General features: G+C 41.0%; 1 protein-coding gene across 1 annotated transcript; it reads left to right on the forward strand.

Annotated features, from left to right (window-relative positions):
* Window positions 1-30,173: 30,173 nt before the first annotated feature.
* On the forward strand, window positions 30,174-59,137 carry LOC132381311 (leucine-rich repeat-containing protein 36-like). Its single transcript, XM_059950691.1, has 12 exons — window positions 30,174-30,246; window positions 32,826-32,953; window positions 34,838-35,030; window positions 36,544-36,643; window positions 36,990-37,090; window positions 41,035-41,134; window positions 41,482-41,582; window positions 43,798-43,897; window positions 44,243-44,343; window positions 47,389-47,606; window positions 57,207-57,255; window positions 58,686-59,137. The coding sequence occupies exons 1-12, from the start codon at window positions 30,174-30,176 to the stop codon at window positions 59,117-59,119; spliced, it is 1,698 nt and encodes a 565-aa protein (XP_059806674.1). The 3' UTR covers window positions 59,120-59,137.
* Window positions 59,138-72,089: the final 12,952 nt, after the last annotated feature.

Raw genomic sequence — 72,089 nt, forward strand, 5'->3', positions numbered from 1 at the left:
AAAGCTGTGCCAAACATGTTGTTACCTTGGAACTACCTAGGATTACCCATAACCCTCTATTTTTCATGTATCCATCCAGGAGTCCCTTAAAAGACCCTATCATTTCCGCCTCCACTGCTATCACCAGCAGCCTATTCCATGCACTCACCACTCTCTGCATTAAAACAAACTTAACCCTGACATCTCCCCTGTACCTACTTCCAAGCACCTTAAAACTAAGCCCTCTTGTGCTAGCCATTTTTAGCCCCGGGGGAGAAAGCTGTGACTATCCACATGATCAATGCCTCTCATTACCTTGTACACCTCTATTAGGTCACCTCACTTCCTCCATCACTCCAAGGCTGAGTTCACTCAACCTATTCTCATAAGGCATGCTCCTCAATCCAGGTAACATCCTTGTAAATCTCCTGGGCACCCCCTCCATGGTTTCCATGTCCTTCCTGTAGTGAGGCGACCAGAATTGAGCATTGTACTCCAAGTGGGGTCTGACCAGGGTCCGATATAGCTGCAACATGACCTCTCGGCTCTTAAACTCAATCCCATGATTGACGATGGACAATGCACCATATGCCTTCTTAACCATAGAGTCAACGCTTTGAGCATCCTTTGGACTCAGACCCCAAGATCCCACAGATCCTCTACACTGTCAAGAGTTTTCCCCCAATGCTATATTCTGCCACCATATTTGACCTACCGAAATGAACCACCTCACACTTAATCTGGGTTGAACTCCATCTGCCACTTCTCAGCCCAGTTTGCAACCTATCAATGTCCCGCTGTAACCTCTGACAGCCCTCCAAACTATCCACAACACCAACAAACTTTGTGTCATCAGCAAATTTACTAACCCATCCCTCCACTTCCTCATTCAGGTCATTTATAAAAATCACTAGGAGTAGGAGTCCCAGAACAGATCCCTGAGGCACACTAGTGGTCACCGACCTCCTTACTTTCTCAAAAAGCCTTGTTATAGTTTTATGGGACAATAGTTTGATGGGACTTATTGCAATTTCTGAGTGTTTCAAAATGTCGTGGTCAGTTATAAGTAAAGTGGTGGAATATGGAATTATGAAGGGAACATCATGTTTGACTGGAGTATACTGACAGTAGAATAGATAAGGGAGAACTAGTAAATGCAGTGTTTAAGAATATTCAGAAGGGTTTCTACAAGCCTTCTCTAATAGAATAATTTCTATTTCCACAGAGGATGTTGATGTATCAGGTTTCAACATGTAGAATTAAGTATCATAACTTGACAGGAACTGAAAATTGCTAACTTGGTAGAAGACAAGAACAAAAATAAGCCAAACTTTCTCAGGCCAGAAATATGACTGATCCAATACTGCACAGATCAGTACTTTGCTTATCACAATCCAAATGAATGATTTGTTTGAAGGGCCCAGATGTTTTAGAAGAGTGGGAGGCAACAGAAAGGATAGACCTGTTAACCTGTCATCAGTGGTTGGGAAGTTGTTGGAATTGAGTGTGTGGAAAGAGATGACAGTGCACAGAGGCACATGACAAGATAGGCCAAGCCAGTATGGTATCTTGAAAGGAAAATCCTGCCTGACCAAACTACTGCAATTCTTTGAGGACATTACAAGCAGGGTAGACAAAGGAGATGCAATAGATGTGGTGTACTTAGACTTTCCGAATGTCCTTGACAAGGTGCCGCACATGAGGCTGCTTAGTAAGATAAGAGCCTGTGGAATTACAGGGAAGTTAGCAGCTTGGGTGGAGCATCGGCTGATTGACAGAATACAGAGAGTGGGAATAAAGGGATCATTTTCTGTCTGGCTGCCGGTTACCAATGGAGTTCCACAGGGGTCGGTGTTGGGACCGCTGCTTTTTATGATGGACTACGGTATTAATGGATTAGTGGCTAAATTTGCCGCTGGTACAAAATAGGTGGAGGAGCAGGTAGTCTTGAGGAAACAGAGAGCCAGCAGAGACTTCGATAGTTTAGGGGAATGGGCAAAGAAGTGGCAAATGAAATACAATGTTGGAGAGTGTATGGTCATGCACTTTGATGCAAAAAATAACGGGAAAAATATTTAGATAGGAAAAAAAATCAAAATGCAGAGATGCAAAGGGACTTCGGAGTCCTTGTGCAGGATACCCTAAAGGTATGTTGTGATGCTGAGGCTCTATAAAGCACTCGTGAGACCACACTTGGAGTATTGTGTGCAGTTTTGGGCTCCATATTTTAGAAAGGATATACTGATATTGGAGAGGGTTCAGAGAAGATTGACGAGAATGATTCCAGGAATGAAAGGGTTACCAATGAGGAAAGTCTGGCATCTCTTGGGGCTGTACTCCCTGGAGTTCAGGAGAATGAGGGGGAATTGCATAGAAACATTCCAAATGTTAAAAGGCCTGAACAGATTAGATATAGCAAAGTCTAGGATAAGAGGGCACAACTTCAGGATTGAAGGATGTCCTTTTAGAACTTAGATGCAGAGAAATTACTTTAGTCAAAGGGTGGTAAATCTGTGGAATTTGTTTTGACAAGCAACTGTGGAGGCCAGTCGTAGGGGGTATTTAAGGCATAGATAGACAGGTTCTTGATTAGCCAGGGCATCAAAGGGTATGGGGTAAAAACAGGGGAGTGGGGATGGAAGAATTGGATCAGCTCATGATTGAATGGTGGAGCAGATTGAATGGGCTGAATGGCCTACTTCTGCTCCTGTATCTTATGGCCATATGTCATAATTCCAAATATGCTGATGGTACAAAATTAGGTGGGACTATGGATTGGCAGGAGGATGTAAAAAAGCTTCAAGCGACATGGACAAGCTGATTGAGTGAGCGAGAACAAATGGAAAAACATCAAAAATTAGATTTGTTTAGATTAGATTCAACTTTATTGTCATTGTGCCGAGTACAGATACAAAGCCAATGAAATGCAACTAGCATCTAACCAGAAGTGGAAAAGAACAGTGTTGTTTACAAAATAACTATGAATAAAATGTGCTACAGCATACAAATATAAAAGATCTGAGACAGAACAATATGGGTGCAATACTGCTTAGCGCTGTGATGTGAGGTTCAGCAGGGTTATATCCTCAGGGAAGAAACTGTTCCTGAGTTTGCTGGTGTGGGAGCGGATGCTCCTGAAGTGCCTACCAGATGTGAGGACAGTAAAAAGTTAGGGTGAAATGCATCCTTGATAATGTTTTTCATCCTGCCAGGCAGCGTTTTTGATAAATGTTCTCACTGGTGGGCAATTAGGTGACAGACTGTGTAATGTTGATGTTGTGAGAATTGAAGCAAAAGGCTCCAAACTAAAAGCAAACAACATGAAGAAATAAATCTGCAACTAAGTCACTGATTTGCAATACATAATTGCATCTGTACAGAAAATGAGACATTGACAGACAACCAGTAGTTCTTTTATCAGCCACACCTGTGACAGATCCACACTCAAGACAATTAAAGTTCACATTAAGACTGCAGGAAATATGCATCATTGTCAGACTTTTGGGAGCATTATCTCAACAATTGCAGGTATGACAAACTCAACACCTTTGTTGTAGCAGAAAAGATGAACTAATGCCAGCATTCTTGTTCACAGGCCCAGCAGCAGCACTCTAATGATGACTAGCTAGCTCCAGTGGAGAGAATCTGACTCCTGAACAAGCTCTCTTCGCCACCTCCCTCCACTTGGCCCTCACCCACCTGGACAAAAAAGACTCATACATTCGAATGCTGTTCATAGATTTCAGTTCAGCATTCAACACAATCATTCCTCAGCACGTGATTGGAAAGCTGAAACTACTGGTCCTGAACACCTCCGTCTGCAACTGGATGCTAGACTTCCTGACTGGGAGACCTCAGTCAGTATGAGTCAGAAGCAGCATCTCCAACACCATCACACTGAGCACAGGGCCCCCCAAGGGCTGTGTGCTCAGTCCACTGCTGTTCACTCTGCTGACCCACGACTGTACTGCAACATACAGTTCGAATCACATCATCAAGTTCGCCGATGACACGACCGTGGTGGGTCTCATCAGCAAGAACAACGAGTCAGCATACAGAGAGGAGGTGCAGCAGCTAATAGACTGGTGCAGAGCCAACAACCTGTCTGTGAATGTGAACAAAAGAGATGGTTGTTGACTTCAGGACAGTACGGAGCGACCACTCTCCACTGAACAGTGACGGCTCCTCCGTTGAGATCATTAAGAGCACCAAATTTCTTGGTGTTCGCCCAGTGGAGAATCTCACCTGGTCCGTCAACACCAGCTCCATAGCCAAGAATGCCCAGCAGCATCTCTACTTTCTGTGAAAGCTGAGAAATGTCCATCTCCCACGCCCCATCTTCACCACATTCTACAGAGGTTGTATCAAGAGCATCCTGAGCAGCTCCATGGCCTGGCTTGGGAATGGCACCATCTTGGATTGCAAGACCCTGCAGCGGATAGTGAAGTCAGCTGAGATCATTGGGGTCTCCCTTCCTGCTATTACAGACATTTACACCATACACTGCACCTGCAAAGCTAACAGTATTGTGAAAGACCCCCCCCCCCACACCCCTCACACAAACTCTTCTCCATCCTGCCATCTGGCAAAAGGTACTGAAGCATTTGGGCTCTCATGACCAGACTGTGTAACAGATTTTTCCCCCAAAGCCATCAGACTTCTCAATACTCAGAGTCTAGACTGACATCTACATTATTTATTATTATATTGTAATTTGTCCTCTACTGTGCCTATTGTCTTGTTTATTAATTATTGTACTGCCCTACACTGTTTTGTACACTTTATGTAGCCCTGTGCAGGTCTGTGATCTAGTGCAGTTTTTATGTTGTTTTATGTAGTCTAGTGTAGCCTTGTGCTGTCTCACATAGTTTTGTGTTGTTTCATGTAGCACCAGGGTCCTGGAGGAACATTGTTTAATTTTTACTGTGTACCAGCAGTTTATGGTCGAAATGACAATAAACTTGACTTGATTTTTCCTGCGTTCTGAAAGGCCTTGAGATTTCATGGTGGACAAAGAAATCTTTACAGAATATATACAAGTCTCCTTGGAAAAAGTATAACATTCCTACCATTAAACAGAAAGGCCTGGCCCCTGATCACTAAGTGTAGAGAAGGTATTTCCAGGATGGCTGTGAGCATCTTGCATCACTACAAAGGGAACGAAGAAGGCCAAGGGATTGTCTCGCAGTTCATTGAGGAAGAGAACTTGCTCGGAAACCTCTGGTTTATGTGAAGTGTGGTTGAACTATTCCAGTGCCGGTCCACCCCATCAAGTATTGCAAGTGGGAGGAAACTTTTACAGGGATACCAGAACAGAGCTCCACTGAAGTTCAAGGATGACAATTACCATCTTCATCTGCTTCAAGTAGTTTATCTTGAGTTCCTTTCTGGTAAAAAGAGAAACATTACCACTGTGAGTGGTTATGACAAAATAGTTGAAGTATATTTTCTCAAATATACTCTCTTCAAGCTCTCTCATTTCTATACAGCTATTTCTCCATAATGTAATTTTTTCTGTACTTTTCACTGTTAGTTTTAAGCCCAATCCCTTGACTGCCATGTTTGGTATTGTTGAGGATAGTATTGCAAACCGAAGCCATCTAATTTGCGGGTATTGGCCTTTATGTCTCTTATGGCCAGGAGAGCGATCTTGCTCAAATGGAAGGAGGCTGCCCCGCCCACTCATGTTCAATAGCTATCTGAAATACAATGCCTATAAAATGTATTCACCTCCTCCCATGGAAGTTTACATGTTTTATTGTTTTACACATTAAATCACAGTAGATTTAATTTAGCATTTTTAACACTGATCAATAGAAAAAGACACTTTTGTGTCAAAAGAAATGGATCCATCAGGCAGAAACAACATGGATTCAGCAAAGGCAGGTCTTGTTGGACAAACTACTGGAGTTCCTTGAGGATATAACAAGTGCAGTGGATAGAGGAGTACAGATAGACACTATTTACTGGAATTTCCAGAAGGCGTTCATTAAAGTGCCACATAAAAGACTTATTCATAAGATAAGGATGCATAGAGTTAGGGGTGATGTACTGTATTAGCACGGATAGAGGATTTGTTAATGAATAGAAACAGAATTGGGACACACGGGTATTACTCTGGTTGGGAATGAGTGGTGAGTGGTGTGCCATTTGAGGTGGTGCTCAGCCTGCAAATGTTCATGATATACATTAACAATGTGAAAGAAGGGACCGAGTATAGTGTATCCAAGTTTGCTGATGACATTAAATTGAGTGGAAAAGCAAATGGTACAGAAGATGCAGAGAGATATAGATAGGTTAAGTGAATGGGCAAGGGTCTGGCAGGTGGAGGTGGCAGTTGGTAAATTCGATGTCATCACCTTTGGAAGGAAAAATGGAAGATCAGAATATTATTTGAACAATACAAATTGCAGCACACAGCTGTGCACAGGGACTTGGAAGTGTTTGTGTAGGAATCACAAAAGGTTGGTTTACAGATGTAGCAGGCAATCAAGAAAGCAAATGGAATGTTTGCCTTCATTGTTCGAGGGATTGAATTTAACAGTGGGGAGGTTGTACAGGGTACTGCCTGCAGTTCTGGTCTCTTTACTTGGAAAATGATATACTGGCTTTGGAGGCAGTGCGGTGGAGATTCGCCAGGTTGATTCCAGAGATGAGGGGGTTAGACTATGAGGAAAGATTGAATGTACTCACAGGAATTCAGAAGAATGAGTGGAGTTCTTAGAGAAACATAAGATTATGAAAGTGATAGATAAGATAGAGACAGGAAAGTTGTTTCCACTGGTAGGTGGGACTAGAATTAGGGGACATAGCCTCAAGATTCGGGGAGTAGATTTAGGATGGAGGTGAGGAAGAACTGCTTTTCCCAGAGTGGTGAATCTGTGGAACTATCTGTCCAGTGAAGCAGCAGAGGCTACTCAGTAAACATATTGAAGACAAGGTTGGATAGATTTTTGCAGAGTAGGGGAATTAATGGTTATGTGGAAAAGGCAAGTAGGTAGAGATGAGTCCATGGCCAGATCAGCCATGATCTTATTGAATGGTGGAGCAGGCTCAACAGACCAGGTGGCGTACTTTATGATGTTTATCCTATTTATGATGTTAGGTTCTCTCTCAAGCAAGTATTTATAATGGCCAAATTTTCATAGTATTTTGGACTGATCCATGCTCTGAAGTCTTCACCATCACCCCCAAACGTTCCTTTTATTAAAATACATACATCACAATCCATCCATAGGAGCTTCTACAGGACTGCTTTGAATTGGTGGACTGGACTGTTTTCTGGGATTCATCTGCAAACCTGGATGAGTTTGCTGCAGTTGTTCATTAAAACCTGTGTGGATGAGTGTGTGCCTACAAAGGCTTATTGTACATTCCCAAGCCAAAAGCTGTGGATGAACCAGGAGGGACGTCGTCTGTTAAAGGCTAGATCTGTGGCATTCAAGTCCGGTGACCCAGGCCTGTACCAGAAAACCAGGTATGATTTTCGGAGGGTTATTTCAAGGGCGAAGAGACAATTTCGAGTGAGGTTGCAGGCGACCTTGGATGTACGACAACTGGCAGGGTTTGCAAGACATTACTTCCTACAAAGTGAAACCCAATGTGAATGGCAATGATGATTCACTACTTAACACCTTCTATGACAGCTTTGAAGGGGAAAATATAACTACAGCTGTGAAGATCTCTGCTGCACCTGTGATCTCCGTCTCAGAGGCCAATGTTAGGCTGTCTTTAAAGCGGGTGAACCCTTGCAAGGCATCAGGTCCCAATGGAGTACATGGTAAGGCTCTGAATACCTATGCCAACCAACTGGCAGGAGTATTCAAGGACATTTTCAACCTCTCACTGCTATGGGCGGAAGTTCCCACTTGCTTCAAAAAGGCAACAATTATACTAGTGCCTAAGAAGAATAATGTGAGCTGCCTTAATGACTATCACCTGGTAGCACTCACATCTACAGTGATGAAATGCTCTGAGAGGTTGATTATGACTAGACTGAGCTCCTGCCTCAGCAAAGACCTGGATGTATTGCATTTTCCTTATTGCCACAATAAGTCAATGGCAGATGCAATTTCAATGGCTCTTGACATGGCTTTAGACCACCTGGACAATATAAACACCTATGTTCATTGACTGTAGCACAGCATTTATTATCTTCATTCCCTCAATCCTGTCTGAGAAGTTAGAGAACCTGGGCCTCTGTACCTCTCTCTGTAATTGGATCCTCGACTTCCTAACCAGATGACCACAATCTGCATGGATTGGTGATAACTGTGTGGCAAGGCAAAGCTCAAATACCACCTATAAATTTGCTGGCAATACAATCATTGTTGGTAGAATCTCAGATGGTGATGAAAGGGCATACAGGAGCGAGATATGCCAATTAATGGAGTAGTGTTGCAGCAACAACCTAGCACAACATCAGTGGGACAAAAGAGCTAATTGTGGATTTCAATAAGGATAAGATGAAGGAACACATACCAATCCTCATAGAAGGACCAGAAGTGGAGAGAGTGCTGCTGATTAAAGTCAAGTTCTTGGGATGTCAAGATCTCCGAGGATCTAACCTGGTCTCAACATATCAATGCAGTTATAAAGAAGGCAAGACAGCAGCTATACTTCATTCAGAGCTTAAAGAGATTTGTATGTCAACAAGTACACTCAAAAACTTCTATAGATACAGCATGGAGTGCATTCTGACAGGCTGCATCACTGTCTGGAATGTGGTGGGAGCAACTGCACAGGACAGAAAGAAGCTGCAGAGGGTTGTAGATTTAGTCAGCTCCATCGTGGGTACGAGCCTACAAAATACCCAGGACATCTTCAAGGAGTGGTGTCTCAGAAAGGCAGTGCCCTTTATTAAGGACCTCCTGCACCCAGGGCATGCCCGCTTCTCACTATTACCATCAGGTAGGAGGTACAAAAGCCTGAAGGCACACACTCAGCGATTCAAGAACAACTTCCCCTCTGCCGTCCAATTGCTAAATGGACTTTGACATTGGGCATTGAACCCTTGGACACTACTATATCACTTTTTAAATATATATTATTTCTGTTTTTTGCATGATTTTTAATCTAGTCATTATACGTATACTGTTTATTTACTTATTTATTATTGTTTTACTTCTATATTATGTACTGCATTGAACTGCTGCTGCTGCTAAGTCAACACATTTCACAACACACGGCTGTTATAATAAACCTGATTCCGATTATGAATAGACTATTCATCAAAATAAAAAGCGTTCAAAGAAAGCAAGAGCTTTTGCCTGGCTGAGGGTAGCAAGGAGCTTCAGAGTGATTTTCAGTTCGTGATGGTATTGGAACCTAAACGTTCAAGAATACTTTGGCTTTTGAAATTTTGAAGTTTAGAGCTCACAAGTCGGTAGGTGAGGTTCAATGTAGCTCATCACTGCTGCTGATTAAATCGTTATTTTATCCATTCATACAAATAGTAAAAATAAGTGTTACGGAAATTATTCTTTTTGTAGAGAATGGAGTTAATTTGAAATATAAATATATTTTTTAATGCATATTCCCACTGGCTTCAATAAATGTGGTGCTGTCCCTGTGACGACTGTGTGTAAAGCATTGTTTCACTGTATATAAAATATCACATTTCCCATTATTTCATCATAATGATACAACTGTTTAGAAAATCTGCAAAAGCCACTGTGTGTGCCATCCTTGGCCATGGAAAAAGGTCGCAGAGTTTCTTGTCCCAATTTGCATGGGAATTCACACAATGGTCATGTGGTTCAATTCTCAGCCGTCATCAGCGAGCGCAAGCACTGCTTCTTTGTCCTGGTGAGAGTGGAAAAGACATGGAGGAAGGAAGACCAGAGAGAGGCAAACTGTGGAGTTGATGGAGAGAAAGGTCAGTAACTACCTTCGAAGGTGGCTGGGCCTACCTCATAGTCTGAGCGGCACAGCACCGTATGGAAGGTTTAATATGCTGTGACTTTCCATCAGCAGCCTGGATGAGGAGTTCAGAGTTTCCCACACAAGGGAGGAGCTGCAGTACAGGGATTCCAAAGACCCTAAAGTGGCAGCAGCTGGCATCCAGGACCTTCCTTGGGGAAGGTCGCTACTGGTGGCATCATGCCAGGTGCTGAAGGCAGTGGCAGTAAGAATTGCGATGGCCATGACCACCAGTAAACAGAGTGGTCAGAGGAAGAACATCTCCTTTGTCAGGGCCAAATCACAGCCCCTACATCAGCCCAGGCCAGCATGATCATCGGGTCTGCTTAGCACCGCATCAGACTGGCTATTTCCAAGTTGACCTGGAGAGGCAGTTGAAATTTCCCGACCAAATAGCAACAATTTTACTGAGGCCAGATATGGTCCTTTATTCAGTGTCCTCATTGAGTTTTCCCCTGGGAGGACCGCATTGAGGAGGCAAATGAGCGGAAGCGGGCCAAGTACCAGGAGCTGATGGAGCTGTGCTGGAGGCAAGGCTAGAATGCTCACTGCAAGTCTATCAAAGTAGGGTGCAGGGGTTTTGCCGGCTGCTCACTTTTCAGAGTCTACACCCTACGTGGCATCAGTGGGGCCGGCAAGAGGAAAGCCATCACAGAGGCCGCTGAGAGAGACTCCAGATGGCTATGGATCAGGAGGGGTGATCCATGGGCCAATGCCGCTGGGACACAAACTGGGGTCTGATCAACCCCAGCTGGGTTGCCTGGGCGAGGATGTATAATGTTGAAAGACCCGAAACCCCAGGTTACATCACTGATGATGTGTCCCAGAGTATCCACAGGATGTATCTCAGAATCAGAGCCATAATATCCTCCAATAATTACTTACAAGAGCTGTTGAATGCAAGTTCTACTGGCCAGAGGATAGACATGTCACACCTTGGTTCTCATTGCACAGAAGCATGGAGCACTGTCAGCTTCAGGAATCTCAGATCGATCCTCACCATTCCAATACGCTGTCATAATAATAGAGGTGTAGTGTAATGAAAGTGCATTTAGTACAGCAACTCATTTTAGTGTGTAACTTCATCAAAAATACCCAATTCTAAATAAAATAATCTTTGTTGGAAATTGTACACAAGCAAATCCTAAATGCCTTATTTTGTCAAAATATGCTGTGATAATGCTCAACCACCAGTAACTAAATACATTGTATTGGTAAATAGATAAGGTTACCACTGCAATCAGTTTGTCTCTCAACACACCTCCTCTTTCACTTGGACCTTTTCAGGGCAGTGGTGATGCAATCGCTTGGTGTCATGAACACGACGAAGATCTGAACTGGTAGCTCTCAAAGTTATATTTGAGTATGTGCTTGTGTGTTAATGTAAGAGACTAAACTTTCAGTGGTAATTTGGTAAGGTGGACCACCAGTTACGAAGGGTGACTTTTGAAGTATAGAGAGGCGAGTGGGGGTGTGTATATGCAAGCCAAGAACTGTAATTTTGCATACACGTTTGCAAGTGTTTGTGCCTTAGTGTAACAGCTACAGGCAAAGGAATACAGCAGGCATCATGAGTTTAGATGTACATAAGTGTCAGATTGTGGAGTAAGCACTTTGTAGTTTTAAGCATGTACTGTTTAACTTGTATCCATCATTTATGTTTTACATTCTGCAGGGATTAGAAAGGAGATATTTCAGTGAGAGGTTTTACAGAGATGTATCTGTCCGGAGAGCACCTGTTGAGGTCAGGCAAGGTCAGTTCGAGAACCTTGGAGACCCAAGTCAGCCCTCAACTGTGATCACAACCATTCATAAACCCTTCACCCCCAGGGAGAAACAGCGTATTTTGTCAGAGTTGCCCTCACTGAAAGTTGCAAGTGGCAATTCAGAGTGAAGAAGCAACAGAAATTGCAAGTGTACAGACAGAAACTACAATTGCCAATTTAGTAAGGTTGCATGGAGATGTTAAGGACCAAGTAAAACAACAGCAGCATGTTGCTGATCAGACAGAGTCGGAGGGAAGGGAAATAATCCTCACATACACAGCCGGTGACAAACTTATGGTGAGAACCCTGTGAAAAGACAGGGTTTGCTCACAGATTGATAGAACTTAAATGGTACTTTTAACAAATGTCACTTATATCTATGTGCAGACTTGGTGAGGCAGCCAATGGAAACACTGGACTCAGTTTAAACTGCACAAATCCCCTTCTTATTGCCCCCACAGATAGAGTGGGAGATCAAGTGTACCCAGTAACATTACAAAGACCCTTGAGAGGAACACCAGCTGACCACAGTTAATGGAAACAGACCTGGCACAAACACGAAGAATACAATCAAATATATGTATTTTTAAAAGAGCATTGCTCATCTCCACAATACCACATCAGTCCCCCAACACTGAAGACAACCTTATTGTCTAGTATAGGTTCTAGACAACTGGTCTTTGGAAAAAGTAACTTTGTTAAATAAACTGTGTTTGTTACCTTCCCATTATAATTTGGATGCAATGAATTTAAACTGCTTGTTTTTGTCGCTTCTAATCTCGTCAATATACTGTATTCCATGTTGGTTCTGGTTAATTTTGATTGTGTTTCTGAACTCTTATTGCCTGTAATTTCTGTTTTGATGTGCTCAGTAAAGCTGGCTGATTCTCTATTTTGTTGATCACAAGATGATATTTCTTGTTCTGGCATTTGGTTGGTGGAAGGCATTCTCGATTTGAGACAGCTGGCACTGTCGTCTTCGGGGATACTTCTACTGCTTAGCTTATTGTTTTAATCGGAAGTTCATCTGAAAATGTTACTCTCAATCCTTCCCTGGATCGATTACAAACATTCTTCCCAACAGAACAGAAAGAGGATCGGGCTGGTGATTGAGAAGTTCTGTAATCATCTGAAAGGCAAATATGTTACAAAACAGTTGTGTTGAAAATAAATACACTTTCTAATTTATAGTTGAATGTCTAACTCCTGAGAATGATGAAATATTTTAATTGGACAGTTATCTTTAATATTGTTACATATCTTTATAAATGTAACTAAAGTTGTAAAGGAAAATTGTGTTTAACTATAAATCTCATCAGTTTTCCTGGTAAATGACTATCACAAGCAATAACATGTAACTTCTGTTGTGTATTTAATATTTCAATATTTGAGTGACCTTTTAGATACATTGTTTAATTAAGCATTGTCATTTATTTAAATAATTAATTTATATTAAAAAAAAACCTCATCATGCTACATGATACACACATGCCACACTCAAAGTAAACTCGAAGTTACACCCATATTTTTGGTTTCTATGTTTTTCCTTGAATGAGTTTAATGTTTCAAAGTTACCAAAGACAGCAACTTCCCTTTGGAGTTGGAGACATTTTAATGCAACAGAACTGAAGTGAGGTGAGGCAGTGAGGGCAAGGAAGAACTGAAGTTCGATCGATTTAAGCTCTGTGCAAATCAGCAAGGATGGGTACTGGGCTCATCAAGGCGGCTGGATAATAGATCCCGGATCCAGGTGTGGAAGCGTATCGAAGCAACAGAACCTGATGTTTGGATGATGATTTAGTCTCTGGGCCAGATTGAAAAGGTCGGGGTGTAGGACCGGAGACAAGGGAAGGGCCAGTTCAGCTCGCTGTTCTGCTCTGTGTTGACGCAAGGCTTGATGGACAGGCTCTCGTTGTGGACTTCGGTTCAGAATGCTATTTGCTCACATTTACCGTTTGCATCATTTTCTTTTATCTCCCTACAGTCGGTGTTTGACAGTCTTTTAAAAAAAAATTTGGGTTTCTTTACTCTCATGGCTGCATGTTAAGAGATGAATCTCAAGGTTGAATAGTGTATATGTAGTTTGACAGTCCAAATATACCAAATGTCTCATTAGTGTCACATGGACATTCAATTAAAATCATTGGAAGTGATAATATTCCTGCACTATTTAGTTAGACCCTTCATAACTTCCAAATTTTTTGCTCATGGGGGCAGAGGGTAGATACTCAGTTATAAGGGATCTTGTGCTTTACAGGCCTGAACGTTGGGACTCCAAGTATTACAGAGGTTCTTTTTCATTTACGAGGTGCTGTCTTCGACATTTATCGTTCCACATCCACGTATTTCTGTCAAAGAGGATAGCACTACGTTGTTTATACATACACATTCAAAAAGAGATCATCTCGAATTCATATTTCTTGATGATGTATTTGGCAGATCATCAGTAGATATGGACCCTTATCCAGTGAAGTGGAAAAAGTACTTGAGGTGCAGGAATTAAAAACACTTCCAAAGTAAGCAGAAAGATCCTCGCTAGTACTTGCTTTGTACTTCACGTTTCTTCCTCTCCTCCCCCTCGTGTCTCACAAGCCTGATGGAGTTCTTTGAGGAGGTGACCAGGCATATAGATGAGGGTAGTGCTGTGGATGTGATCTACATGGATTTGATAAGGCATTTGACAAGGTTCCACACAGTAGGCTTATTCTGTAAGTCAGAAGGCAAAGGATCCAGGGAAGTTTAGCCAAGTGGATTAAGAATTGGCTTGCCTGCAGAAAGCAAAGGGTCATGGTGGAGGGTGTACATTCGGATTGGAGGGTTGTGACTAGTGGTGTCCCACAAGGATTGGTTCTGGGATCTCTACTTTTCGTGATTTTTATTAACGACCTAGATGTGGGGGTAGAAAGGTGGGTTGGCAAGTTTGCAGATGACAAAAAAGTTGGTGGTGTTGTGGATAGTGTAGACGATTGTTGAAGATTGCAGAGAGACATTGATAGGATACAGAAGTGGGCTGAGAAGTAGCAGATGGAGTTCAACCCGGAAAAGTGTGAGGTGGTACACTTTGGAAGGACAAACTCCAAGGCAGAGTACAAAGTAAATGGCAGGATACTTGGGAGTGTGGGGGAGCAGATGAATCTGGGGGTACATGTCCACAGATCCCTGAAAGTTGCCTCACAGGTAGACAGGGTAGTTAAAAATACCTGTGGGGTGCTAGCTTTCATAAGTCGAGGGGCAGAGTTTAAGAGTCGCAAGGTAATGATGCAGCTCTATAAAACTCTAGTTAGGCCACACTTGGAGTACTGTGTCCAGTTCTGGTCACCTCACTATAGGAAGGATGTGAAAGCATTGGAAAGGGTACAGAGGAGATTTACCAGGATGTTGCCTGGTTTGGGGAGTATGCATTATGATCAGAGATAGGGCTTTACTTTGGAGAGAAGGAGGATAAGAGGAGACATGATAGAGGTATACAAGATATTAAGAGGAATAGATAGAATGGACAACCAGTGCCTCTTCTCCAGGGCACCACTGCTCAATACAGGAGGACATGGCTTTAAGGTAAAGAGTGGGAACTTCAAGGGGGATATCAGAGGAAGGTTCTTTTTACTCAGAGAGTGGTTGGTGCATGGAATGCATTGCCTGAGTCTGTGGTGGAGGCAGATACACTCGTGAAATTTAAGAGACTACCAGACAGGTATATGGAGGAATTTAAGGTGGGCGGGATATATGGGAGGCAGGGTTTAAGGATCAGCATAACATTGTGGGCCGAAGGGCTACATAGAAACTATTCTGTTTCTATGTTTTCTATGTCCTTTTCCAGCAGATGTTGTACAGAGACGCTCCATGGAGTTTGCAGTGGCTCTAGTGAAGAAACATCTGACAGCAGTTTGATGGTTGCTTCCAGAATTGCCGAGAGGCTTTGGTTCAAGTGTGTCCTTTACACTGTCAGAAACCTTTTCAGTAGAGAGGAGTTATGAATTCAGTGACAGCATTTGTCTACAAGGAGCCATAAGCTGCTTCAAGGTGGTGACTGAGATATGACTGAGTCTGAATGAATGAGTCTTGAAAATATGGTGCAAGGCTTTGTCAGGGTAGGATACTTTGGTGATAGTTATAAGCATATTTGCGACAGTTGGTGAAATGACATCAGCACTGGACTTTGAGGCAAATGATGCTGGATTTCAATCAGTCCATCCCTTTGCACGATTTCCATCCCTGTTGGGTTGAGTTTCAAGCTAGCAATTTGGCATCGTAAAAAAAGACAAATGCTAAGGAAACAGCAAACAATGTCACCCAATGTGCCACAAGGTGTGTAAAGGAACAATAACATCAGCATATTTGCAAATGCAGGAGAACATTTTGGGAAATGTTAGGTATTATTTGTGGATGCAGAAATCAACAGCAGTTTTAGTAATTGAACAGCTCCTGGTTTACACATTCTCAGTGGCACACTCCAGACACAAGCATTTGACCTGTAAGACAGGCAGATCACAGTGATTATTTCTTTATTGAAAATCTTTGTCTCCAGTGTGCTTTATATCTTGATTGAATGAAGAAAGGAACTTTGCTCCTGGTGTTCCTGTGGAGTTACTTTACTTTTACTTTTACTTTAATTTGTCACCAAAAAATTGATACTAGAGCATACAATCATCAAGAGTGATATTTGTTTCTGCACTTCATGCTCCCTGAAGTACAAATCGAAGTAAAAATAATAAAAATTTAAATTATAAATCATAATTAGAAAATAGAAAAGGGAAAGTAAGGTAGTGCAAGTCAGTTCCAGATATTTGGAAGGTAATCCTCCAGCTGCGGATTAGAATTCATGCTGTACCAATACTAATGTACATGAATTTTTAAATATAAATCTAGAAGGCTTTACCTTGACTGGGATGAATCTGATTTTGTCCACTTCTCAAATGTTCAATTTCCTGCAAGAAAAAGATAATTTTATTATAAAGATACTGTTCCAGTCTCACAAGTTAAGAAAGAACATCTGACAAATGTATCAAAGTTGAATAATGTTCATATTTTTAAATGCACTCAAACAGTCTAGGTTACACTGTATCTGTATGTTGGTTTGATTCACATAGCCCCAGACAGTAATTATTCAAAATTTAGTCTGCTTCAATACATTCATGTAATTTCTAATGAATATAATAGTCTCTAGGCGTGTGAACAAAGTCCACAGGGAAAGGGGGCAATCTAATTATAGATGGAACCCAGATGGTGAGAGTGAAATGGAGTAGTGAAAGGGCCAGTAGTTAGGGGCAGAGCTACAATGACGAGGAGTGTTGTATGCCCACTGTCTGAGTTAAGTCTGTTGAGTATAAAGTTGGGAAGCCCTGTTGCAGCTGTAGAAAACTTTGATGAAGTTACATTTGGTGTTTTGAGTGTAGATCATAGCATTTGGCAAGGTGATGGGAATCACAGCGATAGGGTTGAGGATGATCCAAACACGAGGAAATCTGCAGATGCTGGAAATTAAAGCAACACACACAAAATGCTGGTGGAACGCAGCAGGCCATGCAGCATCTATAGGAAGTTGTACAGTTGACGTTTCAGGCCAAGACCCTTCTTTTAGTTAGTCCTGACGAAGAGATAGTAAGAGATTTGAAAGGGGGAGGGGGAGGGGGAGGGGGAGATCCAAAATGATAGGAGAAGACAGAAGGGGGAGGGATGAAGCCAAGAGCTGGGAAGTTGATTAGCAAAAGGGTTACACAGCTGGAGAAGGGAAAGGATCATGGAATGGGAGGCCTATAGAGAAAGAAAGGGGGATGGGAGCAGCAGAGGGAGATGGAGAGTAGGTAAGGAGCGATTGTGAGAGGCACAGAGATAAAAAAGAGAGAAAAGAAGGAAAAAAGGGGGAAATAAATAGATAAATAAATAAATAAACAAACAAACAAACAAGGGATGGGGTAAGAAGGGGAGGGGGCATTAATGGAAGTTAGAGAAATCAATGTTCATGCCATCAGGTTGGAGGCTACCCAGACGGAATATGAGGTGTTGTTCCTCCAACATGAGTGTGGCTTCATCTTGACAGTAGAGGAGGCCATGGATAGACATATCAGAATGAGAATGGGGACATAGAATTAAAATATGTGGCCACTGGGAGAACCTGCTTTCTCTGGTGGATAGAGCGCAGGTGCTCAGTGAAACGGTCTCTCAGTCTGCGTTGGGTCTCACCAATGTATAGAAGGCCACAACAGAGGACCGGACGCAGGATATCAGACAGACAGACAGGCATACTTTATTGATCCCAAGGGAAATTGGGTTTCGTTACAGCCACACCAACCAAGAATAGTGAAGAAATATAGCAATATTATCCCATAAATAATTAAATAAGTTAATCATGCCAAGTGGAAATAAGTCCAGAACCTGCCTATTGGCACAGGGTGTCTGACACTCCGAGGGAGGAGTTGTAAAGTTTGATGGCCACAGGTAGGAATGACTTCCTATGATGCTCAGTGTTACATCTCGGTGGAATGAGTCTCTGGCTGAATGTACTCCTGAGCCTAACCAGTACATTATGGAGTGGATGGGAGTCATTGTCCAAGATGGCATGCAACTTGGACAGCATCCTCTTTTCAGACACCACTGTCAGAGAGTCCAGTTCCACCCCCACAACATCACCGGCCTTACGAATGAGTTTGTTGATTCTGTTGGTGTCTGCTACCCTCAGCCTGCTGCCCCAGCACACAACAGCAAACATGATAGCACTGGCCACCACAGCCTCATAGAACATCTTCAGCATCGTCCGGCAGATGTTAAAGGACCTCAGTCTCCTCAGGAAATAGAGGCGGCTCTGACCCTTCTTGTAGACAGCCTCGGTGTTCTTTGACCAGTCCAGTTTATTGTCCATTCGTATCCCCAGGTATTTGTAATCCTCCACCATGTCCACACTGACCCCTTGGATGGAAACAGGGGTCACCGGTGCCTTAGCCCTCCTCAGGTCCACCTAGCCAACTCACAGGTGAAGTGCCGCCTCACCTGGAAGGACTGTCTGGGGCCCTGAATGGTGGTCAGGGAGGAAGTGTAAGGACAGGTGTAGCACTTGCTCCACTTACAAGGATAAGTGCCGGGAGGGAGATCGGTGGGAAGGGATGGAGGGGGGGTTGAGAATGGATAAGGGAGTTGCGTACAGCAAACCCTGCAGAAAGCAGAAGGGGGGGAGGGAAAGATGTGCTTGGTGGTGGGATCCTGTTGGAGGTGGCGGAAGTTATGGAGAATTATATATTGGACCTGGAGGCTGGTGAGGTGGGAGGGACAAGGCTTACGGTAGATATCAGTAGATAAGCTGTCTCCAGAGATGGAGACAGTGAGATTGAGAAAACAGAGTGAGGTGTCGGTAAATGGACCAGGTAAATTTGAGGGCAGGGTGGAAGCTGGAGGCAAAGTGGATGAAGTCAATGAGCTCAGCATGGAGTACAGGAAGCAGCACCAATGCAATCATTGATGTAGCACTGGAAAAGTGTAGATTTTGAGGGCAGAGTGGATGTTGGAGGTAAAGTAGATAGTTTTGAGGGCAGGGTGGAAGTTGGAGGTAAAGTAGATAGTTTTGAGGGGAGGGTGGACGTTGGAGGTAAAGTAGATAGTTTTGAGGGGAGGGTGGACGTTGGAGGTAAAGTAGATAGTTTTGAGGGCAGGGTGGACATTGGATGCAAAGTGGAGGAATTTGAAAGTGCAATATTAAATTCAAAAATGTCAGTTGTTCCATGAATAACTGTATGCCTTTCATTGTGTAGGGTTTAGAGTGTTTATAATCACTGGAAAAATTAAGCTTGTACTTCAACAGCATTCCATCTTTGAAAGAAATTTTTAGCTTGTGCCATCTAACCGATTTAAAGGAGCTAAATTTACGGCTAAATCCAGTTACCAGGAGTGAGGAGAATTAGAAGGTATGTAATATGCCTGCTACCCAACGTGACAAAATTGGGTAAGCCTAAGTTATTTAACATCAAGTTGTCTGATAAAAGATGTGAACTTATAACACAATGTTCAGTAATTACTGTTTGAAATTGTGTTTGCATTGATTGGTGTGAAACCAGCACACCTGAGTTTAGTTACAGTAAAACCCCAATAATCTGATGAGTGAAGAGTCCTGATTTGACATCTGACTCACCAGGGAACATTTGCCAGGTCCAGTGTCTAGCTTCTGTGTTTGCATTCAATTCACCTCGATCCTATTTCCCACGTTCTGCTTAAACTGTGCGTGGTTCAATTTCCTACAGTCCCTGGGTGCCAGGTTTACCAGAAATTTATAATACTGTGCAATACATTCAAAAAACTGAAGTTTTAAAAATGCTGCTATTAATTTAGTCAAGTTTACTTTCACATGTACAAATAGGAAATACAGGTACAATGACAGTACTTTCTGCAACAATATAAAGCACAGGTGAGGTCAGGAAAAAGGTCTGTTCTTATAATAAGACATTTATCAGAGAACATAGTAAGGTAATTTTATTAATGCCCTGTTTTTATTCCACATTTTAACTTTTATTTCTTAGAAAATTCTTATTTCAATGAACTGATAGTTGTTTGATGATAACTGAATCAAACATTTTTAAAAGCACTGAGGCTGAAGGAGTAATTGTTTATTAAAATAAAAACAGAAAATTGTTGGAATTATTCATTAATTACTCATCTGCAGTATACTGTATACTCAAGAGTGTCAGGGAAGTGAAGTATGTGCAGTGAAAATTACAACTGAGAGGGTGCTCAGGAAGCTTCAGGATAGGAGGGTGGATCCTCCTATCCTCCTGGAGCTGATGGAATGCACCCTCAGGTTCTGAAGGAAGTAACTGGAGAGATTGCGGAGGCATTAAGAATGATCTTTCAAATATCGATAGATTCTGGCATTGTACGATGACTGGAAAAATAGTAAACGTTAATCCACTATTTAAAAAGGGTGGGAGACAGCAGAAAGGAAACGGCAGACCTGTTAGCCTGACATCAGTGATTTGGAAGTTGTTGGAATTGATTGTTAGGGATGAGATTACAGAATATCTGGAGGCACATGACAAGACAGGCCAAAGCCAGCATGCTTTCTCGAAAGGAAAATCCTGCCCGACTAACCTATTGCAATTTTTTGAAGAAATTACATGCAGGGGAGACAAAGGATATGCAGTACATGTGGTGTACTTGGATTTTCAGACGGCCTTTGACAAGGTGCTGCAATGAGGCTGTTTGCAAGATAAGGGTCTGTGGAATTATAAGGAAGTTACTAGCATGACTGATCAGGAGAAAACAGAGTGGAAAAAACGGGATCCTATTCTGGAAATCCACAGGGTCAGTGCTGGGACCATTGCTTTTTACAATGAATTTGGACTAAGGGGTTAGTGGATTTGTGGCTAAATTTGCTGATGATACAAAGATAGGTGGAGGAGCAAAGGAAACAGAACCTGAAGAGAGGTTTAGATAGTTTAGTGCAAAGTAGCAGCAAATGAAATACAATGTTGGAAAGTGTATGGTCATGCACTTTGGTGGAAGAATTAAACGGGCAGACTATAACTTAGATGGGAAGAGTATTCAAAATGCAGAGATGCAAAGGGACTTGGGAGTCCTTGTGCAGGATACCCTAAAAGTTAACCTCCAGGTTGAGTCGTTTGTGAAGAAGGTGAATGCAACGTTGGCATTCATTTCTAGAGGTATAGATTAGGGATGTGATGTTGAGGCTCTATAAGGCACTTGTGAGACCATACTTGGAGTATTGTGTGTAGTTTTGGGCTCCTTATTTTAGAAAGGATATATTGACATTGGAGAGGGTTCAGAGAAGTTTCACAAGAATGATTCCATCAATGAAAGGGTTACCATTTGTGGAACGTCTGGCCGCTCTTGGGCTGAATTCCCTGGAGTTCAGGAGAATGGGGGGGGGGGGGATCTCATAGAAACATTCCTAATGTTAAAAAACCTGAACAGATTAGATATAGCAAAGTTATTTCCTATGATAGGGGAGTTCAGGACCAGACGGCATGATTTCAGGACTGAAGGACGTACATTTGGAACAGAGATGTGCAGAAATTACTTTAGTCAGAGGGTGATAAATCTGTGGAATTTGTTGCCATGAATGGCTGTGCAAGCCAAGTCGTTGGGTATATTTAAGGCAGAAATTGATAGGTTCTTCATTAACCAGGGCATCAAACAGTATGGGAATAAGGCAGGGGATTCGGGATGACTGGAAAGATTGGATCAGCCCATGATTGAATAGTGGGGCAGTCTTGATGGGCTGAAGAGCCTACTTCTATTCCTAAATCTTTTGGTCTTATTATGATCATGCAGAATCTGAATGGAAATGTAAAGCTAGCAATCCTCTGTAAATGCTGTCTTACCTGTTTAGTTCCAGAATTATCTATTTTTGACTTTCAGGGCACTATCCTTTCCATTTTCTTGTTGTAAGACTGTTTATTATTTTGAGTTTATAATAAAAATGATTTGGCTTACTGTCTTGCTATTAATTTCAATCACCACATAAAGAACTTCAGTTATGACACAGATGAACAGGATTCCATGAATCCAGCAAAGCAGTACAAGTGGGATGCTACATCAAATAATAAAAGTAGTAAGAGAATACTTGACCATCACCCTGACTGCCTCTGGTCTTGATGTATAATCGATTCACTTTTTGTGACTTACTTGGGCGAATTTGATGAGAAATAAGCGCAGATTCTTACTGTCACTTCCCAATATAAAAACAAACTCACAAATGTGGAAGTCCAAAACACGTTTACTAATTTCCACGAGACAGTGGTACAGGAATTGCTAGAAATTCTGGGTAATCTACCTGCAGATTTGTGCCAGTGTTAAACTAGCACAGGGTATCAAATGGAAAGTCTTTGGCTGCAAATAAAAAGGGGAAGCTCAAGGTGAATTGTATATTTGTTAACAATTTGTATTTGTGCAATTTTTGGTAATTATGTAAATACGTTCATTTTTATGGGAATTTAATAAATAGATTTTTAACAGTTATAATCTTTTATAGGACACATTGCAATTTCTCAGTGTTTCAAAACATCGGGGTCAGTTGTAACTAAAGTGGTGGAATTTGTGAAATACTGAATTATGAAAGGAACATCATCTTTAACTGGAGTATACTGGCAGTAGAATTAATAAGGGAGAACCAGCAAATGCAGTGTTTAAGAATATTCAGAAGGGTTTCTACAAGTCTTCTCTAACAGAAGAATTTCTATTTCCACAGTGGATGTTGGTGTACAAGGTTTCAGCATGCAGAATTAAATATCATATCTTGACAGGAACAGAAAATTGCTAACCTGGTAGAAGACAAGAACAAAAAATAGCCAAACTTTCTCAGGCCGGAAATGACTGATAAGATATGCACACACCACTACTTTATTCTTCGCTTATCACAATTGTTTGAATGGACCAGATGTCATATTTCCAAATTTGCTGAAGGTACAAAATTAGGTGGGACAATGGATTGGCAGGAGGATGTAGAGAAGCTTCACGTGAAGTAGACAGGCTGACTGAGTGAGCAAGAACAAATGGAAAAGCATCAAAAATGTGAAGTTACCCATAATGGTGAGAGATTGTGTAATGTTGATGTTATGAGATATCTAGAGCCCATGTACAAAACGCAATGAAATCCCATGTGCAGAAGCAACAAGCAACTGAGACAAAATATGTCAACATTTATCGTGAAAGGATTTCAGTACAGGGGTAATTAGAACTGGCCGAACTTATATAGGACATTGTTAGAATATAATGTACATTTTTAGTCTCCTTACTGAAAAATATACTTGCCCTTGAAGGATGATATGATTCACTAGACTGCTTGCAAGGATGATATTTTTTATCTGTATATGGAGTAATTGTATCGACTGTATTTGGTAAAGTGGCCTAGATAAAGCAGACAACATAATCAAAGGCCCAGTCACCCAAGACATTCTCTCTTCCATCCCCTCCCATTGGAGAGAAGATACAAAAGCCTGAAAACACACAGTCAGCAGGCTCAAGGACAGTTTCTGTCCCACTGTTGAATGGTTCTCTGCATAATAAGATGAATTAGTGACCTCAGAATCCATTTCATTTTGGTCAAATCAAGAAAGCGGGCAACAAGTCATACTTGTGAGATTCTGAGCTAGTCACTGTAAAAGAAAAATAGTACTCAAAGTATAACATGATTGTCATTACAATCCGTGGGACAAGTTGTTTATTTGAGTTTAATTCAGCAGCATTTATTGTGATGCAGCAATTTTTCACCATAAACTGTAATTTGGCAATAAACAGCTTTTAACAACGTATTTATTCTAATTTTCTATCAACACTATTTCAGGGAGCTGCTCAATATAGAATTCAATAGATAATAAATGCACCATTCTACTACAACAACAATTACACATCATTTTGATGATTTTATAGCAATATGTTGTTCAATTCTCACTTGTTCACCAATTCCCAATTCATTTTTAAAAATAACTGCCATATTTCCTTCAAAACTGATGCATATGATCCTTCAATTTTTTTTAAAAAGTGGGATACTTCAAAAGTGAGGAGATACAATACAGCAAAAATCTGTGGAAGGAGGATTGGAAAGCTTTTTAAAGTCAAATGACGATTAAACTAGCCATAAAGGAGAAAATTGATGAAGTAGGAAGGTAGTAGTAGGCAACTGTGGATCCCAGGGGATCATGGGTTTAGGCCTCTGGTGCACTTTGTCCTCTCCAGGGTGCAAGCCTGGGCGGGAAGATTTGACGAACTAGCTGTTGCCCATGCAGCAGGTTTCGCATCTCCACGTTACTGGTGTAGTCCAAGGGAAGGGCAACCGCCGATACAGACGTTGCCAGAGTGAAGTTATAAACAACATTGAACTGCTTTAGGGACCTGGCACCAGATTTCTTCCTTGGGGAGCCTTTCCCTAGGGTGGGTATGGCTGCAAGGCAGCAGATGTTTAAACTCACGAGTTTCCTTCTCCCAGGCGGGCTGCCATCCAAGGCTGATGAGCCCCACCAGCCCGAAGTATGAAGGTAAGCTAGTCAATAATCTGAAAGAGAATACCAGAAGTTTTTTTTTCCAGATGTATGAAGAATGAAAAAGATTTAATACTGCTTATTGGACAACTGGAAAAGAAATGCTGGTGTGGTACTTTTCTGCTTCACTGTCAGGGAGCAGAAGTGACTGTGGATGCCATTACTAAGGATAATGTGGTTGGGGTGCTGAAAGGTCTGAAGATACCTCAGGGTTCTGAAAGATGCAGTTAAACAGACTGTGGATTTGTTAATAATGATCTTTCAAGAATTACATAATTCTGGAGGAGTAGAAAATTGCAAATATCACTGCACTCTCCAAGAAGGGTCAGAGGCAGAAAAAGAGAAATTATGGACCAGTTAGACTGAATTCAGTGATTAGATAGGCGTTGGAGTCCATTATCATGGATGAAATTTCCATGTACTTAAAGGTGAATGACAAAATAGACCAAACTTAACATGGTATCTGCAAGTGGAAATTTTGCTTGACAATTTTTTTTAATTGTTTGAGGAAATAACAAGCAGGATAGAGAAAGGAGTGAATTTTCTTTACTTGGATTTTCAAAAAGCCTTTGACAAGGTGTCACACAAGAGGCTGCATAACAAATCCAGAGCCCATGATATGTCAAGAAGTGTATAAGCATGGATAGAGGATCCACTGACTGGCAGGTGGCAAAGTGTTGGAAAAAAGGAGAGAGGTTTGGTTATCTGCTGATGACTAGTGGTGAGCCACAAGGCTTGGTATTGGGACTGCTTCTTCTCATGTTATATCCCAATGAAGAAATTGATGGCTTTATGTCCAGGTTTGGCGATGATGTGAGGATAGGTGGAGGTGCAGGTCATGTTGAGGAAGCATGGAGTCAACTGAAGGATTTAGACAGATTTAGAGAATGGGCAAAGAAGTGGAGATAGAATACAATGTTGGGAAGTGTATGGTCATACACTTTAGTCAAAGGGCAAAAGATGCAGACTATTTTCTCAGTGGGGAGAAAATTGAAAATTTAGACTTGCAAAGGGATTTTCAAGTTCGTGCAGGATTTTCTACAGGTTAACTTACAGGTTTAATCGGTAATGAAGGCAGGGAATTGCAATGTTAGCATGCATTTTGAGGAGAATATTAGAATAAGGTTTTAATGGGAAGCTTTATAAGGTATTGGTCATACCACTGACTTTGGAGAGGGTTTGGAGGAGGTTCACTGGAATGATCCCAGGAAGGAAAGAGTTAATGTATGAGGAGAGTTTGGTGGCTCTGGGCCTGTACTCACTCAAGGATGAGGGAAGATCTCATTGAAACCTGTTGAATATTAAAAGGCCTGCAGTAGACAGTGGATGTTTCCTATAGTTTAGGACCAGAGGGCATAGCCTCAGGATATTGGGCCATTAGAGGAGGAATTTCTTTACAATAGCTTAGGATTGGTTATGGAATAGGTTATTCCCTGGAGTGTAGAAGAATGAGGGGAGACTTAATAGAGGTATATAAAATTATGCTGGGTATAGATAGAGTGAATGCAAGCAGGCTTTTTCCACTGAGGCTAGGGGAGAAAAAAACCAGAGGACATGGGTTAAGGGTGAAGGGGAAAATGTTTGAAGGGAACATGGGGGGGGGGGGCTTTTTCACACAGAGTGTGGAATGAGCTGCCAGATGAAGTTGTAAATGCAGGCTCACTATTAAAATTTAAAAAAACTTGGACAGGTACATGAGAGAGTGTATGGAGGGATACAGGCCTGGTGCTCATCAGTGAGACTAGGCAGAAAAGTGGTTCGGCACAGCCAGGAAGGGCCAAAAGGCCTGTTTCTGTGCATTAATGTTCAATGGTTCTATGATTCTATCATTTTGTAATTTTCTTTTAATACCCTCAAATTTGAAGGAGTGGTTTGCATCTTGTGACTGTCATCTGCATCTGCTTCTACTCGTCTTCCAATATCTGCTCCTTGTTTTTGTCAGGATATGAAGGAGAGCAAATGATGAGTTGAGCAAGATGTGCTCAGACACTACAGTATGGTCATTCATTAATGAAACCTGCCTTTTCAGCATTTATCAGTAGTTCTAACAGAATGGTTTCAACAAAGTAAGACAGCAACCAGTGAAGTAAATGTGATCTCATCAAGCATCTAGAACTTCAGTACCTGTCACTTTCAAAATTGAGTGAAGGAATTTTCATGGATATCCATCACTGTCTACTTCGACAAATACATTGAGGTCAAGTCCAAGATGGACTGGGTAGTGTTTGAGTATGACTGAAACCAGCCCTGTCTCACACACCCCTGAAGAAGAACAGGGCAAGGACAAGGATTCCACTGATGAAACCCAAAGCCTTCTGCAATCAACAATAGCTTCGCTTCTAAGTGTTCCTGCATCACTTTTACAATATCTGCAAAGCTCATTTCTGCACCTATCATTGAAGCAGTCAAATATCAAAGCCAATAGTATACATTCAAACCTGAAGAACTCAGCAAAATTGGCTCTCGCTTCTCGTTGGCAATTTCCTTTGCTTCACAATCCTGTTCAGTATACATGAGGCAATTACCCGTAGGGTCATCAAACTCGGGCCGATGTAGACAGACATTTCCGATAGTTTAACGATTACTATCAGCCGGTACTCATTTCTGAAACCTGAATTCTCCCGTTTTGTGAGTTTAACAAAGTTTCCGAAGACCGTCTCTGCAACTGCTGGGCTGCGCTAACTGTTTTATTAACTTCCAACTTCTCGCTCCACTTTTACAGGTCGGCAGTCATCTCGGCTTCATTTTAAAACATTTTTAAAAATCCGGAGCGAATTTCGCCTTTGAATTTTAACGAATAGGGGGTCACGTGGTAGTGCGATTACGTCAAGTTAACGGTTTTTTAAACACTTTGCCCCAAGTTAATTATTTAACAGAACAAGAATGCTTAATCAACGGCATATTTACAAGATATCTCACAGATTATTGAAATAGCCAGTTCCAAATTTCCAGAGGACATAGGTTACTAACTGTCGCGCTGACGTCACGCGCTTGCGCAGTCTTGTTTCTCTCTTCCCCGGAAATCCTGAGTCGTCCACTCACAGCCTTCTTGCTCCGAATCCGTATTATAGCTTTCAGTTCCCACTGTTTTAAGAACATCGGAGGTAATTTATTAAAGTTTTTTAGTCAGACCCAAATAGGTGGCGCCGAACGGAGGACAGAGTATTCAAATGCAGGATGTCTGGCCTCCCTATGGCTGAGGGGAGTGAATAGCTTCAGATGGCTTTTGAAATTGTGAAGTTCAGTGCTCACAAGGGGGTGGCTGAGGTTCAATGCAGCTCATCACTGCTACTGATTAAGATCATTATTTTCACCCAGTCATACAAATGAAAGAAAATTAGAGTTACCGGAATAATTCTATTCGCAGACAACATAGTAAATTTTAAATATATATTTATTGTTACGTACCCCGTAACAGGGTGTCTGACCAGCAGAGAAAGAAGAAACCGTTGGAGTCTGGTGGTACTGTATTCAAAGGTGTTTATTAGTAAAATAAGCAAAACAATACCAATAATGAAAAAATATATATAACACAAGTTAGCAATAATAAACCTAAAAGTGTAGGAATAATAATAAGCAATAATAAACAAGCTCTACCGATATATGGGGTAAATGAATTGTCATAGAAAAGTATAAAGTTCAGTTCATGAGTGCTGAGGTAGGTATGGTTGTTGTGTTGTAATCGTTGTGTGGTAGTGGCCATTCAGTTATGGCCCCTCTGTCATCCAGCTAGACCGTTCTTCTGTGGTGGACCCGTCACTCTGGCATAAGTGGACACACACACACAAGTTTCCACCGGCCCTGCTGTAACACTGTGAGCTTTAACTGACCGATCTCCTGGTTTGGTCTCCGATGCCCCCACCGTTCCTGTGGGTTCCAACACTCAATCAGTGTCCACTGGTGTGTCTGAAGGGTGTCTCTCCAGACCTGTCTTTTATCCCTACTCACGGGGTCTCAGCTATCAATCAATTTTGAATGACTGTGTCCATCAAACCAGCCTTCTGAGGAATGTTAATGAGCAAAATAGTAGAAGATAAATAACCCTTCCAGAAGTCATAATACAGTAAATCAACAGTCTCTCTCCCCTCTCTTATCTGTAACAGATGTTCTTGCATGTTTTCCATCTCTCTCATGAGAGAGCATAGCAACAGTAATGGTTCGTGGTTCTCGGGGGGATGGTTAACTCTGCACCCCATTGTCCCATCAGAATTGTTCATCACTCAACATTATTAATGCACAAAAATACAACTGCAGATGCTGTGGATCAAAGAATACGTACACAACACTGGAAGAACTCAGCAGGTCAGGCAGCATCCGTGAGAAAAGAGGAGTCAACGTTTCCGGCCGAGACCCTTCATTAGGAATGGGGGGGGGGGGGAGAAGAGAGGGCCGCCACCTTCAACAGGACCCCACCACCAAGCACATCTTTCCCTCCCTACCCCTCTCAGCTTTTCGCAGGAATCGTTCCCTCCGCGACTACCTGGTCCACACATCCCTCCCCACAGAACTCCCACCTGGCACTTATCCCTGCAAGCGCAAATGCTACACCTGTCCCCACACCACCACCATTCCGGACCCCAGACAGTCCTTCCAGGTGAGGCAACACTTCACCTGCGAGTCTGCTGGAGTCGTCTTTTGCATCCGGTGCGGACTCCTTTACATCGGCGAGACCCGACGCAGACTGGGGGACCGCTTCGTCCGTCACAATAGATAAGACCTCCCGGTTGCCACCCACTTAAACTCTGCCTCTCATTCCCATCTAGTTATGTCCATACATGGCCTCCTCTACCGCCAAGATGAGGTCAAACTCAGGCTGGAGGAGCAATACCTCATCTACCGTCTGGGTAGCCTCCAGCCTGGAGGTATGAACATTGAATTCTCCAATTTCCGGTCATTCCCTTCCCCTATCCCAGGTCTCTCTCTGCCTCTCTCCCCTTTCAACTTTCTACAGTTCTTTCATGCTTATCCCCTCCCCCTTTATCTTTTCTCTGATTGGCTTTCCACCTGGCGCCTCTAGGCCCTACCCCTCCCCTATATTACTGGGCTTCGGCCCTCTCTTCCCTCCCCCCCCATTCCTGATGAAGGGTCTCGGCTCGAAACGTTGGCTACTCTTTTCTCACGGATGCTGCCTGACCTGCTGAGTTCTTCCAGCGTTGTGTACGTATATTTATTAATGCACGCCCCCACTGGTTTCCTTCAACGCGGGGCTGTTCCTGCCACAACTACGTGTAAACATTGTTTCGCTGTTTATGAAATATCACGTTTTCCATTAATGGCGTCATAACTATACAAGTGGTTTTGCAAATTTGCAAAAGCCTGGCCACTGACTGCGTCGTCCTTTCCCAAAGAAAGAGGTCGCGGATTTTCTTGCCCCAATTTGCGCGGGAATCCACACGGTGGTCACGTGGTTCTGTTCTCCGCCATCGTCAGCGAGCGCATGCGCAACTCTGTTGTCCCGGTGAGATAGGCAAAGTGCTTGGAGACCAGGAGGAGGATCAGTGAAAGAGGAAGGGCGTTCAGAGACAGGAGAATGACGGCAGAGCAGGTGGTAGCAACTGAAGAATGGCTCAGGGACAAGGCACAGTTGAGTAACGTCAGATCAGGTGAGAGACTGGGGGGCTGTGGGTGCGGGTCTCAGCCTGGGCTCCAATGCTGGGGTGGATAGTGTCCTGGATAAGACAGCAGCTATCACATCTTCATGAGCAGTTAGTGTTATACTTGTGGTGGAGAGCGCTCAGTAATTTCTCGCTCCCCCTCTTCCCCCCCTTCCCCTCTCCCCTCCCTCCCTTGACATTCTGCTTTCATTGGGCTGACTGTGGGCACTACCCCCCAGTATATTCTTGTAATCGGTAGGTTTTTTGGTGACTTCCCGACATACACTGGAGAATGTTCCATTTCTTTAGTAATTGGGATGTGTAAACGTGTATATATTGTATCTATACAGTTTATAATGAAGATACTTATGTTGATTTTGTAATATCATTGTAAGTACATTGTAGAGTGTATCATATTCTGAATCGTATTGTCTTAAGGTTACTGCGGGGAATTAGAGATGGGATATGCGTGTGATGCCCAGAGGAACATGGTGGATCACTGTCGTAGCAGATGGACAGGGAGTGTGAGAGAGAGCCAGGAGTTAACACAGGACCAAGTATTGAGCTGTTGTCACTGGGGCAGAGGAAGAGGGGTGAAGTAAGCAGCTGGGAAGATGAGAGATGAAAAAGATAAAGGAGAAGGAGGAATCTGACAGGAGAGGGTAGAAGACCATGGAAGAAATTTAAGAGTGATAGGCAGGGAAGGAGGTGAAGTGAGAGGAAGAAACAGGAATGGGAATGGTGAAGTGGGTAATTACCAAATGTACTCTGGGAAAAGAAACAGAGCTGATGTTTTAGTTCGGTGACCTGATGTCAAATTATGCATTTCAAGTGTAAACAGTTTCTGCTTCCATTGATGCTGCCTGGCCTGATCTATTCAGTCCTTAGGGTATTTTATGATTTTAGTTCAGACAAGCATCTGCAGTTTTTGAGAATTTGCATCACAAGCTTTTATCTATTGTTGAGTCGTGAGGTTCAAATGAACCCGGAATTTCATTGCACTTTGGTGTATATGACAGTAATGTAACTTAATGTTTTAAATTTTTACATCTTACACCTGATATTTGCTGCAGTGTTTTATCTCAAATGTCTAAAAGAAAATGAGTTTTGAGCCTCTCACATTTCTACTTTTGGAGTCCACACACTTTTTGCTTCACAAAAATGCTTTTATTTTGTTGATAAAATATGACTATATGAATGTTTATGTATAAAGAAATCACTTAACATGACAATTGATTTCTTTACTGACTTTGGATGTCATTTGTGTTGGTCCAAACATAGGCAATCAGGTTGAGAGAAAACTTAAACAGAATAACTTTATTGAAGATGATATTTCTGTACAGAACATAATATTGCAGTTAATGTATCAGAATCATGCCAGGTACCAAGGTCAGTCCTTGGGAGTATATTGTATCTGTATACTCTGCACTGTATTCCTCTGAAATGGAAGTAAGCCCATATAATCTATTCCACTGAACTTAACAGACACAAAGTACTGGAGGAACTCAGCAGGTTAGGTAGCACTTATTTGTTTGGGGTACACAATACAGTATATTGTTATACATACAACAAGGAACCCTTTGGAAGGGGAAGCTAGCTACCTGCATGTTTACAACGGAACAGTAGTTAACTGTCTTGTAACAGAGGGAAGGTAAATTTGGACAAAGAAAGAATCTGTTTCTTTGCCAGGATAAATTAGTCTTATTAAAATAATGCAGTTTATTTAAAAGAATATTCCAATTTGTTGGTCAAAAATTGAAGATGGGCAGTGCCATGTTGATATTTATGTTGTCCATATATAAACTGGTGTTCATTAATTGCTTTGACTACAAGATCACAGTGTGTCTTTCTACGTTCATGATTCATTCATTATTCATTCACTAGGAATTGGACTTTCAAACCAATAGCCTTTGGATAGATATGATAAATAGCTGCTCCTCCTCTCCATCATCCTCAACATGAGTGCCCTCCAGGGCTGTGTGTTGTGGCCACACTGTATATTCGGCACGTGAAAACACACGACTAATTACACTGTCAAGTTTGCCGACATCATGACCGTGCTGAGGCTCTTCCCAACAATGACAATATGGCTAAGAGAGGGGAGATGAAAGAAGCTGAGGCCTGATGACTGGCAAATAACCTCTTCATCAATGTCCGCAAGAGAAAGTAGATAGTTATGTGGAAAGCCAGAAGTGCAATATAGAGACTTACAGGGAAATTAAGGACACAGCTCATATTTTATAATAATGCCAGTGGAGTGTCGCCAATCATCGCAGGACCTGCCATCATTTTCTGTATAAGAGATATTTTGTCCTTGACTGTTGCTTGGCAGTTAATTTGCAAATCAACAACCTGGATATTGTTCATGGATGCTTTTTATTTTTCCCAAAATTTCTGCAAGTTTTATTTTCTCAAGACAATCTTTGAAAATACATTTTGTGATCCTGTTCAATGTTGTAAGAAAACAAATTGCAATTGTAGTGTTTACACAGACATGGAGGAAACAAATACGGATTGCATTTCAGAAATATGTCATTGGTGAAGGAGTGAAGGAGCGATGTATTTAAATTATTTGCCTTCTCCCTTAGATGAGGTGGAGAATCTGTCACTGCATGGATCCTACCATGAAAAAATTGTCACTCTTGGTGATTCATTGTTGAATTTCAAAAGACTGAAGTCATTAGACTTGTCAAGAAATGCAATTGTCAGTCTGGAGGTAAGTGTACTCTTCTCCTTGTCTTCTAATGTCTTCCAACTTTGCATCTGAACATGGGTTCTTCAGTCTTTATTATCTTAATTTAAATGATTTGTGGAGTTCAGACGAAACATGGGTGAGGTGCAGTTTTGCATTTCTGCTCAATAGCATCATATTAATGCCCAAAACATGCAGAAAATAATGTAAGGAAATTATTTTCACTGAAATCTCTGAATCGTTGATGGACTGTATCATGTTGATAGCTAACCAACAGTTCCATAAGAGAACTGTACTGAGAAGGTTGCAGGCTTCTATGCATTGAGTCCAGGAATGATGTGTACTCTGCTGAGAAGCCAGTCACTCTTTGTAACATATGGATCAGTTTTACATGAGTCACACTGGTGTAGCCATTGTTCCCATTTACCTAAATAAAATTGTCAATCATCATTAACTGAACAGGTTATTCTTTATTGGTATTTATTCCTGTTTTGTTGTGTTCTGTATTTTCCAATTTGTGTTTGGAGAGAAACTCCTGTGATCCATCAGCATCATTTTTCTTTTAAGAAAGAAGGTTCAGGGTGTTATTTTGAGTTGAGATTAAAAATGGAAGTGCAGCTTTAAAGATCTAGAATGCTGATGTGAACTAGGTGGTAAATATTTGTATTAAAGCTAACCAGTGCCTTTGCATAATAATACAACTCACAAGTCAATTTCGCTTTGATGATTGGATCCAATGGGCCAAGACTTGATGGGAAATGGAACCAAGCTGATGCTGAATTGCTACAATTGTACCGTGCAGAGCATTCACCGTGCAGGCTGCTTCACTGTCCAGTGAAGTGTTGTCTACTGCTCAGGATTAAAGAAGCTTCAGAGAGATATAAATAGCTGCCTTAAGGGTACTAGCCTCTCTGCTATCCAAGATGTCTTCAAAAGATGGTGTCTCAGAAAGACACCGTCCATTATTAATGACCTCCCATCAGCCAGGACGTGCCTTCTTCTGATTATTACCATCAGGAAGGTGGTACAGAAGCCTAAATGCACGCACTCAGTGATTCAGGAACAGCTTCTTCTGCTGCTACCCAAGTTCTGAATGTTTATTGAACACTACCTCACTTTATTTATTTTCTTTTGCACCATTTTTAATTTACCTATTTAAGATGTGTTATATACTGATTGTAATCAATTTATTTGTTTTTTATTTGTATTGCTTTCCACTACTGCCGCTAAGTTCACAAATCTCACGACATTTGCCGCTAATATTAAACCTGCTTCTGATTCACTATTTCTCAGTACATGTGTCTTTCTCTTGAAAGTTACTGTACTTGAAGACACATTTTTCCCTGGATTTTCCCAATCTGACATTGGTGGATGTAACGATCGGGTAGATACCATGGAATAAATCGCAATTAGTGAGTCCATTCATTTAAATGGAAATGAAAGGCTCTAAGAAGACCTTGCTGAGTGCGCTTAAATACCCTAATATAATTTTAAGCATTTCCTCTGTTTCATTTAATTTTCTTTCATAATTTGAAACCTTTTTGAGGTATTTTAATCCCTCAATGAATCTTCACAGTATTTTGAAATCTTTGTGTTATCACAAATATTCATCTGTTTTCAAAATCGTGAAACACATGAATATTGGATAAGTTGGTTCAGTTTGTGTGCCTGATAGACAACTGTTGTATACATTTTGCTTTCTCAGACAGAACCCATTGTAACAGTTCTTACAATTAGAGTTGATTGAATCTCCAGTTTCAGTCTATTGACGCTGACAGATTTGTAACATAATTTGTTGTCACATTTGGTTTTAAAATGTTTCTTGGGGAAAAATTAGACAGTGCAGTATTAAGTTCATAAGTGTCAGTTGTTTCATGAATAACTAACTGTAAGTCTTCCCTTGTGTAGGGTTTGGAGTGTTTACAGGAACTGGAAGAATTAAGCCTGTATTTTAATAACATTCAGACTTTGAAAGAAATTTCCAGCTTGCGCCATCTGATCCATTTAACTGAACTAGATTTACGGCTAAATCCAGTTACACGCACCGAGGAGAATTATAGGCAGTATGTAATTCGCCTCTTACCAAATCTGCAGAAATTAGGTAAGCATGAGTCATTTAACATCAAGTTGTCTGACTTGTAACATATTGTGCTGTTTGAAATTGTGCTGGTATTGTTTGGTGTGAAACCAGCAGACCCGAGTTTAATTACATGAAAACTCGAATAATCTGACAAGTGAAGAGTCCTGATGATTTGACATCTGGCTCGCCGAGTAAAGTTTGCCAGAGATTTTTTATTACTGGAAGGAGAAATCAATATTTATGGTACATTTTGGAGGCTACCCAAACAGAATATAAAGTGTTAGTCCATCACCCAGAAGGTGGCCTCACCTTCGCACAAGAGGCAGCCATGGAGCAACATGTTGGAATAGAATATAAGTCAGAATTAAAATGCTTTGCCACTGTGAAACACCACTTTCCATGACAAAGCAGTCACCCAGTTTCCAATGGGACTCAACAATATAGAGGAGGCCATATTGAGAGTACCAGACACAATAGATGACTCCAGCATATTCACTGGTTAAATATTGCCACACCTGGAAGTACTGTTTGGCACCCTGAATTGAGAGGAAGGGAGTACATGAACAGAGAGTTGCAGCACTGTGGGGAGGGATGAATAGACAAGGAAAGCGCAGAGTACGTGATCCTTGTGAAAGATCAGGGGTGGGAAGTTGGTAAAATACCTTTACTGGTTGCATGCTTTTGGAAAGGCAGTAGTTGTGGAGGGTGACTTGTTAGATCCGGAGGATCATCAGGTGGTAAGTGGGGACAAGAGGACACTGTTAAGGTTGAGTTTAAAGAGAATTGTGTGGAAAAAAGAAAAAATATCCAGTACACTAAAATGTCTTGTAGATGAGAGGGGTCAGACTAGGATTGCCCAATAAGTTCAAGCTGACAGAAATGCAACGGAAGCTCAAGTAACAACACGTTACAAGAGTGGTATGCAGAAGAGCTTCTCTGAATGCACAATAGTTGAAACTTGAAGTGGATGTGCTACAGCAGCAAAAAGCCATGGACAGACATTCAGTAGTGACTGAGTGTAATTTATTCAGATAGTGAAGAAAATGACTGATTTATTTTACATGTCCTGTTTTACACAATCAGACTCACATCAATAGATTGTCAATTTTTCAATTGCTGAGTTAGGAATCAGGTATTGCACAATACTTCAAGCAGCTAATGGTTGTAGCTGTTCCTGAACCTTGGGATGTGGGATTTCAGGTTTCTGCATTTCCAGCAGGAAGAAGAGAGCGTTATCTGCATGGTGGCCACACTTGAGAGAAGATGCACAGAAATTCAGTTAGTCTGGCACCACCAATGGGCCGAGTGTGGTGGACAACTGGAGTTTTATTGGAAGTGCTTTCTTTTTCAGTTTGTTAATACGATAATTTGCTGATGTACTAATTTTTACTTTAGTAGATCTATATGTTGCATCGCTGATAATTCATCAGAATATTTCATTTGATGGACAAATTAGCAGTCAGTCCTTTCAAGTGATGTGTTCTATTGCATTTTTATTAATTGCAATATCTCAATAATGGTTTGTCATCAACAGATCTCAGACCTGTCCGTGCAGCAGAGAGAAATCCTGCCAAATTTGACTTCATTTCACAAGAACAATATGAGACATTAGAAGTAAATAAAAGGGAGAAGAGGTCAGGAAATAGTTCTGTTCTGATAATAGATATTTATCAAATAATGTAGCTGGATGAATAGGATATTGTTATTAATGTTCTCTGTTTTTATTTAACATTTTAACCTTTATGAATCAGAGAAGTTGTATTTCAATTTACTGATAGTTGTTTGATAATGACATTGGTGAAGGATTAATTGTAGAGCAGTGTGAAGCAAGCAATCCTCTGCCAATGCTATTCAAACTGTGTTGTTGCGGAGTTTTCTATTTTTTATTTCATCCCTTGTATTTTGCTTTTGTTTGAATGTTCATTACATTTGATATTATAATGAAGCCTATTTAGCTTCCTGTCTCACTATTAATTTCAGTCAGCAGATGAAGAAGGTCTTCAGCTATGACACAGATGAGCAGAATTACGTGAATCGAGAACAGATGTGCAATTGGGATGGAGCATCTAATAATCAAAGTGGTAAGTGATGTGATTCACATTTGACCATCAAACCTGACTGCCTCAGATCTTGCTGTATAATGAATTCACTTTTTGTGAATTACTTGGGCGAATTTGTTGAGAAATAATGGGCAGTTCCCGTATAGAGGTTACCCAGACAGTGGAACCCACCACCCTGAGGGTGGCCTCATCTTGGCACAAGAGGAAGCCATGGAGGAACACATTGGAATAGGATATGAATCAGAATTAAAATGCTTTGTCTCTGTGAAATAGCACTCTCAGCAGATGAAGCAGAGATGCATGATGAAGCTGTCCCCAGTTTCCGATGAGTCTCACCAATATAGAGGAGGCTGCATCAGGAGTACCAGACACAATAGATGACTCCAGCATATACACTGGTTAAATATTGCCTCATCTGTAAGGACAGTTTGGGACCCTGAATGGAGGAGAAGGGAGTACGTGAACAGGGGAGGTGTAGAACTTTGGAGGTCATTGGGGAGGGATGAATGAAAAACAAAATCACCTAGTACGTGATCCCTGTGAAAAATCCCGGGTGGGAAGTTGGTAAAATACTGTTCATGGTACCATGATTTTGGTCAGGCGTTAGTTGTGGATTGTGATGTGTTGGATACAGAGGATCATTGTGTGGTATATGAGGACAAGAGAAATTTCATCACTATTAAGGGGGAGAGATGTTGAGAGTTTACAGAGAATTGTGTGGAAAAACAAAAACTATTCGGTGAGCAAGAATTCAGTGTGCAAAATTGTCTTGTAAGTGAGAGGGTTCCAAGGAGAATTGTGCAACTAGTTCAAGTGGACAGAGGTACAACAAACTCAAGTGACAACGCGTTACAATAGTGGTATGCAGAAAAGCATCTCTGAATGCACAATAATTTGAACCTGATAATTTAAATTTGATGTGGATATGCTACAGCAGCAAAAGGCCATGAACAGACATTCAGTGCTGAATGAGTGTAATTTATACAGATAGTGAAGAAAATGACTGATTTATTTATGTTCTGTTTCACACTATCAGACATACGTCAATAGTAGTGCAAGAGATTGTCAATTGCTCAATTCCTGAGGTAGGATTAGGGTATTGCAGGTCAGTTAAAACAACTAATGTAAAATGAAACTAACGAAAGTAGCTGTTCCTGAATCTTGGGATGTGAGATTTCAGCTTTCTGTACTTCCTGCATTAAGAAGAGGGCATGATCTGCATGGTGATGAAATTTGATAATATACATCTTGAAGTTCAGTTAGTCTGACATCACCAAGGGGCCGAGTGTGGTGGACAACTGGAGTTTTACTGGAAATGCTTTCTTTTTGTATTGTTTGATGCGCTTCAGCAACTTCAGCTCTGCATTGTCTTTTTTAAATCAGGGAGTCACCCTTAAACTTGTTTCCTTAAATTCCAAAAGATGAATGTCTGTGTAAAATTATCCTGAGCCATTTTACTCTCAGGTTTTATACAGTATCTACCTGATATGCTGAATGAGGAGTGGGAGAAACTTTACGAAACTTTCTACAATATATTTAAATTATTCTTCCACAGTTTAGCCAGTAAATCCGATTGTTGATAAGTGATCTCGTTCATTCTTTATAACCATATAACAATTACAGCATGGAAACAGGCCATCTTGGCCCTTCTAGTCCGTGCCGAACGCTTACTCCCGCCTAGTCCCACCTACCTGCACTCAGCCCATAACCCTCCATTCCTTTCCTGTCCATATACCTATCCAATTGTTTTTAAATGGCAAAATTGAACCTGCCTCTACCACTTCTACTGGAAGCTCGTTCAACACAGTTACCACACTTTGAGTAAAGAAGTTCCCACTCGTGTTACCCCTAAACTCTCAACTCATGTCCTCTTGTTTGAATCTCCCCTACTCTCAATTGAAAAAGCCTATCCACATCAACTCTATCTATTCCCCTCATAATTTTAAATACCTCTATCAAGTCCCACCTGAACCTTCTATGCACCAAAGAATAAAGACCTAACTTGTTCAACCTTTCTCTGTAACTTAGGTAACATTCTAGTAAATCTCCTCTGTACACTCTCTATTTTGTTGACATCTTTCCTATAATTTGGTGACCAGAACTGTACACAATACTCCAAAATTGGCATCACCAATTCCTTGTACAATCTTAACATTACATCCCAACTCCTATACTCAATGCTCTGATTTATAAAGGCCTGCATACCAAAAACTTTCTTCACCACCCTATCCACGTGAGATTCCACCTTCAGGGAACCTATGCACCATTATTCCTAGGTCACTCTGTTCTACTGCATTCCTCACAGCCCTACCATTTCCCATGTATGCCCAAGTTTGATTATTCCTACCAAAATGTAGCACCTCACACTTAAACTCCATCTGCTATCTTTCAGCCCACTCTTCTAACTGGCCTAAATCTCTCTGCAAGCTTTGAAAACCTACTTCATTATCCACACTGCCACCTATGTTAGTATCATTTGCATACTTACTAATCCAATTTGCCACCCCATCATCCAGATCATTAATGCATGTGACAAACAACATTGGACCCAGTACAGATCCCTGAGGCACACCACTAGTCACTGGCCTCCAACCTGACAAACAGTTATCCACCACTATTTTCTGACATCTCCCATCCAGCCACTGTTGAATCCATTTTACTACTTCAATATTAATACCTAACTAACCTTCCGTGTGGAATCTTGTCAAAGGCCTTACTGAAGTCCATATAGACAACATTCACTGCTTTACACTCGTCAACTTTCCTAGTAACCTTAGAACCATAGAACACTACAGCACAGTACAGACCCTTCAGCCCTCCATGTTGTGCTAACCCATATAATCCTTTAAAAAGGTACTAAACCCACACTACCCCATCACCCTCCATTTTTCTTTCATCCATGTGCCTGTCCAAGAGGCTCTTAAATACCCCGAATGTTTTAGCCTCCACCATTCCAGGCACTCACAACCCTCTGTGTAAAAAAACTTACCCCTGATGTCTCCCCTAAACTTCCCTCCCTTAATTTTGTACATATGCCCTCTGGTGTTTGCTATTGGTGCCCTGGGAAACAGGTACTGACTATCCATCCTATCTATGCCTCTCATAATCTTGTAGACCTCTATCAAGTCCCCTCTCATTCTTCTACGCTCCAAAGAGAAAAGTCCCAGCTCTGCTAACTAACCTTGCTTTATATGACTTGTTCCCCAATCCAGGCAACATCCTGGTAAATCTCCTCTGCACCCTCTCCATAGCTTCCACATCCTTCCTATATTGAGGTAGCCAAAATTGTACACAATACTCTTAAGTGCGGTCTCACCAGAGATTTGTAGAGTTGCAACATGACCTCTCTACTCTTGAACTCAATCCCCCTGTTAGTGAAACCTAGCAACCCATAGGCCTTCTTAACTATCCTATCAACCTCTACAAAAAATTCAATAAGATTTGTCAAACATGACCTTCCACACACAAATCCATGTTGACTACTCCTAGTTAGACCCTGTCTATCCAGATAATTATATATACCATCTCTAAGAATACTTTCCATTAATTTACCCACCACTGACGTCGAACTTACAGCCGATAATTGCTAGGTTTACTCTTAGAACCTTTTTAAACAATGGCACCACATGAGCAATATGCCAATCCTCTGGCACCATCCCCATTTCTAATGACATTTGAAATATTTCTGTCAGAGCCCCTGCTATTTCTGCTATTTCTTTAAGATCAAAGTTAAATACCTGCCCAACATCCTGCTGAATTAACCTGTGCAGCTCTTGCATATTGCCAAATCATACACAGCTGATAATTTTCTGATGTACCAATTGTTCTTCTAGTAAGTCTATATGTTGCATTGCTGATAATTGCTCGGAATATTTTAATTGATGGACTAAGTCCTTTCAAATACTGATGTGTGATGTTGCATTTTTATTAATTGCAATATCTCAATAACGATTTGTCATCAATAGATCTCAGACCTGTCCGTGCAACTGAGAAAAATCCTACTGAATTTGACTTCATTTCACAAGTACAATATGAGACATCAGAAGCAGATAAAAAGGAGGAGAGGTCAGGAAATAGTTCTGTTCTTATGATATACATTTATCAAAGAATTTATCTGGATGAATAGGATATTTTTATTAATGTTCGCTGTTTTTATTTCATATTTTAACCTTTTTGAATCAGAGAAGTTGTATTTCAATCCACTGATAGTTGTTTGATAATGACATTGGTGAAGGATTAATTGTAGAGAAGTGTGAAGCAAGCAATCCTCTGCCAATGCTATCTAAATTGTGCTGTTTGCTGAATTGTCTATTTTTTATTTCATCTCTTGTATTTTGCTTTTGTATGAACATTTATTACATATGATATTATAATGAAGCCTATTTAGTTTCCTGTCTCGCTATTAATTTTAGTCAACAGATAAAGAAGGTCTTCAGTTTTGACACTGATGAGCAGAATTACGTGAATCGAGCACAGATGTGCAAGTGGGATGGAGCAGCTAATATTCAAAGTGGTAAGTGATGTGATTCACATTTGACCATCAAACCTGACTGCCTCAGATCTTGCTGTATAATGAATTCACTTTTTGTGAATTAGTTGGGCAAATTTGTTGAGAAATATGGGCAGTTCACACATGGAGGTTACCCAGACAGAATAAAAGGTGTTAGTCCACTATCCTGTGGGTGGCCTCATCTTGGCACAAGAGGAAGCCATGGAGCAACACGTTGGAATTGGTTATGAATCAGAATTAAAATGCTTTGCTACTGTGAAATACCACTCTCAGCAGATGAAGCAGAGGTGCATGATGAAGCTGTCCCCAGTTTCCAATGAGTCTCACCAATATCGAGGAAGCTGCCTCAGGAGTACCAGACACAATAAACACACCATGACTCCAGCATATTCACTGGTTAAATATTGCCTCATCTGGAAGGACTGTTTGGGACCCTGAATAGAAGGGAGGTGTATGTGAAAGGGGAGGTGTCGCACTTAGGAGATCAGTGGGGACTGATGAATGGACAAGGAAATCGCAGAGTACGTGATCCTAGTGAAAAATTGGTGTGTGAAGTTGTTAAAATACCTTTTGTGGTAGCATGCATTTGGAGAGGTGTTAGTTGTGGAGTTTGACATGTTGGATATATTGGATCATTGAGTAGTAGGTGAGGAAAAGAGAAACTCTATCACTGTTAAGGTGGGGAGGGGGAGGGATGTTGAGAGTTTACAGAGAATTGTGTGGAAAAGCAAAAGCTATCCAGTGAGCAGTAGTTCAAAGCTCAAAAACATCTTGTCAATGACAGAGGTCAGAGGAGAATTGCCCAACTAGTTCAAACTGACAAAAATGCAACGCAAACTCAAGGAACAACACGTTACAATCATGGTATGCAGAAGAGCATCTCTGAATGCACAGTAAGTTGAACATTAAAGTGGATGTGATGCAGCAGTAGAAGGCCATGAACAGACATTCAGTGGCAACTGAGTGTCATTTATACAGATAGTGAAGAAAATGTCTGTGATTTATTTTACATGTCATATTTCGCACAATCAGAAACAAATCAATGGTAGTGCAAGAGATTGTCAATTGTTGAATTGCAGAGGTAGGATTAGGGTATTGCAGGACAGTTCAAGGAGCTAATGGTTGTAGGAAAGTAGCTGCTCCTGAACATTGGAATGTGGGATTTTAGGTTTCTGTGCCTCCTGCGTCATTAAGAGGGCATGATCTGCATGGTGGTGATGCTTGACAATTGATGTCCATCAATTCAGTTAATCTGGCATCAACAAAGGGTCGAGTATGGTGGACAATTGGAGTTTTACAGGAAGTGCTTCGTTTCTGAGTTTGTTAATATTGAAGAATGGAGTAACTGTGACCTTTGGAAGAATCTATAGGCAGATTCTCTAGCTACTGAGATTCCATTTGTACAGAGTATCCAGTTTATACCAGTGTGCCAAGTCTTCTTCAATGTAGTTATGTAGTCATAATTGTTTGTATCCTTTTGGACATGCAAAACGTTTAAAACAACTGATGCACAGTCTGCATATTATTTGTTTCTTAAGATTTATTTTCTGAATCTCCCTCCAAATGACATTTAAATGTATTGACTGTTCATATGTGGATATGCAATAGATAAAGTTGCATTAGAAAATGGGGTGGGAATATGTAAGAAGAAGTAGTTTAAAGCTATGGAAATCTGTTCAATATATTGTTAAATCAGCTTAAGCAACTTCATCTCTGCATTTTCTTTTCAAATCAGGGAGTCACCCTTGAAATTGTTTCTTTATATTCCAAAAGAAGCATGCCCATGTGAAATTATCTTGAGTTATTTTTCTCTCATGTTTTATATAGTATCTGTCTGATATGCTGAATGAGGAGTGGGAGAAACTTTACGAAACTTTGTACAATATATTTAAATTATTCTTCCACAGTTTAGCAGCTCATTCATTCTTTAAAGTCAAAGTTAAATAACTGCCCAACATTCTGCTGAATTAACTGAAGCAGCTCTTGCATATTGCCAAATCATACAGAGCTGATAATTTACCGATGTACTGATTGTTGGTCTAGTAGGTCTATATGTTGCATCGCTGATTATTCCTCAAAATGCTTTATTTGATGGACTTTATTTGATAATTGCTCGGAACATTTTATTTGATGGACTAATTAACAGTCAGACCTTTCAAATACTGATGTACTGTATTTCATTAATTGCAATATCTCAACAATGATTTGTCATCAACAGATCTCAGACTTGTCCTTGCAACTGAGAAAAATCCTGCCAAATTTGACTGCATATCACAAGAACAATATGAGATATCAGAAGTAGATAAAAAGGGGGAGAGGTCAGGAAATAGTTCTGTTCTTATAATCATTTATCAAAGAACTTTACTGAATGAATAAGGTATTATTATTAATGTTCTCTGTTTTTATTTCATGTTTTAACCTTTATGAATGAGAGAAGTTATGTTTCAATCCACTGATAGTTCTTTGATAATGACATTGGTGAAGGATTAATTGTACAGGAGCAGTGTGAAACAAGGAATCCTTTGCATAGCCATCTAAGCTATGTTGTTCCAGAATTATGTATTTTTTATTTCATCCCTTGTATTTTGCTTTGGTATGAATGTTTATTACATTTGATACTATAATGATGCTGATTTAGCTTCCTGTCTCGCTATTAATTTCAGTCAACAGATGAAGAAGATCTTCAGTTATGACACAGATGAGCAGGATTACGTGAATCGAGCACAGATGTATAAGTGGGATGGAGCATCTAATAATCAAAGTGGTAAGAGATGTGATTCATATTTGACCATTAAACCCGACTGCCTCAGATCTTTCTGTACATTTTTGTGATTTACTTGGGTGAATTTGTTGAGAAATATGGGCAGTTCCTTACTGCTACTTCCCAGGATGAATGCCAGCTTACAAATGTGGAACTCCAAAACATATTGACTAATTTCCACTGGAAACTTGCTGGTAATTCTGGACAATCATTCGGGAGCCCTATGCCAGTGTTAAACAAGCACAGGGTGTCAAATGGAAGTTTTATAGCTGCCAGGAAGAATGGAAAGCTCAGGTTGAATTGCACATTGCATTCATAATTTAGTTTGAGGAAATCCATTTATTTATTTAATTATGTTAATTTTGTTCGGAACTTCATTTTCTTACATATTTAATTGTTTATGGGATATACAAAATTTTTTGAATGTTTCTGTATTATCAGTTTCATTTCTAAGGAATGAAGTGCAATTAGTGATGAAGAATGACAATAGACAATAGGTGCAGAAGTAGACCATTCGGCCCTTCGAGCCTGCACCGCCATTTTGAGATCATGGCTGATCATCTACAATCAATACCCGGTTTCTGCCTTGTCCCCATATCCCTTGATTCCCCTATCTGTAAGATACCTATCTAGCTCCTTGAAAGCATCCAGAGAATTGGCCTCCACTACCTTCCGAGGCAGTGCATTCCAGACCCCCACAACTCTTTGGGAGAAGAAGTTTTTCCTTAACTCTGTCCTAAATGACCTACCTCTTATTCTCAAACCATGCCCTCTGGTACTGGACTCTCCCAGCATCTGGAACATATTTCCTGCCTCTGTCTTGTCCAAACCCTTAATAATCTTATATGTTTCAATCAGATCCTTTCTCTTAATTCCAGCATGTACAAGCCCAGTCTCTCTAACCTCTCTGCGTAAGACAGTCCAGACATCCCAGGAATTAACCTCGTGAATCTACGCTGCACTTCCTCTACAGCCAGGATGTCCTTCCTTAACCCTGGAGACCAAAACTGTACACAATACTCCAGGTGTGGTCTCAACAGGGCTCTGTACAAATGCAAGAGGATTTACTCAATTCCCTTTGTATTAAAGTTCAACATTCCATTAGCCTTCTTCACTGCCTGCTGCACTTGCTCATTCACCTTCAGTGACTGATGAACAAGGACTCCTAGATCTCTTTGTATTTCTCCCTTACCTAACTCTACACCGTTCAGATAATAATCTGCCTTCCTGTTCTTACTCCCAAAGTGGATAACCTCACACTTATTCACATTAAACGTCATCTGCCAAGTATCTGCCCACTCACCCAGCCTATCCAAGTCACCCTGAATTTTCCTAACATCCTCATCACATGTCACACTGCCACCCAGCTTAGTGTCATCAGCAAATATTGCAGGAACAATATTTTGAAAAGAATAATGCACATGGAATTATGAGAAGAAAATCATCTTTGACTGGACTATATTGCCAGCAGAGTAGCCTAGGGAGAACTAGAAGATTGAGTGTATAAGAATTTTCAGAAGACTTTCAATAAGAAAAATATTTTATGTTAGTATGGCGTTAGTCACTTTAACCATAAATAAATGAACTTGCTCTTGTGGGAATGAGGTATATGATTCTCTGGACTGCTACCAGGGATGGTGAGTTTGCTGTATGCAGAGATTGAGTCAGCTATAGTCGGTAAAGATGCCTGGATAAAGCAGAGAACATAAGATGGTGGCATGTTTGGAAAGTGATAGCCTCTCGGGGGCAACCAACCAAAACTAATTTGATTTGATCAAAGACCCCACCCACCATGGACATTTTCTCTTCTACTTCCTCCAATGGGACAGAAGATACAGAAGTTTGAAAGCACGTACTCACCAGGGTTGAAGGACAGCTTCTATCCCACTGCTGACTGGCCCTGCAGTTCAATATGATAGGTCTAGACCTAACAATCTACTTCATTTTTGTCCTTGTACCTTATTGTCACCCTGTACTACACTGTCACTGTAACTGTAATACTTTATTCGGTATTCCATTATTGTTTAATTCCTTATTTTATTTCAATTTGGCACAGGGATGGTTACTGGAATGAGAGTGCTGACTATGAGGTACAGGTTTCCCCCACTATTTAAAGGTAGAGCGTTCCTATGAAATGGTTCGTAAGCCAGAACGTTGTAAAGTGAAGAAGCAATTACCATTTATTTATAGGGGAAAAATTTGTGAGTGTTCGCAGACCCAAAAAATAACCTACCAAATCATGCCAAATAACACATAAAATCTAAAATAACAGTAACATATAGTAAAAGCAGGAATGATTTGATAAATACTCAGCCTATATAATGTAGGAATACTTTTCTGCAATTATTGCAGCACTGTCCACAGCAGCGAAAATCTCACGCAAACACTCGGCAGCACTCGCGGCAAAAACACGGCACAAGCGCTCCCAGCAGAAGCACTCTTTCCAGTAACCTTTAAATTATGAAGCTACCAAATAACATAAAAATACACAGCCTATATATCAGTTAATGTTGTCTACTTGGATTTTTAGAAGGTCTTTGACAAGATATCACACATATGGCTGCTTAGCAAGTTCAGAGCTGTGGTATTACAGGAAAGATACACCACTGCTTTATTTACACCAGGTATTGGCAAGAGGCAAAGTGGGAATAAAGGGAGCCTTTTCTGGGTGGCTGCCGGTGACTCATGGTGTTCCACAGGGTCTGTGTTGCTATGGCTTTAATTAGCACTCTGATCCTCTTTACATTCTGTTGGGCAGTATGTTTGCAATTATTCCAGTGAAAGTTTGAGAGCATTTTCAGACAAAACTTAGATGAAAAACAATTAACTAAATCTGAATTCTCCCAGGTTTTGTTATGGCAGAGGAAATTTCAATATCCAGCAAATAAAAGCAAATATTCTCACTCTTGGTATATTATTAAGGAAGGGTAACTGAAAGCTGCAATGTTTATAAACTGAATATTCTATTGTAAATGTAGAATGATAAAATTACCTGGTTAAGCAAAAATACTGATCTTTTCCCATTTTTCATGTTCTTAATCTGCCCAGATGTGAAATCACATACCAAATCCAGGAGCTGTAAAACTATCGATGAGGATGACAGTACCAGCATTCACAGATCAAGAATGCTTTCTACCAGCCAAATGCTGCATTATGGAACATCATCTGCTCACCGCCTTGTTGATCAACAACAGTTATTATCACCCAGCAACTCTTTAACATCCCTTCGTACAACTTGTTCAAAGAGAAGCTTTACTGACAGAAAGGTAACAAACACGGTTCATTTAACTAAGTTAATTTTTTTCCACTGTTCAGTTGTCTCTTGTATTAGGGGACTGATGTGGTATTGTGTATATGGGAAATATTTTACAACTATTCATTGATTGTATTCTTAATCATACCCCACCCCCTTGATTGAACCTACATGAGGCACTACATTTCTCACCATGAATTTACAACAACTTGGAAGGTTTTGCCTCTAGAAGATAACATCATAGAACAGAAGCCCCAGGTAAAACTGATTTGAGTGGTTTACGTTTTCAGCTAAACTTCAAAGGTGAGCTTAGGCAAAAAATTGATTGTCATTGGCACATTGTAACATCATGACAATTTCCGTTAACTCCCTTTTGTGAAAACGGGAAATATTAGAAGTTCACAGAAGAGCCAGAGAAGAGTACAGGTTTCCCCTGCTATTCGAAGGTAGAGTGTTCCTGTGAAATGGTTCGTAAGCTGGAATGTCGTAAAGTGAAGAAGCAATTACCATTTATTTATATGGGAAAAATTTGTGAGCATTTGCAGACGCAAAAAATAACCTACCCAATCATGTAAAATAACATATAAAACCTAAAATAACAGTAACATATAGTAAAAGTAGGAATGATCTGATAAATACACAGACTATATAATGTAGGAATATTTTTCTACAATTATTGCAGCACTGTCCACCGCAGCGTAAATCTCACACAAGTGCTCTCAGTAGCACTCGTAGCAGGAACACACAAAGCCACCAGCAGAAGTCACACGGCGCCAGCGCTACTGGCAGAAACTCTCTTTCCAGTAACCTTTAAGCTATGAAGCTTCCAAATAACACATAAAAATACACAGCCTATATTAAGTAGAAATAATGTACGCCCAGTGTAGCTTCACTTACCAGAATCAGGAAGACAGTGAGCACACTGATGATTGTGCATTAGGCTGAGTCGTCGGAGGTTGGGATGGTGAGAGGTAGAGGAGACTGGGGTGTCATCTCATCGTCATCTGTTTCCATCAGGGCAGACAGGTCACCTTCTTCTATGTCTGCCTGCCTCGATGTCAAAGGTCGAGTTTCGTCGTCTGATGTGGATGGCTTGAAAAACAACAGTGTGCTTGACTGCTTAGCCTTGCGCATTTTTCTATCATACAGTTCTTTGTAAGCATTCAAAACACCCTGCAAATATACCCTAAACTTACAGACCCTTTCAAAATAGAAGTCATACTTTTCTGCAGTCATTGCAGCATTGTCAATCGCAGCAAAAATCTCACACAATTGCTTCCCGTCTCCACTTTCGGGCTGTTTGCTACTGCATTTGGTTTCCTCTCCTTTCCTTTCCTCTTCATCAGTTCTTGGTCATGGGATGCTAAAACCTCTTCAACATCATCTTCGTCAACTTCCACAAGCCCTTAGCCAAACTCACTATGTCCTTACTTCGTTCACCATGATCGAAACGGTTAATTATGTCTAGTTTTACGCTAAGTGTAACACCCTTATGCACTCTTTTAGGCTTTTCCGATACCTTAGAACTCATCTTGCTAATGGATGCACAAAATAAATCGACATAAAGATGCTCATAGGCACATGTTTAAGCAATGACGGCTAGAATGCAGTTCCGGCGGAGGAACTTGGCTGCTCGGCGCATGCTGCCTTTTTTTCTAACAGTGGAAACACCTTCTGTTAGCGAAAACAGGTAACTAATGTAGGTCTTTCGTAACAGCGAGTTGATGTAAAGCGAATGTTCAAAAAACGGGGGACCCCTGTACATGTTATCATTTTGTTTTCAGTTCTTCAGAACCCATAACTAAGCTTGGTCAGTTTTCAGTCATGAATTTTATGTATCAGTTTGTTACTTTATGTTGATATCGAATGTACTGAAAATGTTGGTTGGGTAAAATTTGTATTTTGTGAGCATGTAAGCAGAGTCAAAATTATGTTTGGTGTTGGAACTAGGGGAAGGGGGTGTTTTAGTATCTTAAAGTGAGAAGTTATTTTGATTACTGTGTACAGCAGGTTCATTAATTTTTCGAATCAACCATAGATGCGATGTTTTAACAGGAAATGACCAAGATATCCTTCTGCCAGTGATTTAAGGAGTTCTTGATTACAAAATGAGAATATGTTAGATGGATGGAAATTTTCATTACTGATTAAAATAACTGATTACTGAAGTTAAACCTATCAACACTATAGGCGAACTGGTTTTAAGGATAAATATGTTATAAGCTTTTTATTTTTTCCATTGCTTTGATTTTCTTGGTTCTACTGTTTGCTCAATATGATTTTTTCCCTCTGTTACTCAGCGCAGTGGTTTTTGGTATTTTTTATTGGGTTATTCAAGTTTCTTGCTTTGCGGCTGCCTATCAATTTCAAGTTGTATAATTTATACATTCTTTCATAACGACTGTGCTTTGAATCTGTAAAACCTTTTCCTCACATATGGGTTAGTACCTTCTCATTTGTGTAGTTGGTAACATGATGAAAATATGCAAAGGTGTTCAATTAAAGATATTTAATCAAACTTTTTATCATCTTTTCAGACAGTATATTCCAGATCACAGAAATCCGCTTGAATTAAAAACTACTCTCAGTGACCGCGTTATTAGGTGAACTGTACAGCTGCTCGCTTAAACCAAATATATTATCAGCCAATCACATAGTTGCAATCTCTATGCATAAAATCATGCAAACATGGTCTAGAGGTTCAGTTGTTGTTTAGCTAAACATCAGAATGGGCAAGAAATGTGATTTATGTGAAATGTGATTGTTGTTGCCAGACATAATGGTTCAAATATCTCAGAAACTGCTGATCTCCTGGGATTTTCATGCACAATATTCTGTAGAGTGTACAGTGAAAGGGGTGATCAGCATAAGATTTATTTCTCATCCCTTTGATCAAGCTTTTGGCCACCTATGGTGAGCAGCAGTTCTGTGTTCGAAAATGAGAGAGATCAGAGGAGTAGGGCCTGACTGCTTCAGGCTGACAGGAGGGTGACAGGAACTCAAACAACCACACATTGGAACAGTGGGATGCAGAAGGGCACTCTGCATGCACGAGATGTGAAACCTTGGTGGACAGGCTACAACAGCACAAGACCACAAACGTACACTCAGTGGCCATTTCTTCAGTACAGGTATACCTAATGAAGCAGCCACTGTGCGTATACGTGCATGCAAGAATACCTTGGATTTTTATCACATTTTTAACTGAGTAAAAGGTGATTTAATGGAATACAATGAGTAAAAAGGTAGATGAAAGCCTGAGTAAGGAGATGCGATTAAAGGAGATTAATATAGAAACACAGGAGGAGGAAATGGCCATTCAGTCTGACAGTGTTCCTCCAGCATTTTTAGACTATAAGACATCGGACACCGTTTAATGATATTTTAGCTGACCTGTGAACTATCTCTACTGTATATACATGCTCTTGACCACTATCCCTTATTAACTCCGGTTAACTAAAATGTCTTTGACCCGAAAAAGTCTTTCTTGTGGAAATCTTTCTCACTGAGAAATATTTCCTTATCTTGGTCTGAAAGCATAAATTCTAAGTTTCAGTCCCAGAACAGCAGAGATGTGGTTTTTGAGGAGGATGCAAAGAATATCATGGACGAAACGAATATCTAATGAGGATGTCATGAACAGAGCAAATAGAAAAGGAGAAATAATGGAGATCATGAAAAGGCAACATTGGACATGTGATTAGGAAAGAGGAGTTAGAATGCATGGTAATTATGGGAAAGATTGAAGCGAAGAAAGCAAGAGGAAGACAAAGACAAAAGATGATGGAGACAGCAGCCAGAGAATTGGAAATGAATACCAATGAATTGATCCATTTGACCCGAAACAGGTGTGTGTGGGCCATGGCAGTCAAAGCTCAAACTCGGCACGGTACTTGATCATGATGATGATGTCCTGAGTGGAAATAGTTTCTTAATAAACCTTGTTGATTAGATTATCTTAATATCTTGAAAACCTCAATCAAATCATAAGACCATCAGATATAGGAGCAGAATTAAGGCCATTTGACCCATCGAGTCTGCTCCACCATTTCATCATGACTGATTCGATTCCTTCTCAGCACCAATCTCATTTCCTTTCTCCATATCCTTCAAACATCTATCAACACTTACTGTAAATATACCCAATGACTTGACCTCCACAGACTCTGTGGCAAAGAATTCCACTGATTCACCACTCTCTGGAAAAATAAATTCCTCATCATCTCTCTTCTAAATGGACAGCCTGAGGTTCTGTCCTCTCTCTGATCTTAAATTCTCCCAGCATGGGAAACATCCTCTTCACATCCGCTCTATCAAGGCCCCCAAAATTTGACAGATCCTCCTTCATTTTTTCTGAATTCCAATGAGTACAGTCCCAGACAACATCAACACTCCTGATTTGATAACCATTTCAATCCCAGAACCATTGTTGTAAACCTTCTTTGAACTCTTGCCAATGTCAGCAAAACCGAACACTGTTCACCGTACTCCATGAGACGTCACCAGTGTCTTGTAAAGCCTCAAGATTACATACTTGCTTTTATATTCTAGTACTCTTGAACAGAATGCTAACATCATATTTGCCTTCCTCATAACCTGCTTAACCTGAAAGTGAACCTACAGGAAATCCTATGAAAGCACTCTCAAGTCCCAATGAATCATAGGTGTTTGAATTTTTTGTCCATTTTAAATGTTATCTTCTCGATGACTTGTATCAGATGAACTGCCATATAATTTACTTTCATCTTTCTTTCTCCCTTTTTGAAAAGTGGAATGAAATTAGCAGTTTTCCATTCTTCTGGAACTATGCCTGAATACATTACTTTTGAAAGATCATCAGTAATGCCTCCACAGTCTCTCCAACCACCTCTTTCAGAACCCTGGGATGCAGATCCTTTCTCCAGGTGACTTGTCCTCCTTCAGATCTTTCAGTTTCTCAAGCACCTTCTCCTTAGTAATGGCAACTTCGCATACTTCTGCCACTTGACAATCTCTAAGTTCTGGCAGACTACTGATATCTTCTACAGTGAAGCCTGATGCAAAATACTTAATTAGATCATCTGCCATTTCCTTGCATCCCATCACCACCTCTCCAGCTTCACTTTCCAGTGATCCAATATCTTCTGTTGCCTGTTTTACACTTCAAATATCTGAAAGAACTTTGTTTAGTCCTGTTTAATGTTATTGGATAGCTTACTTTTGTATGCCATCTTTTCTTTCTTTATAACTTTTTTGGTTGCTTTCTGCTGGTTTTAAAAAGCCTGTGCAGTTTTTTCACTCTGCCCATGATTCTACAAAGTAATCCTTTGTCACTTCTTTCTCCTGATTTGGTTTCATTTTTTATCAACCTAGTCCCCTCTACTCCCTCAACCTACATGCCTGTCCTCTCAATACAAAGTGTATCCTTGGACATTAAGCTCCTAGCTATGATCATATTTCAGCTACAAATCAGTGATGCCTATAATGTCATATAAGTGATTGTATCTTATTATCCAAGGTACCCATATGATTCTAAGTTGCATTCTCATCCCTCTGCCCAAATTCCTTCCTAGAATGTTCCAGTTTCATGGATGTATCTCAGTGAGTTCCCTTTCCCCTGCAGAGCACCCCTGAATAATAACCCCTGAATGAGCCATTCCCCTGAATAATAAGTTTACCATCCTGGATACTGTTGGCGAGGACAACCGACCAGGTGTGAGCCATGGTGGCAGGGCCTCTGGCACTGAGTCTGACCCTGTGGTGCAGAAGGATGGGACGGAGAAGAGGAGAGCTGTCATCATTGGAGAATGTATAGTCAGGGGAGTACACAGGAGATTTTGTGAATGTGAGAAGGACACCCGTATGGTTTGTTGCCAGGGTCCAGGATGTCTCTGACCGGGTGCATGACATCCTGGTACGAGAGGGAAAGCAACCAGAAGTCGTGATACATATTGGTACCAACGACGTAGACAGGAAGGAGGATGAGGTCCTGAAGTGTGAGTTTTGGGAACTATGCAGTAGGCTGAAGAACAGGACCTCAAGGGTGGCGTTCTTAGGATTGCTGCCAGTGCTACGTGATAGTGATGGTAAGAATCGAAGGAAATGGCAGTTGAATGTGTGGCTGAGGAGTTGGTGCAGGGGGCAGGGTTTTAGAGTTTTGGATCATTGGGATCTCTTCTGGGGAAGGTAGGACCTGTACAGGTTGGATGGGTTGCATCTGAACTTGAAGGGGAGCAATATCCTTGCAGGTAGGTTTGCTAGCAAGGTTTGGGAGGGTTTAAACTAATTTGCAAGGGGGATGGGACCTGGAACGATAGAGCAGTGAAAGAAGTGCATGGAGTAAAGCCAGATCTAACATATAGAGAGGCTTTGAGGAAAGAGAAGCAGAATAAAGGGTGTAAAGGTAGAAGGGCTAAAGTGTGTATACTTCAATGCAAGAAGCATCAGAAACAAAGGTGATGAACTGGGAGCTTGGATACATAAATGCAATTATGATGTAGTGGTCATTATGGAGACTTGGCTGGCACCAGGGCAGGAATGGATTCTCAATATTCCCGGATTTCAGTGCTTTAAAAGGGATAGAGAGAGGGGAAAAGGGGAGGAGGGGTGGCATTATTGGTCAGGGATACTATTACAGCTGCAGAAAGGGTGGGTAATGTAGCAGGATCCTCTTTTGAGTCAGTACGGGTGGAAGTCAGGATCAGGAAGGGAGCTGTTACTCTACTGGGGGTATTCTATAGGTCCCCTGGTAGCAACAGAGATACCGAGGAGCAGATTGGGAGGCAGATTTTGGAAAGCTGCAAAAATAACAGTGTTGTTATCATGGGTGACTTTAACTTCCCTAATATTGATTGGCACTTGATTAGTTCCAAGGGTTTAGATGGGGCAGAGTTTAAGTGTCTCCAGGATGGATTCCTGTCACAGTATGTTGACAGGCTGACTAGGGGGAATGCCATACTAGATCTAGTATTAGGTAACAAACAGGGTTAGATCACAAATCTGTCAGTGGGTGAGCATCTGGGGGACAGTGATCACTGCTCCCTGGCCTTTAGCATTATCATGGAAAAGGATAGAATCAGAGAGGACAGGAAAATTTTTCATTGGGGAAGGGAAAATTATGAGGCTAGAACTTGTGGGCATGAATTGGGATGATGCTTTTGCAGGGAGATGTACTATGGACATGTGGTCGATGTTTAAGCATATCTTGCAAGATGTTAGGGATAAATTTGTCCCGGTGAGGAAGATAAAGAATGGTAGGGTGAAGGAACCATGGCTGACAAGTGAGGTGGAAAATCTAGTCAGGTGGAAGAAGGCAGCATACATGAGGTTTAGGAAGCAGGGATCAGATGGGTCTATTGAGGAATATAGGGTAGCAAGAAAGGAGTTTAAGAAGGGGCTCAGAAGAGCAAGAAGGGGGCATGAGAAGGCCTTGGCGAGTAGGGTAAAGGAAAACCCCAAGGCATTCTTCAGTTATGTGAATAACAAAAGGATGACAGGAGTGAAGGTAGGACCGATTAGAGATAAAAGTGGGAAGATGTGCCTGGGGGCTGTGGAAGTGAGCGAGGTCCTAAATGAATACTTCTGTGGTATTCACCACTGAGAGGGAACTTGATGACGGTGAGGACCATATCAGTGAGGTTGATGTTCTGGAGCATGTTGATATTAAGGGAGAGGAGGTGTTGGAGTTGCTAAAATACGTTAGGACGGATAAGTCCTCGGGGCCTGACGGAATATACCTCAGGCTGCTCCATGAGGCAAGGGAAGAGATTGCTGAGCCTCTGGCTAGGATCTTTATGTCCTTGCTGTCCACAGGAATGGTACCGGAGGATAGGAGGGAGGCGAATGTTGTCCCCTTGTTCAAAAAAAGGTAGTAAAGATAGTCCAGGTAATCATAAACCAGTGAGCCTGATGTCTGTGGTGGGAAAGCTGTTGGAAAAGATTCTTAGAGATAGGATCTATAGGCATTTAGAGAATCCTGGTCAGCATGGTTTTGTGAAGGGTAGATCGTGTCTAACAAGCCTGATAGTGTTCTTTGAGGAGGTGACCAAGCATATAGATGAGGGTAGTGCAGTGGATGTGATCTACATGGATTTTAGTAAGGCATTTGACAAGGTTCCACACGGTAGGCTTATTCAGAAAGTCAGAAGGCATAGGATCCAGGGAAGTTTGGTCAGGTGGATTCAGAATTGGCTTGCCTGCAGAAGGCAGAGGGTTGTGGTGGAGGGAGTACATTCAGATTGGAGGGTTGTGTCTCGTGGTATCCCAGAAGAATCTGTTCTGACACCTCTACTTTTTGTGATTTTTATTAACGACCTGGATGTGGGGGTAGTAGTGTGGGTTTGCAAGTTTGCAGATGACACAAATGTTGGTGGTGGTGTAGATAGTGTAGAGGATTGTCGAAAATTGCAGAGAGATGCAGAAGTGAGCTGAGGAGTGGCAGATGGAGTTCAACCTGGAGAAGTGTGAGGTGGTACACTTTGGAAGGACAAACTCCGAAGCAGAGTACAAAGTAAATGGCAGGATACTTGGTAGTGTGGAGGAGCAGAGGGATTTGGGGGTACATGTCCACAGATCCCTGAAAGTTGTCTCACAGGTAGATAGGGTAGTTAAGAAAGCTTATGAGGTGTTAGCTCTCATAAGTCGAGGGATAGAGTTTAAGAGATGCAATGTAATGATGCAGCTCTATATAACTCTGGTTAGGCCACAGTTGGAGTACTGTGTCCAGTTCTGGTCGCCTCACTATAGGAAGGACATGGAAGCATTGGAAAGGGTACAGAGGAGATTTACCAGGATGCTGCCTGGTTTAGGGAGTATAGATCATGATCAGAGATTAAGGAGGAGGATGAGAGGAGACATGATAGAGGTGTACAGGAGGAATAGACAGAGTGGACAACCAGCACCTCTTCCCCAGGGGACCACTGCTCAGTACAAGAGGACATGGCTTTAAGGTAAGGGGAGGGAAGTTCAAGGGGGATATTAGAGGAAGGTTTTTCACTCAGAGAGTGGTTGCTGTGTGGAATCCACTGCCTCAGTCAGTGGTGGAGATAGATACGTTAATGAAGTTTAAGAGACTACTAGACAGGTACATGGAGGAATTTAAGGTGGGGGGTTATATGGGAGGCAGGGTTTGAGGGTCGGCACAACATTGTGGGCCGAAGGGCTGTACTATTCTATGTTTTAAACTATAGAAATGAAAAAGAAAATAAGGAAATAAGGAAAATAAGGAAAAATCCTACCTGTATCAGGTAGCTGTATCACTACAAGAGCTGCCACACATCAACTGCCCTTCAGCCTCAGTCAAATTATGTTTCATGTATTTTTATCAATTGTGGTCTCTATTCAAATTGATGAATTTGTTAAAACAAATTAGATCTTATCTTATAAATATTAATTAGTCTATTTTACATGCATCTTCCTCTATATTCTTCAGAATTTACATGAATGAATTCAAGCAGACTAAATTTTGAATAATTACTATCAAACCAGCAGAGTGTAACCTGGACTATTTGTGTGCATTTGAAAATGGGAACGTTATTAATCTTTTATACATTTGTCGGATGTTCTTTCTGAACGTGATACTGGAACAGTATATAGACTAATTGAAGCTTTATAATAAAATTATCTTTTCTTGTAGGAAACTAAACATTTGAGAATTGGACAAAATCGGATTCAGCCCAGTGAAGGTAAAGCCTTCTAGATTTGTATTTGAAAATGCAGGTTCATTAGTATTGGTACAGCTTAAATTCTAATCAGCAGCTGGAGGGTTAACGCCACAGGAACAGTCAGGAGTAATGTTCCTTTCTTCATCCAGTTGAGATACGAAGCACACCGAAGGCAAAGATTTTCAGTAAAGGAATGGTCATGGAGATCTGCCTGACTGTTACAGGTCAAATGCTTACGTCTGAAGTGTGCAACAGACAATGTGTGAATTGCGAGCTGTTCAATTACTAAAACTGCTATCCATTTCTGCATCCACATTCTAATGTCTCCCCAAAATTTCTCCCGCATTTACAAATATGCTGATCTTGTTGGTGTTCCTTTTCATGCCTTGTGACACATTGGGTGTGACATTGCATAAAATATGAAAGTAATGAAGGGTCTGATGACGTAGTGCAGGAGTAGTATCACTTCAAATGATTTTCATTGAATGTTCACGTGGCACTGACGATACATCAGGTATATTTCCATTGTCAAAATATACTCTATTCCACCTTGAACAGACAGCTATGAAAGTAAAGAAACACCCCTCCAATTAAAAAAGACTGTCAAACACACACTATACAGAGATAAAAGAAAATCATGCAAACAGTAAACTTGAGCAAATAGCATTCTGAACTGAAGTCCACAACGAGAAGCCATCCATCGAGCCTCAGTTTAACACAGAGCTGAACCAGCCTGTCCCTTATCTCCGGTCCTACACTCTGACCTTTTCGATCTGGCCTGCAGATTAAATCATCATCCAAACATCAGGTCCTGTCGCTTTGATATACTCTGGAGCCTGGATCCGGGATCTGATATCCGGCTGCCTCGACGAGGCCAGTACCCATCCTTTCGGATTTGGCACAGAGCTTAAATTGATCGAACTTCTGTTCCTCCTTGCCCTTGGTAATCGGCCCATTGCCTCACCTCACTTCAGTACTGTTGCATTGGAATGTCTCCAATTCCAAAGAGAAATTGCTATCTTTTATAGCATTGAAACATTAATCTCATTCAAGGAAAAACATGGAATCAGAAAATACAAGCTTACTTTGAGTGAGGCGTGTGTGTATCAGGCGTGATGAGATCAACATTTTTTTCAAATTAATTATTTAAATGACCAACAATGGTTAATTAAGCAATGTACTCACAAGGTCACTCAAACATTATTGAAATATTAAATACACAACAGAAGTTACATGTTATTGTTTGTGATGGTCATTTACCAGAAAAAGTGATGAAGTTTTATAGTTAAACACAATTTCAGTTACAGTTTTAAAGACAAAGGTATTATTAATATTAAAGGTAATCATCCAATTAAAATATTTCATCATTTTCAGGAATTAGACATTCAACTATTTATTAGAAAGTGTGTTTATTTTCAACAGAACTATATTGTAACATATTTGCCTTTCAGATGATTACAAAATTCAGATGATTACAAAACCAGTCCGTTCCTCTTTCTGTTCTGTTGGGAAGAATGTTTGTAATCGATCCAGGGAAGATTTGAGAGTATCATTTTCAGATGAAATTCCGATTGAAAACAGTAAGCTAAGCAGTAAAAGTATCCTTGAAGATGACAGTGCCAGCTGTCTCAAATCGAGAATGCCTTCCACCAGCCAAATGCCAGAACAAGAAATATCAACTTGTGATCAACAAAATAGAGAATCAGCCTGCTTTACTGAGCACATCAATACAGAAATTATGGGGAATAAGAATTCAGAAAGACAATCAAAATTTAGCAGAGCCAATATGGAAAGTACTGACTATAGATTAGAAGCAAGAAAGACAACCAGTTCAAATTCTTTGCAGCCAAGTTATAATGGAAAGGTAACTAACACGGTTTATTGAACAAAGTTAAATTTTCCAAAGTCCAGTTGTCTACAGCCGAAACCAGAAAATAAGGTGGTCTTCAGCATTTGGAGGCTGATGCTGTGTTGTATAAATGAGCAATACTCAAAAAAAAAGTTGTTTGATTGTATTCTTATCCCAAAAAAAATTGGATAGGTATATGGACAGGAAAGGAATGGACAGTGGGGCTAGGTGAGAGTAAGCGTTCGGCATGGACTAGAAGGGATGAGATGGTCTGTTTCTGTGCTGTAATTGTTATATGGTTAATCATACTTCACCCCCTCAATCCAAACTATGTGAGGCACTACAATAACTTGGAGATTTTAGCACTAGGAGATAACCTGTATACATCACATACCAAAGTGTCAGGAATAGATCAATTCTAGAGATTATTGTTTTCAGCAAAACTTCAAAGGTGATTTTAGGCAAAAACTTAATTGGCTGATATGCACTGGCACTTTCTGATGTCATGAAAAAATTCCTTAAACTCCCTTTTGCGAACGCCTTAACCACTTGGCCATGCGCCAATACAATAAGATGTACTTTTTTATAGCTATTCTGCAAAATTTCAACAAGTGGCTAAGGCATTTGTCTAGTGATCTGAAGGTTTGCTAGTTCGAGCCTTGGCTGAGGTGGCATGTGTGTCCTTGAGCAAGGCACTTAACCACATGTTGCTCTGCAACAACATCGGTGCCAAGCTGTATGGGTACTAACACACTTCAGGGGTGTGGAGAGGGGAGACTTGCAGCTTGGGCAACTGCCAGTCTTCCATTTTAAAAAAAACCTTGCCCAGACTTGCGCCCTGATTAACGGAAGCTTCTATATATATACACACACACACACCCACCCTCTTCTCTCCCCCCCCCAAATCATTTTTACAGCGCCTTTAACTAGGCTTTGTCAGTTTTCAGCCAGGAAATTTATGTCTCAGTTTGTTACTTTATATTGATAATGAATCATCCATACTTAAAGTGTTTGCTTGAAGGTTACATTTTGTAAGAGTAAGCAGAGTCCAAAATATGTATGATTTTAGAAACCTGGGAAAGGGGTGTTTCGGTATTTTAGAGTAAGAAGGAGTTACTCTGATTGCTGTGTACAGCAGGTTCATTGGTATTTTGAATGAACCATAGGTGCAATGTTACAACATGAAATGAGCAAGATATGTTTCCGCCAGCGATTTAAGGAATTTTTGATCACAAAATGAGAATACGTTAATTGGATCTTCCACTTCTTTGCCATTCTCCGAATCTGTCTCAGTCTTTCTGTAGCCTCCCTGTTTCCTCAAAACTACCTGCCAACATAGACCCCTGTGGAACACTGCTCATCACCAGCAGCCAACTAGTAAAGGTTATTCCCATTCTTTGCCCCCTGCCAGTCAGCCAATGCTGTATCCATGCTGGTATCTTTCCTGTCATATGAACCATTTTGTGCAGGCTGTACCTTCCCCAGAACAAATGCCAGTGACCCAGAAATTTGAATCCCTGCCCCCTGTACCAGTTTCTCAGCCACACATTCATCTGCCTAGGAATACTACCCTGGAGGACCTGTTAACCTTTCTAGCTAGCTCCCTAAAATCTCTCTTCAGAGCTTCATCACCAAATGCAGTAGACTCGAAGTGAAACTCAATCACTGCTTCATTTGGAAAGACTCTGGCTCTTGGATGTCGGGAATGGAAAAGGTGAAATGACAAATGTGGTATCCCCTACGGTTGCAAGGGAAAGTACTGATAGAAGTGAAATGATTCGGAGCAAGAAGGCTGCGAGTGAACTGATTTTTCAGAGCGAAGGGAGCTTTTTACTACTCAGGTTAAAGAGAGGCGAGAGTGCACATGTGTGTGATGTCAGCCAGTAGAGCGTGAAAGGTTTATAAAGAAGACCGCTGTTTCTAGCGGACAGCATTGGAGCAGGAAGCGGTATGAGAGGTGGCAGAGTGATAGGACTTTGGCTCAACGGGCTTAGGCGGTAACGGGATGAGGCAAGATGCAAAATATGTGTGTGAGGCCAGTTTTCTGTGCTCGGTGTCAGATGTGAGGGGTCCTGGAGTCTCCCAGATTCCCAGATGGCCATACCTGCACCATGTGTGTCGAGCTGCAGCTCCTAAGGGACCGAGTTAGGGAACTGGAGATGCAGTTCGATGACCATCGTCTAGGTTGTGAGAGCGAGGAGGTGATAGAGTGGAGTTACAGGCGGGTGATCACACCGCGGCCATGGGAGACGGACAACTGGGTCACAGTCAGGAGGGGGAATGGGAAGAGTCAGGTACTAGAGAGTACCCCTGTGGCTGTACCCCTTGAGAATAAGTACTCCTGTTTGAGTACTGTTGGGGGGGAAGGGGACCCCAGGATAGGGAGTTTGTGGAGTGTCTTAAGGGATGTATTTTTAGAACAGCTTGTGCTTGAGCCAACCAGGAACGAGGCTATTTTGGACTTGGTGATGTGTAATGAACAGGAATTGATAAGTGATCTTGAAGTAAAGGAGCCATTAGGACGTAGTGATCATAACATGATAAGTTTTTATCTACAATTTGAGAGGGATCAGGGCAGATCAGAGGTGTCAGTGTTGCAATTAAATAAAGGAGACTACGGAGCCATGAGGGAAGAGCTGGCCAAAGTTAAATGGGCGGATGCCCTGGCAGGAAAGACAGTGGATCAGCAGTGGCAGATATTCTTGGGCATAATACAAAAGATGCAAAAGCAGTTCATTCCAATGAGAAGGAAGGATTCAAAGAGGGGGAAGGGGCCACAGTGGTTGACAAAGAAAGTCAGAGATTGTATAGCATTAAAGAAAAAGAAGTATGACAGGGCTAAGATGAGTGGGAATACAGATAATTGGGAAAGTTTTAAGGAGCAGCAGATCTTAACTAAAAAAGCAATACGGAGAGAAAAAATCAGGTATGAGCTCAGTCTAGCCAGGAATATAAAAGGGGATAGCAAAAGCTTTTTTTAGCTATGTGAAGAGAAAGAAGATAGTTAAGAACAATGTTGGCCACTTGAAGAATGAATTGGGAGAAATTGTTATGGGAAACGGGGAAATAGCAACAGAATGTAATGCGTACTTTAGATCTGTCTTCACCAGGGAGGACACAAGCAATCTCCCAGATGTATGGATGGGCCAGGGTCATAAGATATCAGAGGAATTGAGACAGATTGACATTAGGAAAGAAACTGTGATGAGTAGACTGGTAGGACTGAAGGCTAATAAATCCCCGGGTCCAGATGGTCTGCATCCGAGGGTTCTAAAAGAGGTGGCTCAGGAAATTGTGGATGCATTGGTAATCATTTTCCAATGTTCCTTAGATTCAGGATCAGTTCATGAAGATTGGAGAGTAGCTAATGTTATCCCACTTTTCAAGAAGGGAGGGAAGGAGAAAACGGAGAACTATCGCCCTGTTAGCCTAACGTCAGTCGTGGGGAAGATGCTTGAGTCTATTATAAAGGATGAAATAGTGGCACATCTTGATGGCAGTAATAGGATTAGGCCGAGCCAGCATGGATTTACCAAGGGCAAATCATGCTTGACTAATCTGTTGGAGTTTTTTGAGGGCGTAACAAGGATGTTAGACGAGGGTAAGCCAGTGGATGTAGTGTACCTAGATTTTCAGAAGGCATTCGATAAGGTGCCACATAGGAGATTGGTGAGTAAAATCAGAGCTCATGGCATTGGGGGCAGGGTTTCAACATGGATAGAAAACTGGTTGGCAGATAGAAAGCAAAGGGTTACATACACTTATTGTAGCAAAACTAATTACATACAGTATTTAACTCAGTATAAATATGATATGCATCTAAAATCACCCTCCCAAAAAGCATTAATAAATAACTTTTAAAAAGTTCTTAAATAGTTTCCTAAAGTGGTAACTTAAGCTCAGTCCTAACCCCGGCACTTAACATGTCTTGACCCTGGTGGTTGAATTGTAGAGCCAAATGGCGTTGGGGAGTAATGATCTCTTCATCCTGTCTGAGGAGCATTGCATTGACAGCAACCTGCCACTGAAGCTGCTTCTCTGTCTCTGGATGGTGCTGTGCAGAGGATGTTCAGGGTTTTCCATGATTGACCGTAGCCTACTCAACACCCTCTGCTCTGTTTTGATATGTTTTGGTTTTGTCCTAAAATTGAAAAGTTTTGGCAGGAAGTATTCCATACCTTCTCACAACTTTTTAGGGTCCAATTTGACCCAAATCCCCTTACCATCTTGTTTGATATTATTGCAAATGAAGATATAACTTTAAATATTCCTAACCTACGGGTTTTAGTTTTTACCTCTCTTTTAGCAAGGAGAGCAACCTTGCTTAACTGTAAGGAGTCTACCCCTCCTACACATCTTCAATGGCTATGTGATATTATGTCTTATTTAAATTTAGAGAAGATCCGCTGCTCAGTCTTGGGGACCTTTCCTAAATTACTTTTCCAATTTATAAAGCTTAACAGTGCACAGACTTTTATGTATATTTCTATCTTCATAAGCGAATATGTTTTTTTTCTAATTATCCATTATCATCCATGTGCTTTTTTCTTTTGTAGTTGGTAGGAAGTTGACTTTTTTATATAAAAAACTTCTTTTATGATGTATAACCTATCTTTAAATTTTTGATTACGGAGTGGTATACCTTTTTGTGATGTGCTATAACATTTTGATCAATTTTATTACAATATATGAATGTACACACTTTTATGTTGAGTTGTATCTATGTGTTGCACTTTGTAAATCCTTTTTTTTCTTCTGAATAAAAATACTGTAAAAGAAGATTTGACGTGTACAAAAAGGACGGGTTGCACTTGAATCCCAGGGGGACCAATATCCTGGCGGGGAGGTTTGCTAAGGTTGCTGGGGAGAGTTTAAACTAGAATTGTTAGGGCGCGATAACCAAACTGAAGAGACTGGGGAAGAGGAGGTTAGCTCACAGATAGAGAAAGCTTGTAGACAGTGCAAGAGGGAGGATAGGCAGGTGATAGAGAAAGGATGAACTCAGACTGAAGGCTTGAGATGTGTCTATTTTAATGCAAGGAGTATTGTGAACAAAGCAGATGAGCTTAGAGCGTGGATGAGTACTTGGAGATATGATGTGGTGGCCATTACACAGACTGAGGTGGCTCAGGGACAGGACTGGTTACTTCAAGTGCCGGGTTTTAGATGTTTCAGAAAGGACAGAGAGGAAGGCAAAGGAGGTGGGGGTGTGGCACTGTTGTTCAGAGATACTGTAACAGCTGCAGAAAAGGTGGATGCCATGGAGGGATCGTCTATGATGTCTCTGTGGGTGGAGGTTAGGAACAGGAAGGGGTCAATAACCTTACTGGGCATTTTTCATAGGCCGCCCAATAGTAACAGGGATATCGAGGAGCAGACAGGGAAACAGATCCTGGAAAGGTGTAATAATAACAGAGTTGTCGTGATGGGAGATTTTAATTTCCCAAATATTGATTGGCATCTCCCTAGAGCAAGGGGTTTCAATGGGGTGGAGTTTGTTAGGTGTGTTCAGGAAGGTTTCTTGAAACAGTATGTACAAACGTGTAGATAAGCCTACAAGAGGAGAGGCTGTACTTGATTTGGTATTGGGAAATGAACCTGGTCAGGTGTCAGATCTCTCAGTGAGAGAGCATTTTGGAGATGGTGATCATAATTCTATTTCCTTTACCATAGCTTTGGAGAGAGATAGGAACAGACAAGTTAGAAAAGCGCTTAATTGGTGTAAGGGGAATTATGAGGCTATCAGGCAGGAAATTGGAGGCTTAAATTGGACACAGATGTTCTCGGGGAAAGGTATGGAAGAAATTTAGCAAATATTCAGAGGATATTTCCGTAGAGTTCTGTATAGATACATTCCAGTGAGACAGGGAAGAAATAGTAGGGTACAGGAATCATGGTGTACAAAGGCTGTAATAAATCTAGTCAAGAAGAAAGGAAAAGCTTAAGAGATCTAGAAGATTACAAGGCTACTAGGAAGGAGCTTAAGAAGGAAATTAGGAGAGCCAGAAAGGGCCATGAGAAGGCCTTGACGGGCAGGATTAAGGAAAACTCCAAGGCATTCTACAAGCATGTGAGGAGCAAGAGTATAAGACCTGATAGAATAGAATAGAAACCTATCAAGTGTGACAATGGGAAAGTGTGTATGGAACGGGAGGAAATAGCAGAGGTACTTAATGAATCATTTTACTTCACTATGGAAAAGGATCTTAGTGATGATTTGCAGCAGACTGAAAAGCTTGATCATGTAGGTATTAAGAAAGAGGATGTGCTGGAGATTTTGGAAATAATCAAGTTGGGTAAGTTGCCAGGACCAGACAAGATGTACGAGATGCAAGGGAGGAGATTGCTGATCCTCTGGCGATGATCTTTGCATCATCAATGGGGACGGGAGAGGTTCCTGAGGATTGGAGGGTTGTGGATGTTGTTCCTTTATTCAAGAAAGGGAGTAGAGATAGTCCAGGAAATTGTAGACCAGTGAGTCTTACCTCAGTGGTTGGTAAGTTGATGGAGAAGATCCTGAGAGGCAGGATTTATGAACATTTGGAGAGGTATAATATGATTAGGAGTAGTCAGCATGGCTTTGTCAAGGGAAGGTCATGCCTTACAAGCCTGATTGAATTTTCTGAGGATGTGACTAATTACATTGATGAAGGAAGAGCAGTAGATGTAGTGAATATGGATTTCAGCAAGACATTTGACAAGGTACCCTATACAAGGCTTATTGAGAAAGTAATGAGGCATGGGATCCAAGGGGACATTGCTTTGTGGATCCAGAACTAGCTTGCCCCCAGAAGGCAAAGAATGGTTGTAGATGGGTCAAATTCTGCATGGATGTCGGTCACCAGTGGAGTGCCTCAGGGATCTGTTCTGGGACCCTTCTTGATTTTTATAAATACCTGGATGAGGAAGTGGAGGGATGGCATAGTAAGTTTGTTGATGACACAAAGGTTGGAGGTGTGGATAGTGTGGAGGGCTGTCTGACGTTGATAGGATGCAAAACTGGGCTGAGAAGTGGCAGATGGAGTTCAAACCAGATAATTGTAAAGTGATTCAATTTGGTAGGTCAGATATGATGACAGAATATAGTATTAATTGTAAGTGTGGCAGTGTGGAGGATCAGAGGGATCTTGGGGTCCGAGTCCATAGGACGCTCAAAGCAGCTGCGCAGGTTGACTGTGTGGTTGAATTTAGGAGCCGAGAGGTAATATTGCAGCTATATAGGACCCTGTTCAGACCCGACTTGGAGTACTGTGCTTAGCTCTGGTCGCCTCACTACAGGAAGGATGTGGAAGCTATAGAAAGGAGAGGATTGCAGAGGAGATTTACAAGGATGTTGCCTGGATTGGAGTTCATGCCTTATGAGAATAGGTTGAGTGAACTCGGCCTTTTCTCCTTGGAGCAAAGGTGGATGAGAGGTGTACAAGATGATGAGAGGCATTGATTGTGTGGATAGTCAGAGGCTTTTTCCCAGGGTTGAAATGGTTGCCACAAGAGGACACAGGTTTAAAGTGCTGGGGAGTAGGTACAGAGGAGATGTCAGGGATAAGTTTTTTTTTACTCAGAGAGTGGCAAGTGCGTGGAATGGGCTGCCAGCAACTGTGGTGGACATGGATATGATAGGGTCTTTTAAAAGGCTTTTAGATAGATACATGGAACTTAGTAAAATAGAGCGCTATACTTAAGCCTAGTAATTTCTGAGGTAGGGACATGTTGGGCACAACTTTGTGGGCCGAAGGGCCTGTATTGTGCTGTAGGTTTTCTATATTTCTATGATGGGAACTAAAGTATGGACCAGAGTTTCACAAAGTGAACAGTTGGAATGATATAAGAGAATGGGAGGGGAGATATCTTGTAGAGGAATCTCCCTTGCGAGAGCTTGCTAAAATCCCTATAAATAGCACCCTTTCCTTTGCCTTCATCAACTTTCCTGGTAACTTCCTCGCAAATAATCTCTAAGATTGATTTGACATGACCACCGCACAAAGCAATAGTGACATCAGCAGAGTGAATATGATGGATTCAGAGGATCTAGGAGAATGGAATACAGTCCTTATGGGAGACAGGGTAGGTGAAGAATTATTAAAACAGCTGTGGGAGTCGGGAGGCTTGTGATTGATGTCAATACCTGGTTTTTCTTCAGAGATTGAGACAGGAAGATTCAGAAAAGGAAGGGAAGAGATAAATCTTGTGAAGTTGAAACTGTGGTGGTAAATGGCAATAAGAAAGTTTGTGGCAAACTAAAAATGGGAGGCTTTTCAAAGAGTAAGAAAAGTGTTGGGGGTTTACTTAAAGGAAATAAAGAGGGTAAGAAGAGGTCATATAATGTTCATCGGTGAGTTCTTCAATCACTTTATTTGTGTATGAAGGGCTGAGGGCTTGTTAGAGTGATATCTAGGCTTAGCATGTGTGGAAAATAAGTGACTTCAGCAATCAGCCTTCATTACAGAGTACCATTCCCATGATACTTTAACATGCTATTCACAGCTTTCTGTCACACTCTTGGTGTCTTCTGCCTTTGTGTTTGCTGTGGGTCTGTTTCCATTAACTGTTGTCTGGTCTGGTATGGTCAGTTGGTGTTCCTTACTTAGGTTCTCTGTAATTACACAGTCACTGGGTGCACTTGATCTCCCACTCTATATGTGCGGGCAACAAGAAGGTGATTTGTGCAGTTTAACCTGAGTCCAGTGTTTCCACTGGCTTCCTTGCCAAGTCTGCACACAGACACAAGTGTCATTTATTAAAAGTACCATTTAGGTCCTATCAATCTGTGAGCAAACCCTGTCTTTTCAGGCAGCACCTTCACCATAATTTTGTCACCGGCTGTGTATGGGAGGACTACCTCCCTTCCCTCTGGCTGTCTCTGATCAGCAATGTGTTGTTGTTTTACTCGGTCCTTAACATCTCCACGTAACCTTACTAAATAGGCAGTTGTAGTTTCTTTCTGTACACTTGAAATTTCTGTTGCTACTTCTCTCTGAATTGTCACATGCAACTTCCAGTGAGAGCAATTCTGACAAAATGCGCTGTTTCTTCCTGGGCGTAAAAGGCTTATGAATGGTTGTAATCATGGTTGAGGTCTGGCTTGAGTCTCCAGGGTTCTCGACCTGATGTTACCTGACCGCAACAGGTGCTCTCCGAACAGATACATGTCTGTAAAACTTCTCACTGAAAAAATCTCCTCTAATTCCTACAGAATGTAAAACATAAATGATGGATACAAGTTAAAGAGTACACGCTTAAAACCGCAGAGTGCCTACTCCACAATCTGACACTTACGTGCATCTAAACTCATGATGCCTGCTGTATTTCTTTGCCTGTAACTGTTACACTAAGGCACACACTTGCAAACATGTATTCTACATTACAGTTCTTGGATTGAATAATCACACCCCCACAAGCCTCTCAAACCTTCAATAACCACCCTTCGCAACTGGTGGTCCTGCCTTACCAAATTACCACAGAAGGTTTAGTCTCTTACATTAACACACAAGCACACACTCAAATATGACTTTCATATCTACCAGTTCAGCTTCTCGTTGTGTTCATGATACCTAGTGATTCCATAACCACCGACCTGAACAGGTCCAAGTGTAAGTGCTAATTTTAAAAATACCCTCTTCAACTGCTGAGTTTGCTGGCCCACATGATGGGTCACAAGAAGGTATTCCTCTCCTGATGTCAAATGTTGTGTGAATCAAGTCACCAGTGGAAAATACCGGTAGGTATGAAGCAGTCACTTTGTTTGACAAAATATCAGGAATAAGCTGACAGCTTTTGGCGTCACGAGAGAGAGAGAGAGACCCTTTTGGAGGAAGAGGAAGGATGTGATTATACTGGAGAAGGTGCAAAGGAGATTCATTGGGATATTGTCAGAATAGGCTAGGTTTGATTTCTTAAGAGTTGCAATGACAGGGCTGAAGGACTAGGTACCTGGTATGGGTGTACAAGATTAAAAGAGTATAGCTCATCTGTAGAAATTTTAATCTTTGGAGTGGTATGAGGTGTAAGAACAGAGATAACAGAACTTTTTTTTACCTTAAATCTGGAACACACTGCCTGAAGGGATGATAGAGGCAAGTACAATCATAGCATACTAGAGGTATTTTGATAGGCACTTGCGACATCATGGCGCTGAATAGTACGGGCTGGATGCCAGGAAATAGGTTTAGTAAAGATAGGAAGGTAATGACTGGCATAGACATGATGAGTTCAGGGGATTATTTCCATGCTGTGTGGCTCTGTGAGAGTATGTTGTCAAGCACACTGCCCATTGCTTAAAAGTAAATAGTTGATGTTGAAACCCTAATTCTTAATAATTTTAGAGACTTTAAAAATTCAACTGAAAGTGTGATTAGTTCAGGAAATCCCAAGAGTCCATATTGTGATGAATTTGCCCCTTTTTAAAATATCTTACTGTACATGAGCTCATGGGAACTAAGTGAATATTAGACATTGTGAAGAAAGATGGACTCGTCTCAGCGGTCATATAAATTATGATTTGTTATTTTCCAAATTTGCTATATTGGAATGTATCTGGCAAACTAAGCTGGTTTGTTATAACCACTCAGTGGTATTATTTTGATTTAAATGGGTAATTTCCATCAGTTGATAGGCTTATTAACTGTGTGGATATTCCTCACATTTGCAAGAGTCCAAATGATCTAACATGAATTAGAAATGTTGATTTTTAAATATGATTTCTGAATCTGTTGTACATGTAAACACATTGTACCTTTCACCAACAGGCAACTCTGGATAAATTGCCTGAAGTAGATCAATGTGGTGATGATCATCCTCGAATTCCGTTGGGTCTCGGATCTGGCAGCTCTGCAAACATTTCCCCACACTTGCAGAATTTACTTGATCTTGTGGACCGACACTGGAGTGGTTCAAATTCACTCCACAGAAACCAGAGGTTTCTTAGTAAGTTGCCTTCCTTTATGAACCACTAGGCAATTCCCCAGGGTTGAGATCAAGAGATAAAATTCACAAGTTATCAATTCTGGGTAATATTGATTAGACTTTAAATGAAGCATTGTTTTGAGGAAACAAATTTTTATTGGACGTTTGAGTTAAAAAAAACTTGTAAAGTTCAGTCAGCAAACTGAAACTAAATCATTTAGAGAAACCATAGATGACCAAAAGTTTGTTCACAGTTGTTTTTTGAAGAACTTACAAAAGGAGAAAAAATAGGATGCTAGGTCTAGGGTTAGAGTTACAATTACCTTGCCAAACTGAGACAACCAAGTAACATTTATGCTGCTACTTCATATAGCTTATTTATCAGTTAGTTTTAAAAAATACTGGGTATATTGAATGACAATTGAAGTACAATTCTAGAGCTTCCAAATCGCAAATTTATGTTGGACCAGTGATACATTTTTATACTTTTCTATAGATTCTGCTCAAGAACTGCTCTTCCGCGCTCTGGACTCAATGGCCATTTCAAAAATTCAAAACCTGAAAGAAAAGGTACAAGTATTAACAGAAGAGAACAGATCTCTGCTGACCAGAGCAGCACCTGGCCTGGACTCTGCAGAGTTCCTTCGTATTAAACATCAATTAACTCAGAAAGAGGATGATTTGGTAAGCATAATTTTATCTTGTGTCCACCACTTCTATTGCCACAAATCGATTTGTAAAATATAATCTGATGTTACAGAAACCCGTTAACTCATCTTATTAAAAACAAATGTGCAATAGATCCAAGAGTGGTTCTGCAGAAAACACAATGGATAATTACTGGGGGAAGATTTTGCAGTCAACCCTTAAAATTCTTCAGCTCTTTCTCTTTCCCTGTGGTATGGCAATTCTGACCCTTGTACAATATCTTCTTGATTCATTCCATTAGTAGTTTTCAGTTCCCTGTTATATATAGAGGTACCAACTAGAGAGGATGCAATATTAGGTCATCTATTAAGAAATGAGTTAGGACAGGTGATGTAAGTGTGAGGAGGGGAACACTTTGGTTCCAGTGATCATAACACCATTAGTTTCAACTGGATCATGGATAAAGATAGATCTGGTCCTCGGGTTGAGGTTCTAAACTGGAAAAAGGCCAAATTTGAAGAAATGAGAAAGGATCTAAAAAAGCATGGATTTGGGCAGGTTGTCCTCTGGCAAGGATGTCATTGGTAAGTGGGAGGGCTTCAAAGGAGAAATCTTGAGAGTGCAGAGTTTGTATGTTCCTGTCAGGATTAAAGGCTAAGTGAATAAGAATAAGGAATCTCGGTTTTCTAGGGATATTGGAACTCTCATAAAGAAGAGAGAGTTGTATGACATGTCTAGGAAACAGGGCAAATAAGGTACTTGAGGAGTATAAAAAGTGCAAAAAAAATACTTAAGAAATCAGGAGGGCTAAAAGAAGACATAAGGTAGCTTTGGCAGTCAAGGTGAAGGATAATCCAAAGAGCTCCTACAGGTAGTAAGAGCAAAAGGATAGTAAGGGATAACATTGGTCCTCTTGAAGATCAGAGTGGTTAGCTACGTATGGAACCAAAAGAAACGGGGGAGATCTTAAATGGGTTTTTTGCATCTGTATTTACTAAGGAAACTGGCATGGAGTCCATGGAAATTAGGCAAACAAGTAGTGAGGTCATGGAACCTATACAGATTGAAGAGGAGGAGGAGCTTGCTATCTTGAGGCAAATCAGAGTAGATAAATCCCCCAGACCTGACAGGGTATTCCCTTGGACTTTGAAGGAGACTAGTGTTAAAATTGCAGGGGCCCTGGCAGATATAGTTAAAATGTCGGTATCCACGGGTGAGGTGCCAGAGAACTGGAGGATAGCTCATGTTGTTCCATTGTTTAAAAAAGGCTCAAAAAGTAATCTGGGAAATTGTAGGCTGGTAAGTTTAACGTCTGTAGTAGGTACTTTAATGGAAGGAGTACTAAGAGTTAGGATCTACAAGTATTTGGATCAACAGGGACTTATTAGGGAGAGTCAACACGGCTTTGTTCATGGTAAGTCATGTTCAACAAATCTATTAGAGTTTTTCGAGGAGG

The sequence above is a fragment of the Hypanus sabinus genome, chromosome 25 (genome assembly GCF_030144855.1).
Source record: "Hypanus sabinus isolate sHypSab1 chromosome 25, sHypSab1.hap1, whole genome shotgun sequence".
NCBI lineage: Eukaryota > Metazoa > Chordata > Chondrichthyes > Myliobatiformes > Dasyatidae > Hypanus > Hypanus sabinus.

Excerpts from the sequence above, each read along its gene's own strand:
- LOC132381311 (XM_059950691.1), top strand. The coding sequence starts at position 30,174 with ATGACGGCAGAGCAGGTGGTAGCAACTGAAGAATGGCTCAGGGACAAG. Across the intron at positions 41,135-41,481 it reads GCAGATAAAAAGGAGGAGAG|TCAACAGATAAAGAAGGTCT; the intron begins GTCAGGAAATAG and ends TATTAATTTTAG. Across the intron at positions 41,583-43,797 it reads AGCAGCTAATATTCAAAGTG|ATCTCAGACTTGTCCTTGCA; the intron begins GTAAGTGATGTG and ends TGTCATCAACAG.